At 39.4% G+C, this 62,752-nt stretch overlaps 2 protein-coding genes and 1 long non-coding RNA gene across 3 annotated transcripts; 2 read left to right on the top strand and 1 right to left on the bottom strand.

The window, feature by feature from the left end:
• The first annotated feature begins 5,349 nt into the window (after positions 1–5,349).
• Positions 5,350–7,461, top strand: LOC113311004 (probable glucuronoxylan glucuronosyltransferase IRX7). The gene is made up of 3 exons (XM_026559838.1): positions 5,350–6,308; positions 6,407–6,654; positions 6,767–7,461. Exons 1-3 carry the CDS (start codon positions 5,604–5,606, stop codon positions 7,275–7,277), a joined length of 1,464 nt encoding a protein of 487 aa, XP_026415623.1. The 5' UTR covers positions 5,350–5,603; the 3' UTR covers positions 7,278–7,461.
• Positions 7,462–9,124: 1,663 nt separating this feature from the next.
• Positions 9,125–10,342, top strand: LOC113311005. The gene is made up of 3 exons (XR_003341512.1): positions 9,125–9,583; positions 9,675–9,910; positions 10,287–10,342. It is a non-coding gene; the product is annotated as an uncharacterized LOC113311005 (long non-coding RNA).
• An 836-nt stretch (positions 10,343–11,178) lies between these two features.
• On the bottom strand, positions 11,179–14,671 carry LOC113307531 (ACT domain-containing protein ACR10-like). Its single transcript, XM_026555965.1, has 6 exons — positions 14,255–14,671; positions 13,936–14,157; positions 13,600–13,705; positions 12,814–13,150; positions 11,789–12,073; positions 11,179–11,693 (listed from the first exon to the last, which is right to left on the bottom strand). The coding sequence occupies exons 1-6, from the start codon at positions 14,406–14,408 to the stop codon at positions 11,553–11,555; spliced, it is 1,245 nt and encodes a 414-aa protein (XP_026411750.1). The 5' UTR covers positions 14,409–14,671; the 3' UTR covers positions 11,179–11,552.
• Positions 14,672–62,752: the final 48,081 nt, after the last annotated feature.

Here is a 62,752-nt window from a genome sequence, read left to right as displayed (position 1 = left end):
AAAATGATACCTCACTCGGCCTTCTTCCGCGCAATGGACCGGCAAGTAAGTATTTATCGTTGCGGGAAGGTTTCAAAGGAGGAGTTATCGTGATTTCAACCTTGTCTTTCGTTTTCTTCTCACTACATTCCAAACACGATTTTTTTTATAAGACATCATCTTTATCTCTATCAGTTAAAGAGTCGCCAATGATATGCTCTAACAAACTAACGACTCTTCATTACAAGGTAACGACTGTAATTTATAAGGTAACGACTCTTTGCAAAAATTGGACAGTGAGGATGATTTTGGTCCTTAAAGGGTCGTTAAAGATTAAACTTGGGTCGTCAAACAAGTAACTGCCGACCCTATAAAAGAGATGACGACTCTAGGGATTATAGATTACCGACGACTCTAGTCTAGGGATTATATACTACTGACGACTCTATCGTTTTCTCCAACAGAAGGCAGTTCAAGTTCAACCCAGAGTCGTTATGCACTAATTTGGGGTCGTCAAACTACAGTCGTCATCTTCAACCTAATATGACGACAACTCTATTCTAGGGCACAAAAGGTCGAAGTAGCAGAACAAGGGTCGTCATATTTACAATAACATGTTAACGATTTTTCATAGAAAAAACATGCAATGTAAGAGTCGTTATAGGGTATTATTTCTTCGATGCTAACGACTCTCACTCTGTAACTTCTATTTTTCAGTTACCAATCTCGATTACACAATCAAAAAACAACCAAAACATCGAATAGGAGGTGGGTTTAAGTTCACGTACCCTCTAATTGGAGCCATTCCCTTTTTGGGTTTCGATTTGCTTGTTTCAGGAGCTCTTCACACGTACACCTTTGCATTCACCGTATCTACAAGATTAGGAATTTGAAGTGCTTTGCGAGCGGTTGCTTTGTTTTAGCCATATTTGTAGAAGAAGTTAATCGTCGATTAAAGTTTTATCATCGACGATTACGTGATGAATCGGTTGGAAGAATTTTCCTCGGTGGAGGTGGAGTCGTTAATGGTGGAGGTGGAGAAGAGAAAGGGAGGAGAGGAAGATGAAGATAAAAGAGAAACTGATTTTCTCTTTGATTTAATTAGGGTATATAAATTAGGGGCCTTAATTAGGGTAGTTAATTAGTGAAACTGATTTTCAATTAGTGAAAGATAAAATAGCATATTCATATTGCGATATTTACACCCCTGAAAATTTTGGGGGCAAACAAAATTCCATGATCCCCAATTGGAAGTCATGGCCCCAGTTAAACTAGGTTTTATATTTGTCCACTCCTATTGTTGATTTAATCGAACTAGATTGGAATTAAAGGGCTTGAATTAGTAATGATAGTTTCGCGAGCACTTACCATATAGTTTTCACTTTTCAGGGACGGAGACCCCAAATGTGGGTGCACATGAATGGATTTCCTCCGGATTTAAAGTTGAAGAAGATGTATAGGCTGTCATGGGGTCAGTGTTAAAATGGCTACACATAAAGATACGTTTCGCCATCCAGATCCAATTATTAAAATCCCCTCCCTTGGTGGAAAGGACCGGCCTATACGCACTTTTCTGCATCATATGCACCTTTTATGCGCAAAGATATCGTGCTGGCCTTAATTTAGGACCCCATTACCCATCGATTTTTTTATAATTTTGTTGCCAACTCTCAACGAATATTTTCTTTTCCTTTCTGAATATGGCATGTTCTTCTCCAGACTTTCAGTTCCCCTGAGGAATCAAAACGTCTGTATCATGAGGGTATATTATGTTCGTCTTTTAAAATGTCAACGGGGCATGGCATGCTGTTCTAGGGAATTTGTTGAGGTGGGATTGGATGGCGTAGAATATAATGTCTGGGCACAAAATGGGATTTGGATATGTTTTCAGGATGAGTTCAGTGTCTAAAGTTTTAAGGGATTGGAAGAACACTAAAAGGCCATATCCCACTTCGTTTTGGTTTCTGAAGATCTAGAATTGTTAGTTCATGGCCAGCCAGTAGCCTAACAGTATGGTAACGTGTAGTTGTACATTATCTACGTCATGTGGATTAGTATTTTTAGGATTATTAATAGCCTGACAGTAACCACTCTATAACGACTACTTAACCAAATTTTGCACTCTAGTTATAATTTACGTAACAAGAAGGATATTTGATTCACGCTATAGTGCTGACTGAGATATTATTATTGCATACCTCATCTACGTTGCCTTGCCAGCTTATTAGTTCGCTATTTGTTTACGTAATTGAACGAGTGCCGACTTCACCAATTATTTTGTATGGCTAAGAGCAAGGGGTCCTTCACCACCAAATTGAGTGAGAAGTGGAAGGTTGTGTTTCTAATCATGGGATAGGCTAAAATACACACTAAGAGGCACGTGATCAGTCATTTGGAGAGAAAATTCCTTGAACAGGCGGATCATCATCCGTTTGAGAGAGAAAAATCACCCAAACGTCTGATCATGTGCCTCCCAAACATGATTTTAATTACTTTATTTATTTATTTTATTTTTTAATCTTCATGAGGCAAAAGATCAGCCTCTTAGCACAAGTTTTTTTCTAAGGAGGCAGAAGATGAGCCGACTAATGAAGGTTGTCGACCACTCATTCGTTTTAATGAGTATGTGAGTGATTTTTGATGAATGAGTGAGTGTTCTTACTCCACAACAACACCTAATTTGATCAAATCTAGTGAAACTTATTCATATTGAATGAGAACCCTCACTCCATAGCCTTGTTCTAATATGAGTTTACCGGAAAAATGTACCAAAATTCAAAGATAAATTAGGATCCTCGGATCACTTTTTGCTCTCTCTTTAACAAAAAACTTATTTTATATGAATTTTGGTGCCCTTCACAATAACCTGACACCACTCATTAGCAATGTTGATTATTTTGCACCTGACTAATATATGAATCAATCGAAGAACAACATGGCTAATATGAGTGACATACCTGACTAAACAGTGCTTTCCGCTCAAGCTGCTTCTAAACCGTTAGATCACTATGTTTGAATTTAAAATCCAGATATAAAAACTTTGAACATTTTAGGAAAAATGGTGGATCCTAAACTGAACGTGAATCCAACTGTTTATTTGTTCATATCTAACGTCTTAGAAACCACTTAAAGCGGAAAATCACCCCACAAAATCATGCGCGATAGCATTTGTCTACCTGAAATGTTTAAGATTAAGGTGTTTCAAAGGTGGCAATGGTGCAGAGGTAATGCTATAGTGGTATTGGTGTTATTGGTTAAAAGGTTGGAGAAGGCTATATAGGTGAGTGTAAGTGCGGCGTAGGACCCAAAATACAGGATTGGAAGCCAAGTTAGAAGTGTCCATTTGAAGGTGCTTGCCGTGCAAGAGAACTAAACATAAAAAGGCAAATCAATCAAAAGCTCAATCGCCCACTACTACTACGAACAACTAATTAACCTCATTATCAACAACCTAATTCCTCTCGTCGTGGACAGACTAATAAATATTAAACTCTATTCAAAAGCTGATTTAATCTGCTTTATAATCCAACAACATCATTAAGCAAACTTCTTAATGAAAAGGTAGGTTATAAAATGAAATACGCTGCATGCCACCTAGCTAACTTTAGAAAATACAGGGGATCAAATTAGATTTGTTTCTTTCTTTCTTTTTCGGTTTCTTTTGCATTGCAAACTTTTTTCCTCGTAAAAAAAGTGTTTGTAGAGATAGAGTCATAGAGCACCAGATTATGACGCATACCGACTGTGGTAATCCGGCTGTATAATCATATTTCCAATGACACTATCAATAGACTGTTTGAATAAGTTGGTTTTTGACTTCTGAAAGTAATTTGGCTGTAGTCTAAGGACCACTAGTTTAGGGCATTAAAAAATAAAAGGAAACAAAAATATATCATAATTAGCTTGAGCATACAATTTCAGAATGATCTCCAAAAACACAAAAAATTACCTTTTTATGAAGCAAAATGTATTTGCTCATGACTTCTCCTCCTGAAAAAGTAGAAGCACTTGTATGTACGTCTGTCTAATATCCAAACACGCTAAATATCTTAAAAGCTGGCATTTTAACTTTCAGTCTAAGACTGTTGAAAGTTGCACAAGGCGGGACAAAACAGCATTTTGATTGTGTAGCTATAAATGAGTAGTCAGAAACTCGCATAAATATGGTATGAATGAATTATTTGACCAGCATATGCGGTTGGTTGTGCATGTCTATGTTGCTGGATGCATTTACAAATACACCGTGTTCATCATAAAAAACCAACAAAGTCAACTACCCAAATTATGATTCACTGGTGATGAACATAGACAAAGATCTTAATTGGTGACCAAGCGTACAGTGTTATTGTTGATAAGTTGATTAATAGTTTAGCACATTCCAATCCAAAACCAAAACTGAAGTTATAAAATTACACCGATCTGAGTTATCGAAAGATAATACCGATGATCTGAATTCAAAACTCGTCAGCACCGTAAGATTTCGGTGATCCGAATTCAGACACCAGATTTTTACAACAATGAAGTATGAAACTACTTTTAATCTCCAAATTTTCAACCGGCTAACGGTTAAACAGTAATTAGATGTTATCTTTCATTTTAACCATAAAACCTTTTGTTTGCTTTCGGAAGGGGGTTTTTTCTGGTCGGGCCATGTTGGGACCTCCATTATTCCCTCTGCAAATCCACACCTCAAAACACACACCACTTTCACCGAGCTTTCCGCCTACATTATATTTTAACCCCCAACAGCATTATCCAACCATTAAATTAACAAAAAATAAATAAATACACTAATTTATGCCATGAAAATTCAAGTTCATTTAATCAAGGCCGTAAAATGCAACACTGATTCGAAATTAATATCATTCTCCTCCACCGATTAATAATAGAATCCAATGATCATTTTGAGACATTAAAAGACGGTATTATATTATCAAGTTACTGTCATCTGTACTGAATCGCCATTTCTGTATTCTTATTTCTCATTTCCCAAGAAGCTTCAAAAAGGCTTCGAAAAAGATAAAGAAACCCAAAGTCGGTTTATTGCACGAGAGGGTCGCTATTATTTTATTTCTTACAAAAAGCTCCACTCATTTTTAAAAAACAATATTTTTAATCTATCAGGGGCATTTTAGTCTTTCAAACTGTTCAAGCCTCGTTTTCAAGAGGCTAAATCCATTTAGGCGCTCAAATTCTGAGAATCTGATTAGCTAACAACGTATGACTTTTGTTGAATAATATTGAATATACCTATATTACCCTTTCCATAAAACAAACCTTAAAACACTGAAATGTCCATTTTACCCTTCTGTATATATATAACAAAGAATCCCCCACACTAGAAAACGAAAGGGAAACATCAAAATCCAACCTACTAATATATTGAATCAATCAAACAAAAGTTTGCCAGAGAAGAGAGGAAACAAGAAAACAAACAAATACCCAAACAACAACTAATTGCTGATAGACATTATTTCATCATCTTCATTACCTCCACAACATCATCATCATCAGCAAAAATGATAGCTCCATTTTACCCACTTTCTATCTCAATCTCTTCTATCTAGATAAACACATTTTCCTTTTGTTGTTTTTGGTTTCCATATAAACATTTTGATGAAGAAATGTCGGAATTTAATAAATTAAGAATCTCTAAAAATAGAGGATTCTATAATGTCAAGATGATGAACAGAGATCCTCATCATCATCAAAATAGTAATAATAATCATAAGAGGAGTTATTATTTCTATAGATATTTCAAATGGGTTCTCTGGATTTCATTCTCTCTTTATTTCTTAACATCTTTTCTCATCACAATCAATAACAACATGAAACCCATTTCTTCTCTATCAAAAACCACCATTATTTCAACCTCAACAAACCCATCTTCCTCTGTTATTTCTAGAGCTCTGTTTGAAGATTCTTCTGTTCAGAAACCAAAATCAATCACATCTAAAACAACAGAGTCAGAGATATTACCATTGAAAGTATATGTCTATGATCTCCCATCAAAATACAACACTGATTGGTTAACAAACAAAAGATGTAGTAATCATTTATTTGCATCAGAAGTAGCTATACACAAAGCTCTGTTGAACAGTGATGTGCGTACATTGAATCCATTTGAAGCTGATTTTTTCTTCGTTCCGGTATATGTATCCTGTAATTTCAATACTTCAAATGGGTTCCCATCATTGGGTCATGCTAGACCTTTGTTAAAGTCGGCTATTCAATTTGTTTCTGAATCCGCACCATTTTGGAATCGAAGTCATGGTGAAGATCATGTTTTTGTAGCTTCTCATGATTATGGGGCCTGTTTTCATCCCATGGTAAGTCTCTAATTAATTCTCATTTTATGATCAATTTTTTGTTGTTGAAATGATGGGGTTCTTGAGAAATTGATTGAGCTGGTGTTTGTTGATTGTAGGAGGACATTGCAATTGAAGACGGAATTCCAAGTTTTCTGAAGAAGTCAATAATTCTTCAAACATTTGGGGTCAGATTCCGGCATCCATGTCAAGAAGTTGAGAATATTGTGATTCCACCATACGTCTCACCACACAAAATTCATTCATCCCTGAAACATGCGACTAATGGCAAAAGAGATATTTTCGCATTCTTTAGGGGCAAAATGGAGTTACACCCCAAGAACATAAATGGTCGAATTTACAGCAAGTAATAAATTCTCAACTTTCCAACCTCCTTTAAGCTTTTACTCTTCATTTGTGACCTTGTTGAAGTTACCATGTTACCCTTTTCTGATACTAGCTTTCTTTGTATTTTTCAGGGGCATTCGAACGAAGATATGGAAAAAGTTCAGTAGAAATAGGAAATTTTATCTAAAACGTCGTAGATACGATGGATATCAATCAGAGATCGTACGGTCAGTATTTTGTCTGTGTCCATTAGGATGGGCTCCATGGAGTCCCAGACTAGTCGAATCAGTAGCCCTAGGTTGCATACCCGTGATCATAGCTGATAACATTCGATTACCCTACTCAGATAAAATCCAATGGTCAAAAATCTCTCTAACCGTACCGGAAAAAGATGTAAACAAACTCGCCACCATCCTCGACCACGTGGCCGCCACCAACCTCACCACCATACAGAAGAACCTGTGGGACCCGTCTAATCAACGGGCACTACTCTTCAACGAATTCATCGAAACAGGTGACGCCACTTGGCAATTGTTAGATAGTTTATCAAAGATGCTACACCTATCCCGCAGAGAACCGAGACATCAACCTAATCACGTGGTGACACGTGAGATCGAAGGTGGGAGAGTGGAAAACAGCTAGGCTTTGTAGCGACAGTGGGGTTAGTGGGACCAGGTTTTTCAGTGTAGTTGTTGTTTTTATGATGTGGTACTACTTGGTGTAAGAATAGGTTTAGGTAGTACCTGCAATTTTACAGCCTGTGATTGAGATGTACATAAAATATACAAGGAAAAAAAAATGAAATTCTTTGATTTTTTTTTTAATTAATTTATATATTCAACTTGATTAATAACTGCTGGGTAATAGAATGTGGTGGTGGTGGTGGTGGTGGGTATTGAATGCTGGTACTTAAATTTTCATACTGGGTGTATAGAAAAAGAGAGAAAAAGGAGCGGTGTTTACATGGATGGTATAAAAAGTCACGAGAGTGTCAGAATCTATCGTTAATGCTGCAGAATTTTTCTTCGCTTTTATTGGGGAAAAAAAAACTCTCTTTTAATGTCTCAATCTTTGAATGCATCCAATGCCGCGGTCATTCATGTCCTTTGTTTTAATCATGGAGAGACAAAATTTTATACCAAGAAGAAGAGTTTGAATTCCCACATATCACGTGGTGCAGCGAGTCTCGTGAGCGGAAGAGGCCGAGAGGTTCAAAAATGATGCAGTGGGGGAATTGGATCCCATGGCATTTTTGTTCATAAGTGTTTATCTGGTAGTGGTTTGTGTATGTTTAAATATCTGCATCAGTGTTAGGATTTTGGTCATTTCAGATGCAATACCGATGAGGAACTATGGTTAGGCTCAATAATGCAACTTACAGCACTGATTGCAATTGATATAGCACCAACAATTCTTATCTATGGTGGAAGACCGTTTGGTATTGTGCAAATAGTCTTTAGCGGTGTCAGCGTCATAAAATTATAAATTCAAGAAGTAGGAATTACCAATAGGTACCATTATAGTGTTCTTAGTTAGTGGCAGGTCCACCCATTAAAGCCCAGTAATTAGAGGTCCATAATTAAAAGAAAACATGAAAATGGACCAAATTTTTTTAGCCCGGGTCCTGCACACGTGCGAGATCAGGTGTACGTAATATGAAAATACCACAAATAACCTTTCCTATTTAATATGTTAAAAGCATGAGAAATATTTTTCACATTTCATATTCATTTTCTTCTTCTCTTTCCTCTCACCATTGTTGCAGATGCAGATGAAGATTTGTTTTTGTTCTTTCTCGTTTCTACCGAATCAGATGATGAAGATTTTCCATTTTAATGTTTCTTTTAAGGTTTTGGCGATCTAATCATTGTTGTGCTTGATTATGTTTTCGATCTCCATGGTTGATTTGTCGACTATATATTAGATCTAGATGAATAATCATATTTTTTGTTCATTTCGTTGCTAGATTCGATTATGCCACTTCCATTTTAGATGTTTTAGACGTGTTTCAGTTCTTTTTTGTATATGAATCAACAGTACGTATATCCCGTACTGATAGAAACTTAGTTTATTTTTGAGAAGAAGAAGAAGAAGAAGATGCATCGTTATGATTTACGACGAGAAGATTGTTTGTGTTTCCAGGTATGTATATTAACAATGATTTTCGGTTTCCATTCTATTTTTTTCATAGATTCGTTACTAGTTTTTCACATGCAGCTGAAGTTTAGATTATGAATCAGCAGTACATATATGATGTACTGAAAAATTATGCTGTAATTTTGTTATTTTTGTAGTTTTTGATATTTTTCTTCTTCGATCTAGAAGTATATATATGGAATATTGAAGAAAAAAAGTGTTTCGATTCTGGTTTTTAGAGATTCATTACTTGGTTTTCACATGCAACTGATTTTAGTTTCATTTTGGTTGTTTGTGATATGCTTTTAAGTTGTTTTTGTGTATTAATCATCGGTACGTATATGATATACTGGTGGATTTTGATGGAACAAGTTCAGATCTAAATAAACAATCATGTTTTGTGTTTATTTCATTAGTAGATCTGATACTTTTATGGTTTGTTTTTCAGTTTTCTTTTGTTATTATCAATTGTTGATAAACATCACTGTCCAGAGTTCGTCCTAGATTTTATACTTCTCTTGCTGTTTTAAAAGTTTGTGGGAATATAGTTGATGAAAAGAATGTACACAGTTGGGTTTTGCTTAGATTTGTTTATAGACCTTCTTTGATTCATATGTGTAGTATTTGAATTTTATGTTTGTTAGTGATGTTGTGAAGTGTTTGATGAATAAGTGTTCTTGAAATGCATTAGAAGCGTTGGGTATCTTTAGAGAGATGAGAATTGAAGGAGTTAAATTGGAATTGCATGACTGTATCTTACTCATTGCTGGTGCTCCACTTGGTGAAGAATTGAAGGGGATTTTGATTCATGTGTATGTGCTCTTCCTCTTATGTGGTCTTCCTCTTTTCTGTATTTCCTTTTAAGATTCATGATACAATTTGTATCTTATCTATCACGGACAGGTGAAGGTGGGAACCCGTTCTGCGTTACTCAACTTTGGAACATGTATGTTGCTCGGATTTTGTTGCTTTTGTCATACATACCAAAATAAATAGAATAATAGCTTGGTGCATCTTCTCGATGTTGTTTACTGCTCTGGAACTGTTATCCTCAACTGGATAGATAGACCTCACCCTGTGTAGTTTCTTAAATGCCAAATGGCCTAATGTAGGCTCATGGGCATGCGGATAAGTAAAAGGTTAGCCTAATATTTACAGTTAGATAATGTGATTTTGTTAACTGATATTTTTTTTTGAAAGCTTTATCGTTCTCCCAAAATCATGTAGACCTCTGAGGCAGAACAATTCTTTTTTCTACCACAAGTTTCCTGACTACCTGCTGCTGTGCGATATTGCTGTCTCACTGGAATACCCATTTCTTGCTTCATGCTACAAACAGACACCACCTGATACACAACTGTTTTTTTCACCCTTAGTCACTATGTGGAAATGATAATCTATAGAGTCACAAGACTCATAAATTGTTATTATCAATTGTTTTTCAGTTTTCTTTTGTGTATTACCTATCAGTACATATATGACGTTTTCTAATTTATTTATCATTGATTCTTACAGATTTGTACTCTACCTGGAAGCAGTGCAGCAAATATGTACTCGAATTTGCTAGCATTCAGATATATAATCGGATTTGTAAGCAGTACGACAGATATGTACTCAGATTTCTAAGCAGTGCGACAGATATGTACTCAAATTTGTAAGCAGTGTAGCAAATATGTACTCGAATTTTTAAGCAGTGTACCAGATATGTACTCAAATTTGTAAGCAGTGTAGACACACACGTTTGGTAGTAATGGGCATTATGGACATTTCCATGTTTTAATTAATTTTGGACCTCCAGATAAAAAAAAATCCGGTTGGACCCTACTATAAATAACTATATGGGCCTAGGACCAAACAAGAAATTTTCCATTCAAGAATGAGTTGATTTTTAGATATGGCGTCTGAATGTGAAAGTCCATCCCTTTCTCAACTGAACTTGTCAAGTTATTGTGGTCGGCATCACAGACTCGTTCAACAATAATCTCCTAGGCCGTGAACAAGTCCAGCGTGGTCGGCATATATTTAAAAAAATTATAAGAAGAAAACGCGAAGAACTACAAGTTCAAATTTCAAATCGGCACGCAACTGTGACTGAATTACGTTTGCTTGGCAGTGGCTTGATGATAGATCACAGCTGATGGAGACTCCTCGAGTCCTCTTCTAGAGAGAACGTTTCTTGAAACGTGGAAATTCTACTACTTGTGTTTGTCAAAGAACAACTAAATAGCTAGGCCCAAATAAAAGAACACTTGAAGTAGCAATAATTCGAGAGATAAGATTCTAAACCTTTTTTTATTTTTATTTTGATAGCTTCCCCGTAGACCATGAATGACACGAAGACAATCAAATGAACCTTGTTAGAATATCAACCTCTTTTTCATTTTGGAAATATTAACAAAGAAGAAAATGGAGAAAACAGAAAGCCTATTTACAAATAGAAAGCAAGTTCCACGCCACCCCCCAACAGAAAGCACAAAGCTGAACTCATCTTACCCTATATAACTACCTCACCTCTTAGTTAGCATTTTCAATGCTCACGTAAGTAGTAGCAACAATAAACTCAAATTTGGAAAGACACAAGGGGAGGCTTTTCGTGCATTGCAGTAACGATTGCTCACCCTGTTATTTCAAGCTATTTACATGCACTTTCATAATTTACATTTTAGTTTTTAAGAAATAGCGAGAAATTCCTTAAAGAAACTGTACAGTGCGAGCTTTGTCTGAGAAGGGTTTCTTACCACTAAATGTTTGCGTGGAAGCATTCCTTGAGGTGTATGGTATTTACGACTCCCAGCCCATCAACATGTTCCTCACTTCACGTTCAATCTTTTTGGTCGATAGTGAGAAACCATTCCCTTCGTCAAGACGGATTTTGTATACTTCCCATTCTCGATCTCTAATTATATGTCTCCCAATCTTAGCCTGAACAACAAAGGCATCAGTACTGTATATTTGAGGAAAAGAATATGTATATGTATGATAGGAAAAGAATAAGTATGATAGGAAAGATATGCTACCGAGAAAATGCAAGTGCCAAGCTTCTTGAGGGCAAGAGTAATGTCATAGAAAACAAGAGGACGTCCTTTTCCGGATAACTCCACAGGATTAGCAACTAGAAGCTCTGTGTCAGGGCCCTGGCTGACCATTGTCACTCTGAGTGGATGGGTCAGTTCCATGCGTAGGCGTGAGCACAATGAAGTCTGCTTATTTGGGTCTACAACCTTCTTACCATCTGCTTGTACTATAAACAAATCAACCTCACACTTCCTTCCTTGTTTCATGTTAAATCTCCCATAAGAAATCTGACACACAGCAAGGCAAGCTTCTCCAATTAACACAAGTAATAAAAGTTCAAAGTACTGCAAATGGTTGACTATGCAAATAAATTTTTGTTTGGGTAGTCTTTGTAAATCAACGTAATCAAGGAAAAACAAAAACAAATTTCAAATTGCACATGTTGGAAGTAAATCTAAAGCGCACTATTGTGCATAATAATGTTGGTGGATTTGCTGGAAAAAGTGGGAATCCTAGGTAAATCATTAAGGAAGAACATTCCGAACAAGTAAGTTTCAGCAGTAAAGGAAACATTAATAAGAAATACCAGGCAGAACATTAGGGAAGAACATTCGGAATAAGCAAGTTCTTGTGGGGTTTCCCAGTTTTATTTGGCATGAAGACCTTCTTGGCGGAGGATACACATCATTGCAAAATAATTAATAGGTTTTTATTTGGGTAGTGTTTCTAATAAACATAATCAACGCAAAACAAAAACTAAGATCAATTAGCACTTGTTAAAAGTAAATTTAAAGCACACAATTGTGCACAATAATGTTGGCGGATTCGTTAGAAAAGTAGTAATCCTAGGTAAATCATCAAAGGAAGAGCATTCTGGAAAATAAGTTTCTGCAGCAAAGGAAACACTTATAACAATTACTAGGCCGAACATGTGGGAAGAACATTCCGAACAAGTAAGTTTCAGCAGTTACTAAAATTCAAAAAGAGTTAATGAATTTTACTTGTGGGGTTTCCCAGTTTTACCAACCTGAATGTTGTAATCCTTCAGAGTTCTCATGATGTCGTAGAGCAGCCCTTTGTGGTCCTCACATTGAATTTGGATGAGAGTATGAGCTGGGCTGAGATGGTTATCCATAATGACAGATACATTTTTCTGATCGGAGTTCCCACTTGTGGGTTCTTTTGGCATCTCTAAGCTAAACATCTCTTCTGCAAGATCAGGAGGAAGAAAAGTGTTCCCTTGCGGAGAAGTTGCCATTTCCTTGACAACTAATTCTATATCACAGCTTATCATTACATCCCCTAAAACAGCTTTGAGATGGCTGTGTGTTTCCTCTTGTCCACTCTTTGTATGTAGAAGTTCCCTAATTACAAACCCACAGACGAAAATCAAAATGCAGGACAAAAAAAAAAGAAGAAACATCCCAACTCAACTAATGTAAGCACGGTCAAAAGTGAGTAACACATGGTACAGCACAATGTGCAAAACGGCAGAACCTATATATCGAACATTTCCATTTTTCCTTTGTTTTCATCTATGATATGAAATTCTGAATCGGGCACGAAGATGATTGTTCTTGATTAGGTAAAAGCAATTTCAATATTCTAACTAGACTTGTAATTTGCTGTCTATCAAATCCAACTGCTAGACAGTTTTCAGTTTCAATATTCAATTGTCGCATATTCCCTAGACAGTTTTCAGCTCCTGTTGCAGCTGCTACCGCAATGGAGACTCAACAAGATGAATGAAAGTGATTAAAACACACAACTACTTTGAAATGTCTGACAAAATTTAGGAAGTAAAATGTCGAACCTTGTGTCCGTGATAAAGAACAAATCCATGACCCTCCCATCCGGAGTCGTCGATATCTTCACTCTCTTTATAACAAGCTCAAGCTCACATAGAACCTTTGTCACATCTGCCAAAATTCCAAAATCAATCAAAATTAACACACTAGTTCCAATTTTTTGACTTCAACAGTAAACCCTTGCTTCAATTGCATTACTAGGAAGGGCAAACCAGTGAAATGCTCCAAACCCCTAAACTAAAATTCTCATAATTTGAAAACCCCAATTCTCAAATACAAGAAAAAGACTAAAATTACAGATCCAATTTGAATTCTGAAGTAAGTAAAAATGGAGATCTTACCATGCAATAAACCACTTCTATCATTACAACATAGCTTCAATAGATAAACCTCAGGAGGTTTAGGTTTTTTAAAGGATTCAGCCTTGTAATAGTAAATCTCAGAAGCTGATGAACAAGTTGGACATGCATCCACCAATCTGTTCTTCAATAAACTCCATCTTGTTGTTGAATTCCCAACAACCCAGAACACTAAATAGCACCATTTCCCATCTGTTGAAACATCTACAAACAAAACAAACCAACATACAATACTCAGAGATAGCTTCGTTAAAAACAAGAATATAAAAATGGAAGATCTTTGTTAGTTCTTAGTTCTTACCTCCTTTGACAATGCTCAACTGAAACAAAAGTATAATCCGACAAAGATCACAACCCAAACCAGTTTTGTCTGGACAGTTCACAGTAATTATGTGTAGATTTTCTTGGTTTTCAGATTGACTGATAAGAACAACATCATCTGAAGGTATACCCATTTTTCTAATTGAAAAATGGGATCCTCCTACTGTCTTCTCTTCTCTCTAGTGATGGGTTTTGGCTTAAATTGGGGAAGGATATGTATGAGAAAAATTACGCAGAAAAGGAAAGTAGAATCAAAGAAAGGATAAGTGAATTCAAAGCAATAAAAGATTTGCCTTTTTTTGCCTTGGGAGATTTTGGAGTCTCTTTCAGTATCCAAATTCCAACAACATCTTCTTACATTAAGGCTTATTATAAGCATTGAGATTTTGTCTGGTAGTTCTTCTTCTCGCACGAGATACTAAAAAAATTTAAGGGAGACTCTTAGTTGTCACAGTAGTGCAGACAATTACAAAGATCTTTTTTCTTCCCATGTCTTTGGGGTCCAAATGTCCATTAGTACAGTAGAAATATCTTCTCCATAAATGAATATCTCATGCCATAGGAGAACTTTATTTTGTGCGTTCATTTGCAAGTGTTTTGACTGTGCCGCTCGGCCCGCTACTAGTGAGGCTATATCCGGCAGCTGATTTGACTTCGCCATGTATCCGGCAGCTAATTTCGGCAGCTAATTTGTTTTGGCTTAATGGGATAGCACAACTAAGAATCCGAGGGAATCAAGTGAAAATTGACAAGAGTCAACCTAATTAAAACTTCATGTCAAATGCCCTCTTGACTTTTGCGGATATTGGACTTGTGCAATGAAATGGCTTTTCTTTTTTTTACTTGATGTACATGGTATCCACCTCCAAGATCTTTGGAGGGTGACAATTGTCGGATAACTAATGATTATAATTCATGATAATGCTACTCCACCACAATTCTATCTTGGCCTCACATATTATGATTCCATCGATTGTGAAAATTATCTGATTTGGTCCAAGAGAATCTTGGGGATCATATACATTGCAGAAAGTCTATGTAAAACCAGCTTATTTTTTTGGCATTAGATTACACCAAAGGGTAGCTCAGTCATTGTATGTTCAGAGAGATACCAAATGGCACGAACAAAGCCTTCTCTTTTAAAATGAGTGTCTGACTTGAACTTAGAATCTTTTAGCATCTAGATTCCGGTTCTGCATCAAGTCCCTTTCAATAGTACACCAAGGGAAAATTCCAAGTTGCTTCCTTATCTCGTTTTGCGGAGAAGTTGGAGAATCAAATTTCTCATGTGCTGATAAATAAAATAGAGAAAGACAAAAACATTCTTAAATTATCTCGTACTACCAGTTGGTGATTTTTCTAGGTCGGAAGAGTGAGGGTGTGACTATGACCAGCTTGACTTCAAAGACAGAAAACATGTGGTGGAATTTGTTTAAGTTTGAAGATTAGGATTCCTTGTTGGCAGTGGCACTAGTAACCATCAACTTCTTCAATTGTCATTGGTCGTTCCGTCGGTCTCAGTCCTAGAAAGTAACTCTATATTCAATGGAGATAAATGGGTCATTTGAGGCCATAAAGTGAATTAAAAAAAAGAAGAAGTGCATTTTGCACTCAGTTTGGAAATGAGATTATAACTAGTTGGCGACAATGTCTATTTAGTTTTTGAATATTCACTCTCTACTTCTTCTTCTAATGGTAACTGGTTTTTGAAGGGTTTCGGAGAAAAAACTATGTCTGGTAGGAGGGAACAGTATCGAATTTCTGTTACAGGTCTTCCATCGGATATCACTCACTCTCAGCTCGTAGATGAATTCAAACGTTACGGAAGAATCCTTCACTATAAGGTATTAAGTGAGTTTCTTTCTCGATTTGATTTAGGTTTCTGTTTTTATCATCACTGTTTAAATATTTTCATCAGAGTTTAGTGATTTGTACAAGATACAGGAGCTGTAGTACTCAATAAACAGACTAGGGTTTTTACTTGGGAGTTTTTGAATTTAAGATTTGGGGGTTTTCTATTCATTTTTATCATTTTGATTGTGTTTATTTCATATAAGCTTATAAGTAGCCTTGAGCAGAAATTTTTTGCTTCTCTAGGCTGCAACATTTTACATTGTCTTATGAACAATTAGGATCCAAGAGCAGATAATTCCTTTTAGGCTCAACAATTGGATCACCTCAAATTGGATAATGTAAACTGAAATTTGTGGTGGTGATGTTGTCAATTGATGAGTGTATTGCATTATTGTTGTTCACCTGACTTCATTTTGTGGCGATTTTGTAGATTTGGCGTGAGCCTGTACCAGGTGATTATGGTGGTTGTAATGGATATGTGAATTACGAAAATCAACAGGCAATGGCAGATGCAATAGTTACTGTAGGTGTAGATAATCCACAGGGCTAGGTGGCAAGATCCTAAGCTATGATACACCAAAGAGAAAAGAGCGGCGAAGCACAGGATAGAACCAAGCGGCACAACGAGCGAGGTATCACGTGGGTCGGACGTGATGGACCAATAGGTGTCGGATGTGATGTGACCCTTATCCTCTGACAGGTCGGGCGAACAATCAGAAAGCACTCGGTCAGACGAAGGAAGATGGTCAAACAAAGGAACGAGAAGAAAGAAGGGCGACATCGTGCTAACCAGGCGATACAGACTCGACCTCGGGTGAAGAACTATCGATCAAACCAGGAAGTCGGGCGATCAGTGAAGGTCCGATAGAGAACAACTAAAATGATGTAATATGACCAACATTGTAATTCTGTTGTATGTCGACTTTGGCCTATAAATATAAGGGCAGGTCGAGAGAGAGAGGTAGGTTGTTGGTGTGATGATCAAATGCACACAATACACTTGCAAGTATACAAGGTCAAGATTTGTAATAAAAGGGTGAGTAGGGGTTTGTCCACAGGGAGAGGAGCATATAAGAAGTTTTCCTAGGCTAACAATGGTGACAATGCACTATGGCAGAGAGCAAAGCAGGGCAAATCAGCAAAGAACCAAGCTAAGTAATGAAAAACAGACTAGAACCAAGGCTTGGAAGGTAAAGCAGCAAAGAAACAGCCAAGAAAAGCAGCAAATAACCAAGGCTTGGGAGCCAAGGGCAGGGTGAGTTTATGCACTGACTTCAGTGCACAGTAGCTACAAAGTGCAAGAAAATAAAAGGCAAGAAAGTAACTGAAATACAAGCACACAAGACTGAAAAATGAAAGTTACAGAGAGGGAATTGGTGGGTAAGCCAAGGCTTATGATCCACCTTGTGTCCTAATCAAGTGACATGTTTCTAGGTTATGTTCATTCCTAAGCATTCATCTAGAAATGGAAGAACACCAACTTGCTCACTAGTCTACCCCTAGCATTGGCTGTCTTTTGACAGTACAGCCAATCACAGGCTCTATGAGCATTGGCATCTCTCATTTGCACAATCAAAACATACAAGGAAATAACTATCCTAGCTCATTTACACTTGACAGTGCACAAGGCTTCACTGAGCCTTGGCCTGAGGCTGATTAGCTCATGCTAACCATATTATGGCAACATACATACATTAACATAGATAATTCATACACATTTAGAAACATATCAGATAACCAAGAACATATGCAATACTCAACTGTCACTGATAAACACTGAAATTTGAAGTGCATTAAAATTTAGCTCAATTCTCTACTGGCTAGTCCAGAGAGGTACACAGTGTCTCCACACACTCCACATAACACCAATTTATACCCAATTACCCATTTAGGGTTTTCCCCCAATTTTCCCCCAAAACAGTAGAACTAGGGTTTGGTGAAACTCACCTAATTCCTTGAAATAACAGCTCCATCACGTCGACCCATCCTTCTATTTCTCTTCCTGGGTCATCTCTTGCTCCAATTGCTGCTCTAACATCAACTTATATCTTCAATTTCTCACCTAGGGTTTCAGTCAGCAGAGATGAGAAATTGAGGAGATTAGTTGATGTAAAACGTGATAGTGATGATGGGTATAGGTAGAGTGATTTGGGGAGAAGATAGTGGAGTGATTTGGGGGAAGGTAGTGGTGATGGAGACGGACATGGTGGTGGTACGGGTTCTGAAGGAAGAAGAGATGGAGAAGAAAGAAGAAAGGTGCGTTTGGCTGGGTATAGGGTGTTCGATACTTGGGTGTTAGGCGGGCGTATCGAGTTTGATGATCTGCGACGCTGAGCCGATGGATGGGAAGATGGCAGAACAATCTGACGGCGAGATGGAGTGAAGCTTGTAGCGACCGCTGGATTATATAATACAACAAAATCAACGACGCCAGATGGAGTTAGGTGTTGTAGTGTTAGGCGGAGATATCAAACTTCGATGTACAGCAAGGGAGCGACCGTCGGATGCTTCTGAGAACTGATCTGACGGCTGAAGACGCAAGCGGGTATGGATTTGGGTTTAGGCTTTTGGGTATAGAATATGGGTTTGGGAAATGAGTTTGGGCTTGGAAAACCTTGAGCCCACTTCTTCTTTAAGAGCAACTTTCTTCTTCTTGAGCCCACTTCCAGCTTTTTGGACGTGCGCTCCATTCTTTGCGGCTTCCTTGCGTAATTCCTCCCGGCTTTTCACCACTTTTCTGCTCTTTTCCGCTCCGCAATTCATCCAGACTTTATTTATTACCTAAAAATGCAAAATTAAGTAAGAAAAATATTTATTCTTGAAAACAATGAAAATACAGAATATGGGATAAAATGTAGAATTAATGCACAAAAGATGAGTTAAATGCCAACAAAAAGGGATAAATATATACATTATTTGGCACTCATCAAATACCCCCAAACCTGAATTTTACTTGTCCTCAAGTAAAACAAAACTAAGGAAATCCTAACTATACCACTGTCGCTGGTCTCTCGAATGCATTTAGCGTATGCACTAAGCCTTTTAAACCACTAAGTGTCCCTAGTGGACGAGTTGAAGTCTCGTGAAGGTTTACCAGAGGTGTGCCTACAAAACCTAAGGATAAAATATGAGCTCAGATTCCATCAAATGTGACATGTGCAAAACAGTTAAGCTCACAGCAAAATGGAGATGTCAATCTAGCTATCGAAGGCACAATCCTAGCACTGATAACAAAAAAAGACATGTGATAAGAGTGTAAAGTGTATCTACACATGTGTAAAGAAAGATCTGAAGTCATGACTACTAATCACCAAGAGATAGTTTCTCAGGCTAAGAACTGAGGTCGAAATCTAGCTAGCTGTCCGGACTTTACGAGAATTGTGAATGAGTTGGAGGTATTTCACAATTACTCGCGTTGTACATCAATGGCATACACCCTCCTTGCTTATTACAAAAAACAACAAAATGACTCTTTACATGACTCTTATTTACATTGACTACTCTCTTTTATTTTTGGAACAAGAGAGAATGGAATTGATAAATACTTGATTTTTTTTGTATTTTTCTGATATTTTTTTCTCTTTTTTTTTCTGAATATATACATCGTTTTTTTTTTTTTTTTTTTTTTTTTTTTTTTTTTTTTTTTTTTTTTTTTTTTTTTTTTTAATTTTTTTTTTTTTTTTTGGAATTTTTCAATTTTTTCAAAAAGAAGAAGGAGTTCGTTTTTCATTATAGCAAATTATCGTGGCATCTACTCTATACCCCCAAACCTAAACTAAACATTGTCCTCAATGTTTCAAAATATGGAAAGAATTAAAATGCAACATATGGAAAGGGACATGCTGAGTAGAGTAAAAGGAGAGAGAATACCCGATTTCGGCGAAAGCAGAATTAAAACTCCGTTATTCAAGGCAAAAATCCATCATATTAGGAGTCACAATGGATGAGCACAAAATATATACAAAAGGAAATTTAACTAACACATTATCTACAAGAAAATTTGGTTTTTAATGGGATTGGACTTTTTGGAAAAAAATTTGGTTTTGTTGGGAAACATTTGGTTTTGATGGGAAAACGAAAAATTTTTGGTTTTTAGGGAAAGAGTGGACCAGTTTAGTCCACATAGACTGGGTCCTCCAGGTTGGTTGTTTCAATGTCGGGTGGAAATGGCTCAAGGAATGGCTTTAATCTCTGCCCGTTGACTTTGAAAACGTTCTTGTTGGAGACATCCTCCAACTCTACAGCTCCATGAGGAAAAACTGTGCATACTAGGTACGGACCCTTCCATCTGGAACGCAGTTTTCCTGGAAAAAGATGTAATCGGGAGTCATACAGCAAGACTTTCTGACCAGGAGTGAAGGATTTGCGCAGAATACGCTTGTCATGAAACATCTTCATCTTCTGCTTGTACAGCTTGGCACTGTCATAAGCCTCATTTCTCAATTCTTCCAACTCGTTGAGTTGAAGTTTCCGTTGAATTCCAGCTTCGTCCAGAGAAAAGTTCAGCTCTTTGATTGCCCAGTAGGCACGATGTTCTAATTCCACAGGTAGATGGCACGGTTTTCCATACACTAGACGATAGGGGGACATGCCAATTGGTGTCTTATAAGCTGTTCTATAGGCCCACAAAGCATCATTCAATCTCAATGACCAATCTTTCCTGGACGGGTTGACCGTCTTCTCCAGAATGTGCTTAATTTCCCTATTAGACACTTCCACTTGTCCACTAGTCTGAGGGTGGTACGGAATAGCAACCTTGTGAGTTATGCCATACTTGCGTACTAAAGACTCAAAGTACTTGTTACGAAAATGTGAACCGCCGTCACTGATGATAGCTCTAGGGGTACCAAAACGTGAAAATATGTTTTCCTTTAGAAATGAAAGTACCACCTTGTGGTCATTTGTTCTGGTTGCTATGGCTTCTACCCACTTAGAAACGTAATCAACTGCGACTAGGATGTACAACTTGCTGTCAGACATGGGAAATGGACCCATGAAGTCTATCCCCCAAACATCAAAAATCTCCACAATCAAAATGGGGTTCAATGGCATCATGTTTCTCCTCGAAATGCTTCCTAGATTTTGACAGCGTTCACAAGCAACACAATAATCATGGCAATCCTTGAACAATGATGGCCAATAGAATCCACACTGCAAGATCTTTGCAGCAGTTTTCTTGGCACTGAAATGGCCTCCACATGCTTGGTCATGACAGAAAGATATCACATCTTTCTGTTCAGTGTTGGGGACACATCTCCTAATGATTTGGTCTGGGCAGTACTTAAACAAATATGGGTCATCCCAAAGGAAATGTTTGACTTCAGCCAGGAATTTAGAGCGGTCTTGTCTCGACCAACATGAGGGCATCCTACCTGTAGCGAGGTAGTTAACAATATCAGCAAACCAAGGAAGGTCTGAGATAGACATCAGCTGTTCATCTGGGAATGATTCTCTAATCAGCTCAGATTCATCAATAGACTCTAAAGTTAATCTAGACAAACGATCAGCAACCACATTCTCACATCCTTTCTTATCACGGATTTCGAGATCGAATTCCTGTAATAAGAGTATCCATCGAATAAGGCGAGCTTTAGCATCCTTCTTGGAAAGAAGATACTTCAAAGCCGCATGGTCTGTGTATATGATGATCTTAGACCATATCAGATAAGACCTAAACTTGTCTAATGCGAAAACGACGGCAAGCAATTCCTTCTCGGTAGTTGAATAATTGAGTTGGGCATCATTAAGGGTTTTGCTAGCATAGTATATCACATATGGTAGTCTATCAACTCGCTGTCCTAAAACAGCACCAACAACATAATCAGAGGCATCACACATAAGTTCGAACGGAAGCTTCCAATCGGGTGGTCGGACTATAGGAGCGGTGGTGAGAAGGGTTTTTAATTCCTCCCATGCCTTCACACAAGCAGCATCGAAATTGAAGGCAACATCTTTGGAGAGAAGACTGCACAGAGGTCTGGAGATTTTGCTGAAATCTTTGATGAATCGCCGGTAAAAACCAGCATGACCTAGAAATGATCTGATCTCCTTCACAGAGCAAGGTTGTGGTAGATGTTGAATGAGGTCAACTTTAGCTTTATCCACTTCAATTCCTTTCTCTGAGATGATGTGTCCTAGAACTATTCCTGAATTCACCATAAAATGGCATTTTTCCCAATTTAGAACAAGGTTCTTTTCTTTACATCTGGATATCACGAGGGAAAGATGCTTCAAACATTCGTCAAACGAGGAACCAAAAACAGAGAAATCATCCATAAAGATCTCGAGAAAACTATCTATCATGTCAGAAAAAATGCTCATCATGCAACGCTGAAAAGTAGCAGGTGCATTACACAACCCGAAGGGCATACGTCTATAAGCAAACGTCCCATATGGACACGTGAATGTAGTTTTTTCCTGATCTTCCGGAGCAATGTGAATTTGGTTATAACCGGAAAATCCATCTAGAAAACAGTAGTGACTGTGTCCAGACACACGTTCTAGCATTTGGTCAATGAAAGGGAGCGGGAAGTGATCCTTCCTTGTTACTGTGTTCAACTTCCTGTAGTCGATGCATACTCGCCATCCTGTGGTTGTACGAGTAGGGACTAATTCATTCTTGTCGTTCTGAACAACAGTAATGCCTGACTTCTTAGGCACAACTTGAATGGGACTAACCCATTTGCTATCGGGAATTGGATATATGATACCCGCATCAAGTAGTTTCAGGATCTCTCCTTTGACTACATCTCTCATGTTAGGGTTAAGTCTCCTTTGCATTTCCCTAGATGGTTTGGCATTCTCTTCAAGGTTAATGTGGTGCATGCAAATGGTGGGACTAATTCCTTTGAGATCTGAGATGGTCCATCCTAAGGCCTCTTTGTGTTCCTTAAGTACTTCTAAAAGCTTACTTTCCTGTTCCGTGTCTAAACATGATGAAATAATGACAGGTAAAGTATCAGAAGAACCTAGGAATGCGTACTTCAACGTACTAGGCAACGTTTTCAATGCAAGCTTGGGTGGCTCAACAATGGATGGAATAAGCTTGGAATCAGAGAGTAGGGGTGGTTCCACTTCATATTTCCTTTCAGTGACGTCCATTTGAGGTACAGATTCGAGCAGAGATAGGACGTCACTACAGTATACATCATCATAGGAATCTGGGTTAAAGTTCTCCATACATGCTTGAAAGGGGTCGACGGATAGAATGTTAGTCAATGAATCTTGCATTAATCCTTCAATCATATTGACTTCATGCACATCATCATCATCAAGATTCACAGGTTGTTGACTAATATCGAACACATTCAATTCTACCGTCATGTTACCAAAAGACAGTTTTAACACTCCATTCCGACAGTTGATGATCGCGTTGGACGTAGCCAAGAAAGGACGTCCTAAGATGACAGGAATGTGACAGTCTGGGTTTTGTACAGGTTGAGTGTCTAAGACAATGAAGTCTACGGGAAAATAGAATTTGTCAACCTTGATCAAAACATCTTCGACCACTCCACGAGGAATCTTGACAGATCGGTCTGCCAGTTGTAGAGTGATAGATGTTGGTTTCAACTCCACAAGACCTAACTGCTCATAAACAGAATATGGCAGTAGGTTAACACTTGCACCTAGGTCTAATAACGCTTTATTGACCGTGTGTTCTCCTATAGTGCAAGAAATTGTTGGACATCCTGGATCCCTAAACTTGGGTGGAGTTTTGTTCAGAATGATGGAACTCACCTGTTCAGCTAAGAAAGCTCGTTTGTGCACATTAATCTTGCGCTTTTGAGTGCACAAGTCTTTGAGGAATTTGGCATATGCAGGGATTTGCTTAATTGCCTCAAGAAAAGGAATGTTGATGTTGACTCTCTTGAACAGTTCTAACATCTCATTGTAGTGGGTGCTTATCTGTTGGCGAACTAACCTCTGAGGATATGGAGCAACAGGAAGATGAGTTGGCAAAGGGACATTCACAGCAGTAGAGTTGTCAGATTTTCCAACTTGCTCAGATTCTTTGGTTTTCTGGGGTTGTGGAGACAACGTGGAATTTGTATCAGACTCATTAGGTTCGCCTACGTTGTTCTCGATGAATTTACCACTTCGGAGGGTGGTAATGGCATGGATTTGATCAGGTGAGGTTTCAGTGCAGGATGTTGTGCCTGTTTGAAATATCCTCTTTGGATTTTGTTGGGGTTGGCTCGGAAGTTTACCCTTTTCTCTCTCACATATTTGATCCATCTTTTGATCTAGATTTTTCTGACTTTGCATCAAACTCTGAAACATCTCTTCTAAGGTGGATAATCTCTTGTCTGTATTGTGCTGAGGGTATGATTGTTGAGAGTTCGATTGTTGCTGAGGGTTTCTCGGGTGTTGATAGCCTTGATTGTTCTGATATCCCTGATTGTTTTGATAGCTCTGATTTGGTTGAGATGGTCCTCCTTGAGTGGGTCCTTTTGACCATGAAAAGTTGGGGTGGTTTCTCCATCCTGGATTGTATGTCTGAGAGTAAGGGTTATGCTCTGGTTTCTGAAACATGGCATGTGCCTGTTCAAGCCTAGACTCCTGGACTGCAAGCAACTCTGGACAATTTTGGAATTGATGGTTGGGGTCGTTACAAGCAGCACAAATAGATGAAGCGACATGTTCTCGGAGAGTAGTGATGGAAGGTTTTGAATTTTTATGTAGTTCTAACTCTTCTAATCTCCTAACTATTGATGCCATGTTTGCTCTACCCTCAAAATCCGCTTCAATCCTAAAAGCCTTTGCTTCGGATGTAGTCTTTCTGGTTTCACGAATGGATTCCCACTGTTGCGTCTTTTCAGCTACTTCAATTAAGAAGTCCCAAGACGCGTCAGCAGTTTTATCTACGAATAGACCATTACACATCGACTCAACCGTTGTTCGGGTGGACACATCTAGACCTTCATACAAAATTTGCACAAGTCTCCATTTTTCAAAACCATGATGGGGACATTGGAGCAATAATTCATTGAATCTCTCCAGGTATCTAGCTAAGGTCTCACCTTCTAATTGCACAAAGCTATTCAGACTTTGACGAATTGTCGCAGTCTTGTGGTTCGGGAAAAACTTTTTGAAAAACTCCTTTGTGAGGTCATCCCATGTCATGATGGATTGAGGCTGTAAAGCATAGAGCCAGGCCTTTGCCTTATCTTTCAGGGAAAAAGGAAAAAGCCTTAACTTCAGGGTTTCGTCGGTCATTTGAGTGAAACGCAGAGTTCCACAAATTTCCTCGAATTCTCTCACGTGGTGGTAAGGGTTTTCATTCTCAACACCTCTAAAAATAGGAAGCATCTGTATTGTGCTAGATTTCAGCTCATAATGGCCATTAGCCACGGGCAGCAAAATACAGGACGGTTGACTGGCTCTAGTTGGGTACATATAATCCTTGAGGGTACGTGGTTCTCCCATTGTTTCTGGTTGATCTGGACTGTCTCCCTCAGAACTTAGAATTTCGATAGGTTCGTCTGGGTTAATTCTAACAAGTCTGTTTGTCTGGTCTCTGTAGGTCACAATCATGTCCTAGTAGGTACCTTAACTAACATGTTGGTCAGATAGAGCAATCGGAAACAATTTGGCCCACAAGGGTTATGAAGATTTGGTTTTGAATGGGTTTTGGTTTAAAGAAGGGGTTTTGTTTTTGGTTTTAAAAAATTTTGGGTTTTTGAAAATTTTTGAACTAAACCTAGCATAAATTATCACAACTCATAAAAGAAAATAAAACAATAATAATAATTAAAACAAACCCATAAAAGAAAAAAAAGAAAAAAAAAAGAAAAATAAAGAAAAACAAAAAAAATTATTACAATCCCAAATATAAAAAAAAAGAAAAATAAAAATAAAAATTATTACAATCCCAAAATAAATAATTAAATAAATTATTACAAGCCCAAATTTGAATTTAAATGAGGCCCAAGTGGGTTAACTCATGGGTTAGGCTTACTTGTTTTTTGGAGGGAAGCCCAAAAAATAGGCTTTTAGTCCCCTTTTAGTTGCACAGCCCAGTTGGGCTTTAGGATCGTCCTAGCAGCTCACGTCCAAGCCCAGCAGCAACAGGTGAAGCAGAGCCCAGCAGCAGCAGCAAAGCCCAGGAGCAGTTGAGGTTACTGAGCCCAGCTCAGTTGGCACAAGCCCAGTTCAGAGGGTGCACAAGCCCAGTTGCAGTTGCAGCAGCAGTTGGCAGCAAGTTGGCAGCAGCTTGGCAGAAGCAACAGCAGCAGCAGCAGCTAGGCAGCTTCAGTTGGCAGCAGCAACAGCAACAACAGCAACTTGGCAGCAGCAACAGCAGCAGCAGCAAGCTTGGCAGGGCCAACAACAGCAGCAGACTCTGAAAACTTCAAAAAGATGGCAGCCAGCTCCCCGGCAGCGGCGCCAAAAACTTGGTGTGATGATCAAATGCACACAATACACTTGCAAGTATACAAGGTCAAGATTTGTAATAAAAGGGTGAGTAGGGGTTTGTCCACAGGGAGAGGAGCATATAAGAAGTTTTCCTAGGCTAACAATGGTGACAATGCACTATGGCAGAGAGCAAAGCAGGGCAAATCAGCAAAGAACCAAGCTAAGTAATGAAAAACAGACTAGAACCAAGGCTTGGAAGGTAAAGCAGCAAAGAAACAGCCAAGAAAAGCAGCAAATAACCAAGGCTTGGGAGCCAAGGGCAGGGTGAGTTTATGCACTGACTTCAGTGCACAGTAGCTACAAAGTGCAAGAAAATAAAAGGCAAGAAAGTAACTGAAATACAAGCACACAGGACTGAAAAATGAAAGTTACAGAGAGGGAATTGGTGGGTAAGCCAAGGCTTATGATCCACCTTGTGTCCTAATCAAGTGACATGTTTCTAGGTTATGTTCATTCCTAAGCATTCATCTAGAAATGGAAGAACACCAACTTGCTCACTAGTCTACCCCTAGCATTGGCTGTCTTTTGACAGTACAGCCAATCACAGGCTCTATGAGCATTGGCATCTCTCATTTGCACAATCAAAACATACAAGGAAATAACTATCCTAGCTCATTTACACTTGACAGTGCACAAGGCTTCACTGAGCCTTGGCCTGAGGCTGATTAGCTCATGCTAACCATATTATGGCAACATACATACATTAACATAGATAATTCATACACATTTAGCAACATATCAGATAACCAAGAACATATGCAATACTCAACTGTCACTGATAAACACTGAAATTTGAAGTCATTAAAATTTAGCTCAATTCTCTACTGGCTAGTCCAGAGAGGTACACAGTGTCTCCACACACTCCACATAACACCAATTTATACCCAATTACCCATTTAGGGTTTTCCCCCAATTTTCCCCAAAACAGTAGAACTAGGGTTGGTGAAACTCACCTAATTCCTTGAAATAACAGCTCCATCACGTCGACCCATCCTTCTATTTCTCTTCCTGGGTCATCTCCTGCTCCAATTGCTACTCTAACATCAACTTATATCTTCAATTTCTCACCTAGGGTTTCAGTCAGCAGAGATGAGAAATTGAGGAGATTAGTTGATGTAAAACGTGATAGTGATGATGGGTATAGGTAGAGTGATTTGGGGAGAAGATAGTGGAGTGATTTGGGGGAAGGTAGTGGTGATGGAGACGGACTTGGTGGTGGTACGGGTTCTGAAGGAAGAAGAGATGGAGAAGAAAGAAGAAAGGTGCGTTTGGCTGGGTATAGGGTGTTCGATACTTGGGTGTTAGGCGGGCGTATCGAGTTTGATGATCTGCGACGCTGAGCCGATGGATGGGAAGATGGCAGAACAATCTGACGGCGAGATGGAGTGAAGCTTGTAGTGACCGCTGGATTATATAATACAACAAAATCAACGTCGCCAGATGGAGTTAGGTGTTGTAGTGTTAGGCAGAGATATCAAACTTCGATGTACAGCAAGGGAGCGACCGTCGGATGCTTCTGAGAACTGATCTGACGGCTGAAGACGCAAGCGGGTATGGATTTGGGTTTTAGGCTTTTGGGTATAGAATATGGGTTTGGGAAATGAGTTTGGGCTTGGAAAACCTTGAGCCCACTTCTTCTTTAAGAGCAACTTTCTTCTTCTTGAGCCCACTTCCAGCTTTTTGGACGTGCGCTCCATTCTTTGCGGCTTCCTTGCGTAATTCCTCCCGGCTTTTCACCACTTTTCTGCTCTTTTCCGCTCCGCAATTCATCCAGACTTTATTTATTACCTAAAAATGCAAAATTAAGTAAGAAAAATATTTATTCTTGAAAACAATGAAAATACAGAATATGAGATAAAATGTAGAATTAATGCACAAAAGATGAGTTAAATGCCAACAAAAAGGGATAAATATATACATTATTTGGCACTCATCAGTTGTAAGGAGAGAAAAAAAACAAGGCATTAAACTTGAGTTGTGAGAGCTTCACCAGTTGAGAAGGAGAGAGCAACTTGTAACCAAAGAAGAGAAATAAGAACATTCATCCTTTCACCCCGTGGACGTAGGTAATCATACGGAACCACGTATATCCTTGTGTCTACATTTGCTTGTGTATCTTCACTTTGTGTTAAATCATCTTATACTTCATTGGATGTAGTGTGTGGTTTTATGCCACTACATTCTGGCGCCGACTAAGGGGAACGTCTAAGTTCTCCAGATACCTTGACTGCATGTACCGGCAGAGACGATCCAAAAGCTCCTAAAAACTCTTTGCGTGTTAGTTGACGCTAGGGGATGAACTCTGCTCGGCAAAAGTCTGTTTATAATCGTTTGGTTTAAGTTCTGCTGGTATAGTTAAGTTTTTGTTGAGAAAGTTGAGTTGTTAGCAAGCATTTTCGTCTGGGTTGAATCTGAACAGTCGACTAGTCTTGTCTCTAGCCGAGTCTGTTTTCAGGTCTCAAATTTCGTTTTCGTAGCATCTTTCGTACTTCTCTTCATATTTTGATCTTAGTTATTGTCTTGTGAGTCCGACAACGGAAAACTCATAAACTCCCGAGTAACATCTTTGATGTATGGAGGAAGTTGTTTGAGGTTCACGTTGGCTTGGGAAAGTGCCGAAACAACAACACGACGAATCATACATCGCTGGTGAAAGAATCCAAGGAATCAAGGGAAGACATCCCTTGGCAGTTCCAAGGAAGTGCATAATTCTTAGTTTAGCTTTTTCCATGGCATGCTGACCTCATAAAAGTACGAATTTAGACCTTTTTTACTCGCAAAGAACTAGGTGCTAATGATTTGGAGTCTAGGGAATGTAGGACAAACTGTAGTTAATGCAGAGCCGTGGTACTGAGAGCGACGTCGTGCCCTTGAAAGCGACGTAGCAGGATACCCGCCTAAAAGAAACACTTAGTGTCGGAACGTGGCAAACTGGAAAGGTCAGCTTGGTAGGAAAGGGGGAATCGTACTTTTAAAACTCAGTCTTAGTGTCAGTCACCTTTTTCTTCTAAAAACCGTACGTACTATAGAAACTTTTCAAAAACAGGTCAAAGTGAGGTGTTGTCTGTTTTCGCTGACGTAGGTAGGGACGACTCTCGGACTAACAACACACTGTGTCCGATGGCTAGCACGTCAAGGATGGGAAGAACTCTGAGGAACCGCACGATCTCCAGTAACAACATGCAAGGAGGAGTAACTGGGACGAGTCGAGGGAGTAACGAGTATCCACCACCAGAGGAATCACGAGCTGCTGCAAGGGGTATGCCAACTGTGGACGAGGAGATCGATCTGGGACGAGACGGTGACCCATCGCCTCTGGAGCGAATCGCCTCGCCCCCAAGGAGGGATGATCAAATAGATGGACTTACCGCGTCAGACACGGAAGATGATGAGGCAGCATTGATCCTACATGTTCAGAGACGAAACATCAGACGACAAGCTGAGTATCAAGAAGCCCTCGGACGAGAGCAAGAACGTTTAAGGCGAGTACAACTGGGACGAGAAGCGGTTATCGGGGTCGATCTGGCGACATCGACTCAGATACCTCCCAATATACCACCTCCACCACCTGTGACGATGGCACCACCCCCTGCTCATCTAGGCCATCCAAATGGTCATTCCAGCCATGAGAGCACATACCCAACACTGCTTGCGATTCTAGAAAGCCAAAGAAGGAAAGAGGCGACTTTAAGAGATCTTCAGCAGAGGAACCTGGCTCTAGAGTTCGAGAACTATCAATTACGGAACTTAAGGCCGAGGTCGAGAGAATCCTCAAGTCAAGGAACATCGGGTCACCAAGGCCGAACCGTGAAAGCACCACCTGCAGTGGGACCTAGCAATTCCGGTCGATCGGGACCACCCCCGACACCACCTGTCAGGGGATACGGACCACCCGAGGATTCATCAACAGACGACAAAAGGTGAAAGAGGAACAACCAGCAGAGAAACACAAGGTCCGATAATGCGACTGAAGCCAAGCTGAGAGAGTTGGAGGAGAAGATAAGGAAGATGTCAGGAACCGGCGAAGAAGACAAACTCGCCGAGGTTATAAGCGAGGCCGAGAGGACCCCTTTCACCCAAGAGATAGAACTAAGGGCCTTCCCACCTAAGTCCACGCTCCCCACCTTCCCATCGAGGTTTTACGGCACGGGAGACGCAGTTGAGCATTTGAAGATGTACACAATGTCCCTAATACAATGGAAAAACCACGAGGTGGTAATGTGCAAATTCTTCCCTGCAAGCTTGGAAGGCGAGACAAGGAAATGGTTCTACAACCTTGCACCAGGAACATTCAACAGTTATGAGACTCTAGTCGAAGCCTTCCTTGAGACATACATGCACAACAACAGACCTCGGCCCAACGTCAAAAGGATATTCACCCTGGCCCGACGGTTCAGAGAACCTCCCAGATTATTGACCGATAGATGGAGAAATTTGTGTACAGAGATTGGGAAAGTACCCGTCGACCAACAAATATTAGGGTTTGAAAACGCACTTGGGAGATCGGATCCCATCTGGGTAGACATGTTCACTGAGAAACCACAAACGTTGAAATAAATGAGGAAAATGCAAGAGCATTTCATCGCCCTAGAAGAAATCCAGGAAGAGTCAAGAGATAGAGGAGTGCAAGAAGCTAGTGCAGCGCCCGAGTCAACGTTGGACAATATTTAAAGATGGCCCGAGAAGAGACCGAGTCCGTCCGTGCGAGGAAATGGGAAGAAGGAATGGATAGCTAAAGGGAAGAGGCCAAGGCACGAGGCGAGAACGTACACCCCTTTGAATGCTCCACTGGAAGAAATCTTCAAAGAAGTCGAAAAAAGGAGTGACATCATATACCCAGCTTCAAGAGGGATACAATTCGAAGAGACCAAGGATCACCCGGAATATTGCCATTATGATCAGTATCGAGGCCACTCTACAAACAACTATCGAGAAGTGAAAGACATCGTGCAACACCTTATCAGAGATGGTTATCTGAGACAGTTCGTCCGACATCCATCCCATACGACCGCAGCGCCCAATGCACCAGTCCATCAGGTTCGAATCGACAGATCCACGCAGTTTGTCAACACGATTTCGCATTCCGCCACTCAAGCGTACAACCTGAATCCCAAAATAATGTCTAGAATCCACAAGAGAGATCATAGTGGGAAGGAAATTTTCAGTGTAGAAAAAGCTTTGCCTATGGAGCCATGGATGGTGCGACCTATCTTTTTCTCGGCCCAGGATGTCCCGATGAACGGCCAAGCCCACAGTGATCCTTTGGTTATTACCCTTCTAATTGAGGAATGGGGGGGGGGGGGGTAAGAAGGATACTAGTAGATAGTGGGAGCTCCGTCGAAGTACTCTTCTACGATACGTTCAAAAGGATGGAGTTGTCGGATGATATACTCGTCCCGTCAACATATCGTATATACGGTTTTAATGGGACGGTAACCATCCCGAAGGGAGAAGTAACTCTAAGAGTATCATATGGAGGTGGCTGATTATAATTTTGATTGTTGTTGTAATGAGGTTCAAACTCTCGGACTTGTGAAGGATAATTTTTTTAAACTTAATAAAAAAGATAAATATATACAATAAAAATATTAACACTGGTGCGAGAAACTGGGACTAAAGATTCGGCCATTTTTCATTTTCAAGTGGTTCAAAATTTAATTCTAGGCGATTATAGTTCAAAACAAAACAAATATTAACTCTATTCTTTGCCAAAGTAGATTCTATAAAATATTACTTGTATTTTATGAGCATGGCGCATCAAGAATCCCTAAGACTAAGCATGCTCCATCAAATAAAATCACAAATAATTAATTAAAATCTTAATTCAATTAAAATTGGTGCAAAAAGTAAATAAAGAATTAATTTAAATTACCACATGGATGAAACACGACCTCCTCCGTCGTCCCAGTGCTTGGGGTTTAACTCGTCATATTAATCATGTTCTCAAAATACATAATTGATGCTCAAAATTTGATTAAAAGAGTGAAAAAATATAAAACAGTGAATCTACGACCCACAAAAGGCGTCCAGAAATCAACGATAGAAGTTTACTGCTGTAAAACAACGATACTTAGCTGCTGCTGTTGACACTGTTGAAGAACGACGGTCCTGGGGCGTCTGTTCTTCGTCTTCTCCTTCTTCTTCAACAGCAGCAGGAAACTGTCCTGCAGTTCTTCTCTTCGCCTCTGCAACCTCCCTGTGGTCTCCCAATCGACCCCAAACTCTCGACACCCTTTCTCTGACCTCCAAGGACTCTATTTAAACCCGAAGCATGCATCGAATCTCCTCCATAACTCCACAAATCCTCGGCAGTGAAAGAAAATATTTTCGGATATTTTCTTTCCTGTTTTAGCTTTTCACGCGTTTTCTCTAGTCCAGCATGCTCCAATTCGATTACACATGCTCCAACAGGTTTCTCGATGCATGAAACACGAGCAGAACACACACAAAATCTTCCAGAAGTCGTAGAGAAACTCTTCTGCATGTGTGTTACCTGTTTTGAGCCCGTGAATTGGCTAGACAATTCTAGCCAAATTTGAGCTAAGAGAACACTCACAACAGCTTTTCCATGTTAAATCACAACTTTTCACCAATTTTCAGCGATTGAATCGCACTAGAACACCTTCATTTTGCTGATTGAAAATCTGTCAGGAGTGAAAATGGTTTTCCCGCCAAAACACGAATTTGAATGTTGAAGATGATATGCCCCCTATTCTGAACTGGGGTGCGAATAACAGATGCCTTGGGGGTGACCTGGGGGTGCCCCTTAGTAATTAGGTTACCCCTTATCCAAAAGTGAGAGTCCGAATAACACTTGTCCTCCGGGTGCCAAAATCAACTTTTCGAGCCCAATTTTCCAAAAATGTTTATTTCCTAAAAATACATAAAAACACAATATTAGTACAAAAATAGAGTTCCAACAATACAGACATTGAGGACAAAGTAGACACAAAAATGTGTCTATCAGTGGCTACCTGGATACTTTAACCACATTCTGTGTGGTTGATGTCGCCTCCCCCTATGAAGCTATTATAGGAAGATCATGGATCGCGGGAATCAAAGGAGTGGCATCGGCCTATCATCAAAGATTACGGTTCCCAACGTACAAGGGGATAACAGAAGTCATAGGAGATCCACAAGCAGCCCGACAGTGCATGCAGGCCGACGCCCAGATAAATGAGGAGCGGCGAGCACGACAAAGGGGAGAGAAGAAAAAGGCTAAAGAAGCCAAATTCGCAGAAGAACTGGAAAAGGTTATTTCGCAAGTGGTCATGGATTACGAAGCACAAGGAAGCGAGCCTTCATAGCAATTAAAGGAGACGACGCCGGTGAAGGAATCAAGACCAAGCTTCTCGGCCGTGGAACCTACTCGAGAGATTAATTTGGGAACTGAAGAGGAACCAAGGGTGGTAAGGATCAGGTCCTTACTATCGGATGAACAGGTAAAACAGCTCGTGGCGGTGCTAAAGGAAAACATGGACGCATTCGCATGAACCATCTAAGGATCGACCCAAGCTTCAAGCCAGTCCGACAAAATATGAGGCGAATCGCACCAGAATTACAGGCGGCCGTCGAGAAGGAGTTAAAGAAGTTACAAGAATCGGGAATAATTAGGAAATCGCACTACCTACAGTGGATATCTAACATGGTCGTGGTACCAAAGAGAAACGGAGGAGTCAGAATCTGTATCGACTTTAGCGACCTGAACAAAGCTTGTCCAAAGGACAGTTTCCCTCTCCCCTGTATCGATCAACTGGTGGAATCTATAGTGGGGTACGAGGCACTGACGTTGATGGACGGATACGCGGGGTATAACCAGATCCCGCTGGCCCCCGAGGATCAAGAACCCACCTCCTTCTTCACACCAAGGGGCCTATACTGCTACACCAAGATGCCGTTTGGGCTGAAGAATGCAAGCGCCACATATCAGAGGTTGGTGGGCGATATGTTTGAGGACCAGATCCACAACACCATTGAGGTCTATGTCGACGATATGCTAGTAAAAAGTCGCCTAGCCAAGAATCACATCTGAGACCTGCGGGAAATTTTTCGAACGATGAGAGAATATAAAATGAAGGTTAACCCGACCAAATGCGATTTTTGGGAACATCGGGCAAATTTTTGGGATATATCATCACTCCAAAGGGGATAGAAGCATATCCCGATAAAGTCAGAGCCATCCTCGAGATGCCGTCACCAGCCACAATAAAAGACGTACAAAAGCTGAGCGGAATAGCAACATTGGGGCGATTCATATCTCGATCGTCCGAAAAATGCAAGGATTTCTTTAGCACTCTTAAAAAGGGAGAGAAATTCAAATGGACGGACGCCTGTGAGGAGGCGTTTCAGAATATTAAGCTACATCTTGCAAGTCTTCCAGTGTTACAAAGACCCGAGCCGTCGGAGGTCCTCATATTATAACTCGGAGCAACTTCATATGCTATCAGTGCAGTCTTAGTTCGAAATGAAGGGAAGGAGGAAAAGCCCGTTTACTTCATTAGCAAGACATTGAGTCCGACCGTGAAAAATTATACAAGGATGGAACAGATGATTCTAGCGCTAGCTTTCGCCACCTTGAAGCTAAGGACATATTTCCAAGCCCATCGGATCCGCGTGCTCACAAAATAACCTATTGAGGCGGTACTAGAAAATGCAAGCCGATCTGGAAGAATCTCCAAATGGGGGGCGCAAATAAAACAGTTCAACGTTTTCTACGAAATGAGGACAGCAGTGAAGGCACAAGTAGTGGCATATTTTTTGGCAGATTTTCCACTAAGCGACGAAGATGAGGTCGAGGACATACCCGGAATGGAAGAACATCTAGAAGACCCGGCCGACTTACTCGATGCAAGTAGCCCATCACGTTGGGAAGTATTCGTCGATGGAGCGTCAAACAAAGATGGATCGGGACTTGGGATAGTCTTTACCACACCAAAGGGATGAAAAATGGTCCATTCATTTAGATTGGAATTTAAGGAGACAAACAACGTCACCGAGTACGAATCTGCGATCCACGCCCTGAGATTAATCGTCGAGATGGGCCTACAAGACGTAAGGCTAACTAGCGACTCACAGTTGGTAATCCGACAAATCACGGGAAAATATGCAATTCACGATCCAATTCTGCAGAAATACTGGGAGCTCGCCCAATTCTATATCAACCAGATCCCCAACATCAAATTCTGCCACATATGCAGAAAAGACAATCGACACTCGGACACACTGGCATACATCGCCTCCCAGCTCGCAGACCCAAGTGTGGAGGGAATTCGTTTCATGATACTCCTCGCCCCATCCATACCAGAGACACCCGAGATATCTATCGACATGGCTATCAATACGGCCGATAGATATCCAGATGGAGATTGGAGAAAGCCGATTCATTCGTACTTGGAGACAGGCGAATTACCCAAGGGGCGACCCGAGATCAACAAGATCAAAAGCAAATCGGCCGCTTATGAGTTAAGAGATGGAATCTTATACAGAAAATCGTACTTGGGGCCCCTCTTAAGATGTTTGAGCAAGGAAGAATGCCAGAAAATACTGAACGAACTACACTATGGGGCAGCCGGAAATCACAGCTCTGGACGAAGTTTGTCAGCGAGAGCGAAAACGATGGGATACTTCTGGCCGTACATGAATGATGATGCAAAACAAATGGCACGAGCTTGCGAAGAATGTCATCGGTTTGGTAAGAAGATACATGCGCCATCTGTAACTCTAAACTCGGTGGTGATCCCTTGGCCCTTTTTCAAGTGGGGGATCGATATCGTGGGGCCATTACATGTGGGATCGGGGCAGAGAAAATACTTAATAGTAGCGACAGATTACTTCACTAAATGGGTGGAGGCGGCACCACTGAGACATATGTGTGACAAAGACGTCTTCAGGTTTATTTGGGAGCACATCATACGTCATTTCGGAGTACCGGCGGCCATCGTCTCGGATAACGGAAAACAACTTCAGGGAGAAAACATTGACCTACTATTTAACACATATAACATCAGAAAAAGCAAGGCTACCCCCATATACCCTCAAAGTAATGGGCAGGCCGAGATCACAAACAAAACTATCGCCGATAATATGAAGAAAAAAATATATGGAGAGTACGGTAATTGGTGCGAAGAACTCTATAATGTTTTATGGGCCTATCGAACCACTCGAAGGGAAGCAACAGGGCTATCACCTTTCATGCTGACCTATGGAATCGAAGCGATACTACCAACTGAAGCAATGATACCCACCACAAGAACTGAAGCCTGGAGGCGAAACATATCGGCAGATCTAATATTGGCCAAGCTCGATGACTTGGAGGAAACAAGGGATATGACGTTGCAAAAAATGGAGAATTACCAAAGAAGATTACAACGAGAGTACAAAAAACGAGTTCGACCAAGAGAGTTTCAACCGGGGCAGTTAGTGTTGAAATATCTAGACGATTGGGAACATGACAAAACGGGTGGCAAACTAGCGGCAAGGTGGGGAGGACCATACACAATTGTGTCTAAAGCGGGCGAGGGAGCTTATCAATTAATCAAACCAGACGGAGCACCCGAGCTAAAACCGTGGAACGCACAACATCTGAAACTCTATTACCCATGAGGAGTTCGAGGGAAACAGGAAAACATACTTGTCATTCATTTCTTTAAAACCGCGAGGGGTAGGAAATATGACATGAGCGACCAATGGTCATTCGTACTCGGGGCAATGCCAGTGAGGAAGTGCCGAGGTGATTTACACTCGAATGGTCATTCGTACTCGGGGCAAAGCCAATGAGGAAGTTCCGAGGTGACTTACACTCGAATGGTCATTCGTACTCGGGGAAAAGCCAGTGTGGAAGTGCCGAGGTGACCTACAATCGACTGGCTATTCGATACTCGGGGCAGTGGCAGTGTGCAAGTGCCAAGGTAGCCTAAGGGTACAGGTGGTTGGAAGCCAGATACCAAAGGTTGTTAAGATATGATTTCTTCTCATCCAGGTAACCTACTTACATTTGAAAGGTTACCCCCATCGCAGGTGGCCGTGACCACTTGCCCGAGTTGTTTGGTCGATAACCACTCGGGATTATCGGTCCTAGACCTAGGGCGACTATAACCCTTCCACTGAATCTTAAAGATAGTGATGAGATACCTCGGCTGGGACATGGCATCGGTCCCGATGACCCTCCTTGTTGAGTGTGTTCGACAGAAAAGGCACTAATAACCAATACATGTGACATTAAATGCAGGTGCGTAACATAAACAACAATATAAGACTGAAATTATCAAGAGAATTGTCAACACAGTAGAAAATGCAGAAATTGTCAAGGAAAATAGAAAAGAAAAAACAAGCTTGGCGACGCAGCACCAAAGAAGTTGTTCAAAGAAGCATGAGACAAGTGTTCAAACGAATTACAACCCGCAACAAATGGCAAATTAGTGGCGCAGCACTAAAAAAGGCATGATCAACTCCTGGGTGGAACAACACCGGCCCATACCTTCCTCTAAGCAACCTCGCGGCGCTTTTGCGCGATGTACTCGTTCACACCGGCCTTAATCGCCTAAGCTAGCTCGCTCTGATGAGCGTTTCTCTCGTCCACGATCTGCTGAGAAAGCTACTCAGACCTCGACTCGGCGGCTTGGAGCTTAACATGCATCTCACCTTCATCCTTCCTCCACTGCTCCACCTCTTGACCGAGGTTGTGCACATCTCACTCTAGATCCTTAACGCGACCCTGCTCGGTTGTAACAGAGAATCACAAGCATGTTAGACAAGGAGTATAACAGAATGCAGAATAAGAACAACAAATTAACTCGATCTAAGGCCACACCAGCATACACCCCAGAGACCTGATAGGGTTGACAACACAGATCTAACGATTCCACGGACTTGGACAACTCATCCTCGGCCTTAGAAAGCTTCAAAGTTAACTAATTATAGTATTGTTTATTGAATTCATTCGAAGGGAAATATTTCTTGTGATCGCTCCACTCGGCCCTCTGACGATTATAGGACAATTGTAGTATCGTTAACTGGGATTGGGCCCACTCTAGGTCACTGGACAACTTATCGAAGCCCTTGGTCCTTTCAAGAAAATCTCGGTTGGACTGTTCGGCCACAGACTTTTCCTTCAAAATTCGTCGCCGATCTTCATGAAGATCTCAATTTTGAATTCTAAGGGAACCATTTTGACTCTCCAGATTATCGTCTAGTAAATTATTATCACCAGCAAGTCTCTGAAACATCCCCAAGCGAGCCCGCAAGTTATCTATCTCCTCAGGGACATACTCAAACAGGCGATATCTATCCAATTCCTCTTGAAGTTGTTGTATCTCGGCCTCCTGTCGGTCTATCTTCCCATCCTTATTGCAAATTCGTTGTCGAAGATTCTCCACAAGATCTTTCTCGATATCCCATTTTCTCTTCATAAGCCTATACTCCGAAGAAGCATCTAGATCTATACTAGATATTTCGGCTAGAAGAAACAATAATTGACTCAGGATATTGGTACGAAGAACTCAATCAAAAAAACTATGTAAACAATATACCTTGAGCATCGGCGAGTTTGATCTCCAGGTCACGAGATCGTTCCTTCTCCTGCTGAAGAGCAGCCTCCAACTTTCCAATCTCTTGTCGGCGGAGTGCAGTCTCCAACCTCGACCGATTCAACGCCTACAAATTTCATCCCAAGACGAGATTAGTAAGGCCCGAAAATATCAAAACAAAGAGTTCAGACAAACCACTTACCAGATTATCAAAGACCGGCGCAATGTCAGGATACAGGGGCACGACATCAATCATCTTCTCATAAGTATAGGAGCCAAACTCCTCCGAGTGTAATGCGCCGAGAGAATCACACAGAGGGCCCGGTATGGTAAAAGATGTGTGAACACTCGAGGAAGAACCAACATCCATTGGGGGCCGCTTTTGGAGCGATGTTTCGGTCGGCCCCTGAGCCCAAGGCTGCACGGTAGGAGTCACAATAGTAGTCTCCAAGGGAATCTCCCCTTCTTTCTGCCCACCCCCATCCTCATCAAACAGCGGGTCGTCCCCAAATATATCGTCCTCATCATCTTGATCGGGGATGTCGATCACGAAGTCCGAACTTTTCAGCATCACTCCTTTCGCCGCCACTTTCCCCCGAGGAAGATTACGCCTTGGAACCAAACCTTCATCACCAACAGTATCGGACCCTCCAACATCTTCATCCTCGCGCCTAGGGATTTTCTACACAAGGTTCAGCGTCAGAACACGTTAAGGCAAAAAACAGGGGCAAGTACATGTACTTAGATTAGAAGCTATATGTTTGTTACCTTCCCTGGTCTTCCTATACCCTTGTGCCAGCGCTCCTCTTCTTGGAAATAAAAGCCGATTTGGTAGGCTCGCCCTGAGGCTTAATACGACAAGAAATTAATCAATACCCTGAGCCGACACAGCAGGAATCGAAGAAAATGGAAAGAAAACAACATACCATGTCATCATTAATCACCCAAAATGAGTAAGGCTCCGCAGGAAACTGAGGAGGAGGGAAGCTACCATGCAAAATCTGGCCGCGAACAAGCAATGAAACCCGATCCCAGTATGGGTCATTAGTTTGGAGAGCACGCTTGTTGGAACCTCTCACTATAGGATCAACATCCAATATCAATTGTTCAGCACCATCGGGCATAGACTTCAAGCGATGAGGGCTGGCAGCAAAACTGGCAAGGTCACCATTGGTAGATGTCCCACTCCGATAGTTCGCAAGGAAATTGGAGACAGTATATTTGGGAGCATCCTCGGGCCTGTAGGTCGACCAATCGGCCGTAGATCCATGACCCTCTCCCCGGTCTCTCCACTCATTCATCAGACGGAAAGTGTTGCCATTCCACTGGGTCAAGGCCCGATGCAGATGAAGTTGCGACAACACCTCATAGTAGAAAGGGATAGCAGGGTTATACAAAGGAAAGCGAAGACCGAGCTCTAATTGCCCACGAGTAACGATAACCGCCTCGGATGACTGATCATATCTGTCGACACCGTACTTTCTCAATACACCCGTCTGGCCCGATACCAGGGATACCTCGTAGTTTTGAAGGCCAAATTCTTCCTTCAACTGTTCAATAAATTCATCATCAGACAAGTCTTTTGAGACTCTCTTATCAGACCTACATGAAAAAGAAGGAGATTCGTCAGGGAAAAGGGAATTTATAGCACGATAATCGTGATGGGATGGACTCTCAAGCCAAAACAGGGAATCGAGAGAAACAACATCACCCTCGGAGAAGGTATCACTCACACACCTTTTTTCGGTCATTGGCGGAGAAGAAGAAGCCATGGCAAGAAAAACGAACAGGGAGATACGAGCTCTAATGAAGAGAAAAGAAAAAGGAAGAACTAACCACAACTGTCGCGAATCTCACCAACAAAAACAACAAAGACGAAGATTGAAAAGAGAAGAGAGTCACCAGAATTAATGGCGTCGGCAACAAAGGGAGGAAGAGAAGAAAGATGAACAACACTTCGTTTCTCTGAAAAATGGCGAACGAGGGAGTGAGAACATAGGGGAGGATATTTATAGGGTACATCGCCTCAACCGATAGCAACGGTTACAAGTCATAAAGGAGAGTTAGTGGGAGACTGCATGGCGGAATTTCCGGCACGCTCGAGGACGTGGGAAGATGGGACGATTTTCTTTCCCTTGTGTCAAGCACACGAGCGAAAGAAGGGGCATAAATGTAGGTGTAGATAATCCATAGGGCTAGGTGAAAAGATCCTAAGCTATGATACACCAAAGAGAAAAGAGCGGCGAAGCACAAGATAGAACCAAGCGGCGCAAAGAGCGAGGTATCACACGTGATGGCCCAATAGGTGTCGGATGTGATGTGACCCTTATCCTCTGACAGGTCGGGCGAACAATCAGAAAGCACTCGGTCATACGAAGGAAGATGGTCAAACAAAGGAACGAGAAGAAAGAAGGGCGACATCGTGCTAACCAGGCGATACAGACTCGGCCTCGGGTGAAGAACTATCGGTCAAACTAGGAAGTCGGGCGATCAGTGAAGGTCCGATAGAGAACAACTAAAATGATGTAATATGACCAATATTGTAATTCTGTTGTATGTCGACTTTGGCCTATAAATATAAGGGCAGGTCGAGAGAGAGATGTAGGTTGTAAGGAGAGAAAAAAAAACAAGGCATTAAACTTGAGTTGTGAGAGCTTCACCAGTTGAGAAATAGAGAGCAACTTGTAACCAAAGAAGAGAAATAAGAACATTCATTCTTTCACCCCGTGGACGTAGATAATCATACCGAACCACGTATATCCTTGTGTCTACATTTGCTTGTGTATCTTCACTTTGTGTTAAATCAGCTTATACTTCATTGGATGTAGTGTGTGGTTTTATGCCACTACAGTTACTATGCACGGTATGAAGCTTCGTGGTCATGTCCTCATAGTCCAAAAGGCACAATTTGACATGACGGGAGGAAACCTTTCTGGCCGTAAGCGTAGCATAAATGGTGGGGATGAAGCGGTTTTTTACTGTTACAATTGCGGAGAATCTGGCCATTTTTCCAGAGACTGTTATCAAAACCGTGTTAATAGGAATCAAGGGGGTTCTTCCTGCTACAATTGTGGAGAATCCGTCCATTGGGCCAGAGATTGTTATCAACGCGGTGTTGATAGTGATGGTGGTGGAAATGGTGGCATATGTGGAGACGGTGATACTGAAATTCAGCTTGAACCGCGAAAGGATCCAGTTGAAGTGGATGTGAAACCTACAGAAGCAGAACTGAACAGGCCTACAAAGCGACCTTGCAAACCCTCTCAGCCTGAGAATGGTATATTGGGTGATTTTCAAAATGAAGGTATTGCTGGACAGAAAGACAAGACTACGAAAATCGGAGGATTTGCAGTGCTAAACACGTATTCTTCCCTTTACAAAGCAGTATATGAAAGACATGGGCATATTGCTACCAACATGGTCGTAAAATATTCGGTGTTGGCTTTGTTTGCACTTGTCACTGATCTTTTGGGTGTCATAAACCAAGTGAAATAAATATCCTTCGCTAACTTGACTGAGCCCTTACTGGAGCATTGGGATTCAAAGGTAGTAACGGCGGAGGCTGTGAAGTATAACGTTGGCTGGTTACGGAAGAGGGTGAACGAACTGAAGACCGAGTTTGCATCAGCCCAAACATACCAATCTGTTCCAGATAAAGACGAGGAAGTCCTCAAGGAGGCCAAGAAAAAATTTATGTTGGCTTCTCAAGTATTAGAGTTCACGAGAGTTGTATTGTTGGGAGATGAGAAACAAGTGTATGAAGCAGAGAAAAGGTTAAAGGCATGCAAAGCTAAAGTTCAAGCCAATGCAGATGAGAAGAAACGAAAAGAATCTCAGTCAGTCCTAAATGAACTGTTGTAAACACTTTGTTTTGTTATTTCTAAACTGAAACCAAGATTAAAGAGGTTGGAAAAGCTCGAAGAAATAGTAAATTTTATCATTGATAAAACTTTGTTGTTAATCAAGTTGAGTATGAGCTACATCAAGGTGTATCACTTATATTGGGGAAACAAAAGGAAAACTAGACTCTGCAGCTAACTGTTTTTGCAGGATTAACGTAACATTAACTAGAGAAAGAGAGAAACTAACTTGTTAGAGCATTGCTCGGTCGAACTCGCATGCGTTGCTATCTCAAGCATGTTTGTCAATATTAGTGATCAAAACTATAAGTCTTGATTTCTAGCCTACATAGCTAAAGGTCTCGAACTAGGATAGAAAGTGCAATTGAGCTCAAGACTCCATGGAAATCATCATACAAGACGAAGGACTACTCAAGGAACTGGTGGATCTTCATCGACTAAAAGGTATGTGGAGACTTGAACTTATCTGTCACTCAAAAGTCTATCTATTCTATCTCCTACTCTTGAGACAAAAGTGGTGCTGATGTATAGACTTTCATTATACACATTTGCTATTTCGAGCCGAGTTTAACTCGCCTATATATTTCTCGAAATATGTGTTGGTAAGCTTTCGCTTTAGCCAAATTCATCTTTACCTAGTGACGAATGTCATGTTATGTTTCAATAATCATTTGAAAATTGCTCTGACGAAAAATGGTCTGTGACGGCTATATAACGTCCTCTGAGAATGTTTCAATGATTGAAATGAGAGTTTAGATTACATAACCATTGGTAGGATATAAGCATTGTTGTGGAAACACATATATGTGTAACTGCTTATTCCTTGAACCAAAGTTTGCGAACTTTGTTGATCAAGAGAAACGGAATGTGGCGTGAGCTAAGTCCGCGATTCTCGACCCGAGAATTTCTGCTGGAGTTTGTGAACTCTTTCCGTGAGCTTAAGTCCGCGAACTTGAGAAGGTTATATCTAAAATCGGTTGTTCTTGAACTCATGTTTATATAAACTAAGGAATTCTTTTGCAAACCGTGGCTATAAAGTTCATGAACCGATTCGAGTGAATCAAAACGTTTTTGCTTCGATTCTGTCTTGTGTAGTTTCATAAGATCTAAGCAATTGAATGACTCTCTAACTAGTTCATTTGAGTCATTTGAACTAGTTATGGTGAAGAAGAATATGATGGATATGAAAGTGATCATATGGCTAACCATTTGGTTAACTATTTGTAGCACCCCAAAAACTAGCAGCTGACTAATCCAAGAGATTAACTAAATAAAGAGGCACTAAGAATCTAAATCATTTACTTAAACATTCAATTAAGAAATCTGCTACAAAACTTAACCCGAAAACTATCCCCATTCTGAAATATATATACAAGAACTTCTCTCAAATGATATATATTCAATAATGAGTTGATTTACAAATATAATAGAAACACAAAATAACATAGCGAAAGCTAACTAATTAAAATAACTAATTCTTTGAAGCTCTCATCGTCACATGCACATCTTGATCTGTCTCTAAAACTGAAAGTGGGAATGGGTGAGCACATCATCCCTAAAAGGGGTGCCCCGTAGGAATAACAACTAGCTTTCAAGCGAACATTAGTATGATTCGCAGACAATGCAGGTTTTATCGACAGTCGTTAATATATGGAAAGACAGTAAAACACAAAGTAGAAACTCCTTCAAAGACATCCATAAATAACAGTAAACATTCATGTATGAGATGTGTGTTGCCGCACATAAGGGAAAATAATATTTGTGCTAACCACACTCATTAGGTAATATTGCGGTGTATCGCCCTATCCATAAAATACTGATATATAAAGGAAGAATAATATTTGTGCTAAGCACACTCATTAGGTAATATTACGGTGTATCGCCCTAGTCATAGAATACTGATATTGTGACGGCACACATCTCATACCACACAGAGCATACAAAGATATGCATGAATTTTACAACACCAAGATTGATTTGTAAAACAGTAATGAATACAAGAGAGTTCGTTATCGATTCCCACCTCTTTTGATGACAAGCCTCGCCTACCTCGAGATCCACGATCCACTGGTTCATCCTTTGATTCGATCGTTGTTAATAACTAACTGTTAATCACTAGAACTCTAAGAATCTAGCCACAATGGCTCACACAAGAATCATACAAGTCTATCTAATGGTTCTAAGCCCATTTATAATTCACATTCTCTATCTTTAGCATATCTAAGGTTTACTAATTCAATTAGGTTGGTTCTATAGTCCAATAGCTAAGTCTTATGAATATCTACAACTTTGTAGAAGAAACCAAATATTAATTCGGATCATAAGGTCCAATTCATCAAGATAAGAAAACTAACTCGAAACCAAAGTCCACCAAACAATCCCACTAATCCAAAGCCTGATCCACCTGAGTCTATTGACTGTCACTAACAGTCAACGTCTGGTCAACAAAGTCATCTAACGGTCGACGTCAGTCCAAGGTCAAAGTCCATGGTTAATGGTCAATGAGTTAACTCAGTCAACTGAGTCAAACAGGAATTGGTGAGTCAACAGATCCGGCCCAGTCATATTAACTGAGTCAGCTAAACAAAACTGAATCAGACTGAATAAGTTCAGTCAGATAGGCCAAGGGTTCTTCTCACACAGCTAAAGCTCTAACTTAACAATTCTAACTCAAGTTCAACTTCAATCTAAACAATGCATCAATTCAATCATTCATTCAAATTATAACTCAAAATTGATTTACAAAATAACACAGCCTACCTGCAACAGCAGAAATTGCAAGCTTTCACTGCTAGCATAACTACAGTCCTACAACTCCCATTATCACCCTTTCTCACAACAATTCAATTCTGCTTAATCCCCATCTCCACACTCAGCAGAACCCATCAAAAGTTCTTGCATTCCACACTCACCATTCATATCAGCAGCATCATAACCATTACCACCTCATCTAACTAGCCATGACATCTCCACCTGCAATTTCAGTTCCACTGTTATCTCAACTCTTAACTGCAACATCAACATCTTATAGAAAATTCAACTTCACTTCCATTCAAAACACAACTGCAAAAATTAGCTCCAACCCCTGAACTTCAACTACATCTCAATTAAAATTAATCACCACCATCTTTCAGATTATCACAACCAACTGTGGTTCAATTCCAAGCTACATCCACCAATAACCCCTTTGCAGTTCTATTTCCATTCCACCTTCACAACTCATACCTAACTTGTACATCTAATTCCTGCCAATCAACTTCAACCACCAACAATTGACAACAAACCCATTTATCATCAGTTATAACCCAAACCACACACCACTTCAACTGAGTTCAGTTCAACCCCACCATTTCATACTCACCACATCCATCATGATTCTTAAGCTCATAAACAATCACGTACATTTAACAATGGAAGAGAATAATTTACTAGATTAACTAAGGAGAACCATTACCTCAGATACAAGTCCAACTCCTTAAGGTTAACCAATCTTCTCTGTTAATTCAATTCAACTTCAGTTAACACCAAATACCCAACTGCTGCTTCTACAATCATCAACAACTCTCTTAATCTTCAACTATTACAACTCGATATCACCTTCTGCTCAACCACAAACACCAAGAGAATCCAAATTCAGAAACTCTAATTCATGAAAATCGAATCCACTAATCAACCAGTTTTAAACCTCAATTAAACATACTCATCTAACGATCCAGTTTAATCTTCGAACGGCAACTCAGACAAACTCTAGTTCTTCATATTCTGCAACCCATCAATCTGTAACTTCAAAACATCCTCAATTCCCAATTCTCTGAGAAACTCTAACTTTCTCGATTCACCATCAAATTAGCTTCACTTCATAAATTCGATAAAAACCCACCAATTATTACTTAATTTCATCCTCAACTTCTTCTAAATCTTCAACCCACTCCAAAACGCAGAAACCCTAACTTCTGATTCTCATCAATCCATCGCTTCTTCTTCATTCAAAGCTAAACAAACTTCAACATCAACACCAACAATCATTCCCTAATGTTTCCCTTAAGTTTCGATCTCAAAATCATAAAATCTTCTCGCAGAAACACGAGCTGAGAAGAAGAGGAGAAAGAGAGAAGAAATGAAGAAGAAAGAAGAAGAAAATAGAAGAATGAAGAAAGAGAAAGAATAACGGGATTTATGAATTTATCTTCACATTTGAGATAAGGATGACCCCAAAACACTAAAGGAACCCGATAAAAGGATAAGGGGAAGCCAGGCGGTTAAGAGTAAAATGACGATTTTGCCCTTCATAATAATCTAATGATATCTTCTTTGTCCGGTGTCCGAATGACACGTTCGAGTAGTCCATTCTGCGTAACTTTTCGAGATCTATTCAACGATAGTAGCTTCGCATGTAGACCGTTGATATATTAATTTCTATTAATTAACATTCGTGTTAAACTAATCGAGTTATTATCAGCTAATTCGTCACTTGACTGGTCTAATAGCGTTGACGAGCTTAAGGGTCCTTACACTATTGTTGAACCAACAAATGTTAATGTTTGGGAACGGTTCGTAAACCCAAAAGTGGACATTTCATTTGTGTGTAACAAGCTAAGTTTTCGATCCAACTATTGAGAAATATTAGCTTGAATCTAATCAGGTTTTCATCTAATGGTGAATATTGAATGCTTTGTTACCAAGCTAACATTGATTGCAAACCCTGAAAGACTATATAAAGGAGAACCCTAGCAACTGGGAAACCTAATCCCCACACCTTACGTGTGATACTAGTTGCATAGCTAGAGTTGATTCTCCTTTAACCTTTGTTTTCTTCTTCTAAAACCAGGTTAACGACTTAAAGACTTCATTGGGATTGTGAAGCCAGACCGATACTACTGTTTGCACCCAGAAAAATTTCCAGGCACTAAACACGAGGATTCTGGTGTTGATGAGGAAAACATGGTTAAAACATGAAACATGCATAAAGATGAGAGACACGAATTTTACGTGGTTCGGCATGGTTTGCCTACATCCACAGACGAATCCCCTTGGGGAGTGATATTTTATTGATATTAGAATTACAGTGGATTATTTCTCTCTTGCTAGCCTCCCCCCCCCTCTCAAGCCCTCAGGACCTCCATATTTATACAGTTGAATTCCTAATTTCAATATAAGCTTAAATGACATTTACTGATCATTCATGCCTCTATGTTAAATTCTGCATGAAACTACCCATTCATGCCTCCCTGTTTAATTCTGCATGAAACTGCTCATTCATGCCTCCATGTTAAATTATGCATGAAACTGCTGGAATTAATACTGCATGCAACTGACCTGCATGCCTCATGGCCATGCCTTGCATTAATTCTGCGTAAAACCCCATGAAACTCTCCTCTTGTATTAATTCCGCATGCTGGCAGACTGGATTGATGGTTGACAGGCAGAATGCGCTGGCAGTATGGATGGGAACTGGCTGACAGCGCATCTAGCAACATGGCTGGGAACTGGTTGGCAACACAACTGGCAGCATGGCTAGAAACTGGATGGCATTGCGGCAGCGTACTTAGCTGGAAATTGGTTAGCAGCACTGCTGGAAATATGATTGAAAATTGGCTAGAGGTGCGACGTGCAACCTGACTTTGACAGTTGACCAACAGTTGACTTTGACCGTTGACCGAGCGTTGACTTTGACAATTGACCGATCTTTGTAATACTGGGCAGGCTGGTGGGCTGCTTTGGTTAACTGTTTAGCGGGCTTGGATGACAGCTGAACAGTGGCCCAGGCAACATTCTGGCCATATATGTGGCAATTTTACTCATGGTACAAACATCGCCCCTCTTAACCTCCAACTTGTTGCGGGGTTACGAAGTTAGTTTTCCATTTTGTATTAACAGACTATGAAAAAATTCGCCTCCAAGTGTGGATTATTGTCGTATGAAGTAAATGACAACCTTCCTTGTTCGTTTGCGGAAATCAAGACGCCCCCAAGAGTAAATTCCTATTGTTGAAGCGCAAAGAAAGCTGCCTTCGTTGATTGTGGAAATCGTAATCAAGTCTCCCCCAAGTGAGGCTATTGCAATTGGAAGATCGGTGGGAAACAGTTGAGTATAAACCATTGTTGTATGCAAAAACATGACTGAAGGCTGAACTGGACTGCAATGGAAGCGTGATGCTAGACAGGAGTGGTGTTGAAAGTGAGCTGTAACTGTTGATGTAAAATGAACTATGGTAGTTGCGTAGAACTTGACTAGTAACTGCTGTTTGGAAAAGACGAGTTATATTTTACGTCACTCGGATGGAATCTGTGTGGGCTGTTGTTGTAAATGAAATTTGAATTTGCAGACTGTCAGTAATTTCCGACCAAACTAGGTAGTAGTAGTTGTTGATATTAAGCTGCTGTCAATTACGGACTGAGCCGCGGTAGTTGCGAGCGAAGGGGTGTGACCCTTTAGTAGTTGAGATGGTAACAGATTTTGTGTGTTGTTGGACCTCCAACGGCCTTGGTTGTGCTACTGGATAGGATATCGATCTTTATATGTCGTCAATAGTTATATGAATCAGGATAAAAGCAGCGATGTAAACTAGATCGCTATAGTTGTTACGGGACTGGGCTGCAATGATTGCGGTAAACTGGACTGCGAAGGACACAAAAAAAACTGTCCTGAGGAAACTGGGTAGCAACAACTTTTAGCAAAGCTGGTCTGCAGCAGCTGCGATTAGTGGACTGCAGGGGATGCAAACAGAGCTGGACTGCAACAGCTTCGATCAGCTAGACTGCAACAACAACGAGCAAAGCTGCACTGCAGCAGCTGCAATCAATTGGACTGCAGGAGCTGCGAACATAGCTGGACTGCAGCAGCTACGATCAGCTGGAATGCAGCAGCGACGAGCAAAGTTGCACTGCAATAACTGCGATCATCTGGACTGCAGTTACTGCGAACATATCTGGATTGCAGTAGCTTCGATCAGCTGAACTGCAGCAGCGACGAGCAATACTACACTTCAGAAGCCGCGGTCAGCTGGACTTCCGGAACTGCGAACATAGCTGGATTGCAGCAGCTTCGATCAGCTGAACTGCAACACCGACGATCAAGACTGCACTGCAGCAGCTGCGGTCAGCTGGACTGCAGGAACTGTGAACATAGATGGACTGCAGCAGCTTCGATCAGCTGAACTGCAGCAGCGACGAGCAAGACTGCACTGCAGCAGCTGCGGTCAGCTGGACTGCAGGAGGAGTGAGCAACGCTGCACTGCAGTAGCTGCGATAAGCTGGACTGCAACAGCTTCGATCAGTTGGATTGCAACAGCTGCTGAGGGATTAGATTTTAAATAGTTCGATAAACCTTAGTGTAACAGTTATAACAAAACCAGACTGCATCATTTGCGTCCAACTGAGTACAAAATGGATGAGCAAAACTGGACTGCATCAGTTGCTCCAACTAAGTGCAACAGTTGTTTAGGAACTGGATTACAACAGTTCGATCAACTTAGCTGTAGTAGTTTAACATTACTGATTGCAATAATTGCGTTAAAATATTAGGGTGTATGCTCGCCCCCTCTTAATCCTGTAACTCGTTGGAGGATTAAGAAGTTTGGGTTACCTTTTGTTTCGATTTTCAGAAGCTGAATTCCGCATTGCACTTAGGTACTATGTAACTCGCCCCAAGCGTATGGAGTGTTACGCAACTCGCCCCAAGAGAGTTATTTTAGACCATGAGGTGTTACATATCTCTCCCCCAAGTGATGGTCAGTTACATTGAAGTGACATGCAACTCCCCCCCAGAAGATAGTGATTGTCATGCTGCTCAATGCTCGCACAAGGGTCCACTGCCTTGCTGCATTTTGGTCGCGCATGAAATTTTGAAGCTGTATGCTATCTGGAATTCGCACGGGGGACCAATCCCACTATTCCAGATGCGCGCAGAATTGAAATGTGTGCATCTCCTCGTGAGAAAATGCTCGCCACATTGTAGGTGTCCCATTGAATAAAATTATGAATGATTATATGAAAAGATGCGAAAATATGTAAATTGTATAGGTACCATATTAAAATTGTTATTGCGACTTCGTTTATGAGGTGATTAGGATGACTACTGGCTATGTTGATGTTTTCCAGCGACGATGACTAGTGTTGCTTCCTTAGCGTCTCAACTTGACTCGGCAATTAGATCTGTTTGCGGGACTAGAAAGCACCAGTTGAATCAAAACTGGATTGAAGATAGTTTCCATGGAACTACAGAAGTTCGATTATATTGGACTGAAGCAGTTGTGAGGAAAACTGTACTGAAACAGTCTTGAGGAAAACCAGACTACAACAGTTCGATCACTGAACTGTAGTAATTATACGAAAAAGGACTGCGGCAGTTCGATCAACTGGACTGCAACATTTGCTGAGGAACTGGACTACAATAGCTCGATGAACTGGACTGTATTAATTATGCGAAAAAGGACTGCAACAGTTCGATCAACTGGACTGCAGTATTTGCTGAGGAACTAGACTACAACAACTCGATGAACTGGACTGTAGTAATTATGCGAAAAAAGATAATGGCTCCATGCTGACGTGACACCTTTGCTGACGTGGCACATTGACACGTCATCTTCTAGGTGACATGGCAACGACTGACTGGACCAAATGATGACGTGGCGATCGCAGACTGGATCAGGTACTGACGTGGCAACACCTGACTTGACCAAATTGCTGACGTGGCAGGTGCTGACTGGACCAAGCTGCTGACGTGGCGTTTGACGTGGCCGTCTAAAGTAGGTGAACAAAACCTCCTTCTAACGTGGGTGACGGCAACCTCAAACGAGGGTGAACAAAACCTCCTTCTAACGTGGGTGGACAAATCATCCAACGCGAATTAACAGAACTCTGATGTGGGTCAACAGAATTCTGACGTGGGTATACAAAACCCGCTGAAGTGACATGCCGTCGGACTTGCCGCTGGCTTTGGACGCCGCTTTTTTTTGTTTTTTTTGTATTTGAAACTTTTCGTCGCGGTTTTCGCGAACTGTGATCTTTCCTCCCGAACTTTTTTGTAACAGTTTTCGACTGTGATATTTTCTTCGAACATTTTGCAACAGTTTTCTGAACTGTGATCTTCTCTTCGAGCATTTTGCAACAGTTTTCTGAACTGTTATCTTTTCTCCTTGAACTTTTAGCAACGATTCTTCGGGCTCTGTGGCCGTTTCCCATGGACTTTCCAGCACCGTTTTGCTACACTTTTGTATCCTTTTCTGGAACTTTTTGAGATGATTTTCAGGAGGTCTTCTCTAGGGTTTTCAGGCGCTTAGAGATGTAGGCAACTTGACAACCATGCGATCATGACCGCAGTGATTTTGACATACCACAAACTCGAACATGTGGACACTGCGTTATTTGAGAAGCAATTTTTTTTTTGAACTTTGGACTTGATCATGCTGCGGATCAAACATCCTGGAAACAATCTTGGTGATTTTCTCTCCATCTTTTGTCACGGACCGAACCTCCTGATAATAGTTTCAACAACCCTTGTAGTGGTACAGTTTAGGTGGTTTCCGAAGGTAATAGTTTCAGCAAATCTCGAACCACGAATCTGGACTGCAGCAGTTGCGATCAACTGGACTGCAATAACTGTGATTTACTGGATAGCAGCAGCTGCGATCAGCTGGACTGCAACAATTTTTAATCAAACTGTACTGCATCAGTTACGATCAACTGGACTACAACAACGATTTTTGACGACATTCAAACTTCTTTTTCATGGACACGATTTAGAAGCTTTCTATACTACTTTTCTCAATGGGAAAACACGATTCATTTTATCGTAATTCCCCTTAGTCGGCGCCAATGTTTGCACCCAGAAAAATTTCCAGGCACTAAAAACGAGGATTCTGGTGTTGATGAGGAAAACAGGGTTAAAACATGAAACATGCATAAAGATGAGAGACACGAATTTTACGTGGTTCAGCATGGTTTGCCTACATCCACAGACGAATCCCCTTGGGGAGTGATATTTTATTGATATTAGAATTACAATGGATTTCTCTCTCTTGCTTGCCTCCCCCCTCTCTAGCCCTCAGGACCTCCCTATTTATACAATTGAATTCCTAATTTCAATATAAACTTAAATGGCATTTACTGATCATTCATGCCTCCATGTTAAATTCTGCATGAAACTGCCCATTCATGCCTCCCTGTTTAATTCTGCATGAAACTGCTCATTCATGCCTCCATGTTAAATTCTGCATGAAACTGCTCATTCATGCCTCCATGTTAAATTCTGCATAAAACTGCTGGAATTAATACTACATGCAACTGACCTACATGCCTCATGGCCATGCCTTGCATTAATTCTGCATAAAACCCCATGAAACTCCACTCTTGTATTAATTTTGCATGCTGATAGACTGGATTGATGGTTGACAGGAAGAATGGGCTGGCATTATGGATCGGAACTGGCTGACAGCGCACCTGGCAACATGGCTGGGAACTGGTTGGCAGCACAACTGACAGCATGGCTAGAAACTGGATGGCATTGCGGCAGAGTACTTGGATGGAAATTGGTTAGCAGCACTGCTGGCAATATGATTGAAAATTGGCTAGAGGTGCGACGTGCAACCTGACTTTGACAGTTGACCGAGCGTTGACTTTGACCATTGACCGGTCTTTGTAATACTGGGCAGTCTGGTGGGATGCTTTGGTTAACTGGTTAGCGGGCTTGGATGACAGCTGAACAGTAGCCCAAGCAACATTCTGGCCCTATATGTGGCAATTTTACTCATGGTACAAACAACTACTTTTCTTGTAGTTGTATGATCTGATCTTGCATCTTCTATCGTTACGAGTATGATTGTAATAATTGGCTCGAGATTTATATCTCCGATAGGCAAGATAGAAAAGTAATCACAAACACTTCTTCTCATCATTTGTGATTCCACAATATCTTTTTTCGCTACGTCGATTAGGATTATTGTGAGGTGATTGATAATACTAGGCTGTTCTTCGGGAATATAAGTCCGGTTTATCAATTGGTTCATGTTCACCTTAATTTATCAAAAGACGGAACAAAACTCATAGGTATATTCGCGGGATACAGATTTATCTATCACCGTAGACTTTTCTGTGTGATACAAATTTGTTTATTAAAGTCTTCGACTTTGGGTCGTAGCAACTCTTAGTTGTGGGTGAGATCAGGTAAGGGAATCAAGTACGTAGCATCCTGCTAGGATCAGAGGCGTAGGAGCATAATTGTACCTTGGATCAGTGTGAGATTGATTGGGGTTTAACTACAGTCCAGACAGAAGTTAGTGTGGAGTAGGCTAGTGTCTGTAGCGGCTTAATACAATGTATGTTCAATCTGGACTAGGTCCCGGGGTTTTTCTGCATTTGCAGTTTCCTCGTTAACAAAATTCTGGTGTCTGTGTTATTTCTTTTCCGCATTATATTTTTTTATATAATTGAAATATCACAGGTTGTGCGTTGTTCAATCAATTAGAATATCCGACCTTTTGGTTCTTGATTTAAATTGATTGACACTTGGATATTGGTCTCAAATCGAGAGATTGAGATATAAACTCTTTGATATACTTTTTATCTAGATTGAGTCTGACTGTCTAGTTGATTCTCTAGAAAATATATTGGAGTTTGTCCATACAGATTGCTAAACGAAATATTGGGTGTGGTTGTTGTACCTCCACTTTTTATAAATGTTGTTGCAAATTTGCAATGCCATGTAAATCTCAACTTCAGGAAGGGCAAGAGCAGGTGAATCGATAAAGCGTTCGCTGCAGTACATGTAAAATTAGTAATTTCAGCACAACGAGTTGAATAAGATGAAATCCACAAATTTAAGTATTACATAGAAAGAAATTAACGTTGTTACAGTACCTGGAAATCTTTCTGGAGAGGTATAAGAATGTAATTTCTCTTTGCAGATATTTCGTAATATTACAGATTTTTCTTCTTGTGGAAATGTAACCCTGCTTTTCTTTTATTTTCCTGTTACCGCAGAAACCCTAAAATTATTGTAACCGTATAAATTTCAATGCATTCAACAATGCTAATACTTTAAACCTCAAAACAAACAACATGAACCGATAGAAGAAACAAATTGACTTGCATATATAATCTATCCCTATGACATGTATATAAGATTTAATTTTATAAATACTTAATTTAGGATTGTTGAACTTCATGATAATCACACAATCAAACACGCAAGAATATGTTTATACGGAATACCTGGGATCGCAAATCCATCATACGTCGATCATCTTTGGAGCAGGGACAATACCTTGTGGAGGTCATGGTTTCTCTCTCTTGACCTTAGCTGTAATGAGTGGTAATATCTTGGATACAATAGTAATGGTTATTGTTTCCCTTTCATAGGTAGAGAGAGGACCAGGTTCCTAAGGTTTTAGTATTAGACATTAGATCTCGACCGTCCATCAAGGAAGAGCATAAAAAGGATACTAACTCCTTATATAAACCATGGATTAGATATTTAGTAATATCATAAATATAACCAGATTCTCACATGGGCCCAATAGAGATAATTATCATATAAGAAATTATCTTACATTCTCCCACTGGTCCATGTGATAATCTATAAATGGTTAATTGCAGGAAACATAAGGCGCGCGTAATTGCTAAATAATAACTTTAGTGGTTAATGTAATACCTTGATCAAATAAGCTATTCATGCGAGTCATAGCGGTTGCACATTGTCTTGTTATCAACATGTTCCCTTCCATGTACCACAACATAAACAACTTATTCAACTAGGCCTTTAAGAGGAGTATCATAATGGTACAGTGATGTCTATAAAAGAAATACAATTTGTGTTAACATTCATCCGTTCACATAAGTGTATACTAAACATGGATGCAGAAATAATTCAGAATGACATTAGTAAGAGCTCAATAAATGTTCAAAAATAAGCACATAAATTAGATGAAAATAATCAATTACTCCCACAGACCTAAGATTTCAATCTTTTCTTAAGAGGTCTTAAAAGGTAATTGTTCATTAAGTGCATCTCCGAATGCAATTGTGCTTAAGTGATACATGAACAAATATTGCTTCTGAATTTCCTAATTCACGCATATATACTCAAGGTTCATTGTTTTGTTCCTTTTATATCATATCGTGCTTTAATGCTGCGAAGCTAAGACGATAAATTTCAGCAATGTAGAGACAAACCTTAAGTCTCGAAGTCTCTCAGTCATAAATATTCAAACTCAATTGTGGGACTAGCATTAATGAATTTTCCATTTATAGAATCCATACATCCACAAAACCGAAGTCTGAAAACCCAATCAACTCTAGTTGGGTTTGCTAACTAATTATAAGACATATATAAAAGTTAAGATATTATCTCAAAATTCTTGATAGCTTTCCCGTAATTTGTTCTTCGATTTTTAAGGCATTTAGTTAACATATTAACAACTTGTTATAAGTTTCATATCAAAATTAATACGTAATGAAGATTAAATTTATATCCTGTATCCAACATGACATAAAATCTGTTAAATATGTTATTATCTCAAAATTCTTCGAATATTCGATATATGCCTTATATGAGAGCTTTAGTAATCCATATGATATGTATTATCACATGGTAAGCTTCATTGATATCCTTTATTTCAAAAAACATAGAGACATGCATAAAGTCAAGATCACTACTTGTAGCTGTAGGTAGTATATCTTAACATACATGACCAAGAGTATGTATTTCTCCCACTGATCTTGAAGTATATGCATAAATCTGTAATAATTTCATCCAAAACTTGAAACATTTATAGTTTTGTTGAATTTCATATACCATTATGGGAGGCTGCTTAAATTTCATACTCTTACTTCTAAAAATTGTAGACTAAGATTTATTATTAATAAAAGCTATTTTCACATTTGAGTAATGCAACTCGTAAATCATACTGAGCTACTAATAATACTATGATAATTATGAATAAGTCTTTCTTTGACATGAGAGAAAAACTTACTTATAATCAATGCATCATTTCAATAAAATCTTTGGATGCACTTCTGGCTTTATATCATTTAGTTATGCTATTACAGTCATGCTATGGATGAAATACCCACTTGCACACAACTGTTTTGTGGTGTTCGTGCAGCTAAATAATATCCCGGACTTGACGTTCAACCATTGATTTTATCTCACATAGCATCAATCCATTAACCAAAATTATTATTATACACATAATAGTTTGTGAACAATAAACCGAGTCTTTGCCATTCCATATCAAAATGAAATAAAATATTGTAAGAAAATCACTGAAACAACATGAACAACTTTCTTTCAATCTCTTTTGAGACCTTCTTAATGCTAGTAAATGTTGTTATCAGAAATTTCTTTATTGGCGGTAGTTTTATTATGGAATATAGGATCAACAATTTGTGGTATTTCATTATCTAACATTCTGACAATGAGAAGATTCACAATATCTGTAGAAATCTTAAATAAAGGATCATTATCATGACTTCTTTAACAGATATATTCACGAACTCCCACCGGTTATGCCATCACTAATGAATTTATATTTTCGGTTTCAACAAGTCTCATACTATGGTTAGAACGTTAAAGAATACCATTTAGATTATTTAGGAAAACCAATGAACCAATAATAGTTTCCAAATCCAATTTTCATTCTTTGGAATGTAAGCCCTCACCTCCAACTGAACAACCATAACTTAAAGGTGATTTAAACTAGGTTTCCATCCATTCTAGTCCAAAGTGTGTCTTTGAAACTGCTTTACCCGGAAATCTATTTAAATTACACAGTTGTTGAAAGAACATACATTCACTGATATGTGGTCATTATGCATAACTCATGCTTCTAACCATTTTCACAAAAGTATGATTTTGCCTTTTGTTATACACCATTATGCCAAGGATAAGTTGGCATTGTGTATTGAGCAACAAATCCAAACTTTTGGAGATACTACGTAAAAGATTTAGGATATTATCCTGTTTTGTCATACCTTTCACAATATTCACAACCTTTATCAGACTTTATGATTTTCACTTTCTCTATAATTGCCTCTCAATTTCAATAATGAATGTTCGAGAAAACATCCACGGATTGGGATTCATAATGTAATTGATAGATGTACACAGTAACGCGAAAAATCATCAGGTGATAAACAATTTTATCTTCCAAAAAATGGACCATTAAAAGTCTACAAAATAATCATAATCAACAATTAATAAGAACAAAAACTGAAATTTATAAAAGAGATAAAGGACAATTAAGCTTACAATAGTTTCATACCTTCAATAAGATTCTCCTGTGGGTAAAACCTTATCAAGGAACAATGTGAGACATGAAAAAAATTAGTACATATTTTACCTTCTCATACACACAACATTATGTTTCTTTAATACCACAACTAGAATCACCTGTGGGAGAATCTCGTCCTATCATGTATTAACAAAATCAAATAATTCTAATGTTCAACCTAATACATCGGAATAATAGTCACATGTGGGTAGATATTATTTTACATGTGTATAAAACATTTAGATAAACTTAATGCTTGTTTAAATGTGTGAACCAAAACTACTTATGAGCAGTATTGTTCTAATCATTAAATCAAACTAAGAGGACTCAAAACATACAACACTTACAAGATAAGAGTTTAGCATCACTGTGGTGATAACTAAAGTACCTAGCAAACATGTACAATTGTAAATATCACGCTAACTTTTCCTATGATATTGCACAGTCCCACTCAATGATATGTACATACTTGATCTGATCATAAATTTAGTCGATTATAAAACATTTATGAGTAACCCCAAAACACTAATCACAAATATTTATTCAAAAGCATGGCATACATATAAATTATGAATACCTCAAATCCCTTTAATTGAAAATATCTAAACATAGCGAACCTTTATTAACCTAAAACAAGCATTGAGAAAATCTATAAGTATGTCTCAATAATGAAATTTCATTGAAGAAAAATTATTTGATGTATCACTAGTTTAATTTGATGGAATCTTAAAAAATCGTGATGAATAAGGAATAGTGGATTAAAATGAAGGGTGTTAGAATAGGCAATGAAGATCATAAATTTTCATAAATATGGAGTAATTTATCCAAAAAATAAAACCTCAATTCTGTATAGAGGATGCAATAAGTTTTAGATAAAACAACATAATAATATATTCATGAAAATCTGAAAAACAAAATCCATAATGGGTTACTCAACTCGATAATGAATTAATTTACGTAAATTTTCTTTTATCCACTTTTAAGAAATAACGTAAAATCATGTGCCAATTATTTCATTACTATAATATATGATCAGAAATTGTATACTTCAATGTTATCTTAAACATGTGAACTCAAATTACCTGTGGGTAATTGTTGTTCTAATACATTTAATCAAAACAATATTATAAGCACTTGACATAATAACGATTATGACTGGAAAAATTATTTGACATCACTGTGGTGATTGCCAAACAACTCAAAAATAATGCCATAATAACTACTAAATCTTGCCTTTACGGCTTGGCGTATTCGTGCTTACAATAAAATTATTATTATTGCTAAGATAAAATATTCTAGTATCACAATGGTGATAACTAAAGAATTATGACCAAAGAATCTTAAGCGCAATAATTTTATACGTACAATTGAAATTATCATCAACATCGGGAGAAAAGTGAAACATAGTGACACTAGACACCCTCAAGATTCAAATAAGTTCATATCCATAATGTATGATCAACAATCATATCAGTCAATGTTTTCTTAAATACATGAACTCCGATTTCCTGTGGGTAAATTTTGTTCTAATATATTTAAGAAAAACAATATCACAAGCATTAGAAAAACTGTGATCATGGCCAAAAGTGATTTGACATCACTGTGATGATAGCCAATCAACTAAAATAATGCCATTATCACATGATATCGGTAACTGCAAAACCTACATTTTACGGTTTGCAAATTCATGCTTATAATAACATTATATTGAGATATAACACTCTACTATCATTGCGGTGATAACTAAAGAGTCCAATAATAATTTTAAGTATAATCCCATAAAATTTAAAGAAAAATAATAATATGAGAGAAACTATACCATAATGCACAAGCACACAAACCATATCATAATGCACACACAAATTTAATGGTGTCAAAAAATGGTTTTGATCATAAAATTTATAATGAAACTCGATAAAAAAAAATCGTTTATTGTTTCGATAAAGCGGAAGCGTAACTTAATGTACAATAAAAATTAGTTTCATTAGTTTTTAAAATTAATACTGTCTCATTATCTTAATATTAACTAACACGTATACTACATGCCCACAAGAAAATATAATGTTTCCAATTTTTAATGTCTTAATAACCATTCTCGTGATGAAAATATTCTGTTTATCTTCATTTGCTTTGGAGCACTTATTGATTCATGTCATAAAGATATAATGCCTAATAAATATTTTCTCATTTATATATCTCCAATTTACCTCCATTTCACATACAAGGAAAGTAGAATATATGGACTTTAGTGGAACAATTATGCATGTTTATGACTACATGATGTCGACATTCTTCCACTTCATTTATCATCATTATTACCTCAAATGCCATTATTTAAAAATAATATTCTTACAAAGATTTTTTCTATTATTTACATGCCAAAAATAAAATCATTAAGCAAAAAAAGTTAATTTATTTACATAAAATAAAGGGTAGGACATTAGTATTAAATTAAAATATATTTTCCTCCAAAATTCATTAATGTTGAAATATATTTTCTTCCAAAATCAAAAAGGTAATATAAAAGTATACAAGAAAATCATAAGTGATAATGGCCACATGATCTTAAATTGTACAGGATACCATAGTTTTCAACTGATTTGATTTTGATGAGATAATTAAAAAAAAAATCAAATATGAACATGAAGTGTGAGCATGATCTGGGTCAAGATAGTTAGATGCGAAAAGTAATGCAATTCCATAAGAACATTATGTTCACAGAAGGGGAAAAACAAATATATCAAACCCAATTTTTTTTTATTATTGCATATGATTAACGGGCGATCATGAGTTCTAAACACAAGCTCTGATACCAACTATAAGATTTAATTTTATAAATACTTAATTTAGGATCGTTGAACTTCATGATAATCACACAATCAAACACGCAAGAATATGTTTATAGGAATACCTGGGATCGCAAATCCATCATACGTCGATCATCTTTGGAGCAGGGATAATACCTTGTGGAGGTCATGATTTCTCTCTCTTGACCTTACCGGTAATGAGTGGTAATTTCTTGGATACAATAGTAATGGTTATTGTTTCCGTTTCATAGGTAGAGAGAGGACCAGGTTCCTAAGGTTTTAGTATTAGACATCAGATCTCGAACGTCCATCAAGGAAGAGCATAAATAGGATACTAACTCCTTATATAAACCATGGATTAGATATTTAATAATATCATAAATATAATCATATTCTCACATGGTCCCAATAGAGATAATTATTATATAAGAAACTAGGTATCACCCCGACCTACGGCCGGGGCTCAACCTTTTAGAGTTCTATTTATTGTTTGGTCGGTCGGCCAGTGTCTTCCCATATTTTAGTCCATCTATAATAGTCGGGAGTATATTTAGTTAGTCCGGTCAATACCACAACGGTCCTGATATTTAGTTGGTCGTGTCATATTATACCGTGTTAGTTAGTCGGGTCACAATAGCGTGTTCAATTAGGCGGGTCATAGTAGCCGGAAGGGGCCGGGGCCGTAGGCCCCAACCATGGATTAGAAAATTTAAAGGCAAATATGATATCCGCATTAAAATTAGTCGTGATTAGGTAAAATATATAGCGTCTTCAAATTAATATTTGTTTTTTTTTTTTGTAAAATTAGAAAGGATATTTATAGTTAGTGCATGAAAACTTTCAAGGAAACCGACATGCATTAGGAAATGTTGATTCGAGTCACATAAGGAAATGTTGAGTCTCGTTTTGCACCGGGCCGGGGAACCTTCCGTCTAAAACAAAATATTAAAAGAAGATCATCTCACGAACCGACGGACGTAAATATATCTCAAAATTATATGTCTAAAATGGACGGATGGATAGAAATCTCGCCAACTATCTTTCTCAGCCGTCGGATTGCCGAAATCAAGGGCCATCTATTACCCAAGACAGACATCACTTCTTTTTATAACAACCTTATTATTACTTCAAAGTCATATATTCTTATATCTTGGCATCAATCCCGAACGTCCAAAATAATAAAATCCCCGCCATATATAGAACGGACGGATGTACATTTCGCGAACTAACGGTCCAAGCGGCAGAATGGCCAACGTCAATGTTTGGATCTGTCCCAAGGATTATTTGTAATATGCGTGAATCTAATATCTCTATATATGGTTCTAAAATTGTACATAGAATATTATTAAACTACACCGAGTTTGCTTGTCCATTTTGTTGTACAACTTTGTCTCCATTCAACAATTTGTACATTTGCATCCTCAAAGGTCTGATTGACCGAGTCAAACTTTTAGGTTGTTCATTTTTTATGTTTTGGGGCAAGGTTTTATGCTTGCTCCTCGTGTTTTCTTTAAATTGCAAATTAAATTATGTCATTGGTTATTTAATTTGCAATAGATGATATCATGGGGTGCTATTCGTGTTTTTGAGTTCGGGTCTATTTGGTAACATTTTATTTTTGCTTTGTCTTAATTTGCTGCGAAAGGAAGAGAATGAAGCACCAGGTTGCACCCGGGTGAAGCTTCCTGCCCAACAACTTTCTCCAATTCCTTACTTTACCTTACCATAACTTTGTTAGTTTAACTTGAT

Source organism: Papaver somniferum, chromosome 9 (assembly GCF_003573695.1).
Source record: "Papaver somniferum cultivar HN1 chromosome 9, ASM357369v1, whole genome shotgun sequence".
Taxonomy (NCBI): Eukaryota; Viridiplantae; Streptophyta; class Magnoliopsida; order Ranunculales; family Papaveraceae; genus Papaver; species Papaver somniferum.
Note: the sequence above shows the minus strand (reverse complement) of the source record. Positions and strands in the feature narration are given on the sequence as shown.

What these genes read in the sequence shown, in the direction of transcription:
- LOC113311004 (XM_026559838.1), top strand. Translation starts at nt 5,604, where the DNA reads ATGTCGGAATTTAATAAATTAAGAATCTCTAAAAATAGAGGATTCTAT. An exon ending in GGGCCTGTTTTCATCCCATG is followed by an intron (nt 6,309 to 6,406) that starts GTAAGTCTCTAA and finishes TGTTGATTGTAG; the next exon opens with GAGGACATTGCAATTGAAGA. An exon ending in AATGGTCGAATTTACAGCAA is followed by an intron (nt 6,655 to 6,766) that starts GTAATAAATTCT and finishes TGTATTTTTCAG; the next exon opens with GGGCATTCGAACGAAGATAT.
- LOC113307531 (XM_026555965.1), bottom strand. Translation starts at nt 14,408, where the DNA reads ATGGGTATACCTTCAGATGATGTTGTTCTTATCAGTCAATCTGAAAAC. An exon ending in TAGAAGTGGTTTATTGCATG is followed by an intron (nt 13,706 to 13,935) that starts GTAAGATCTCCA and finishes GAATTTTGGCAG; the next exon opens with ATGTGACAAAGGTTCTATGT. An exon ending in TTCTTTATCACGGACACAAG is followed by an intron (nt 13,151 to 13,599) that starts GTTCGACATTTT and finishes GTTTGTAATTAG; the next exon opens with GGAACTTCTACATACAAAGA.